Source organism: Triticum urartu, chromosome 7A (assembly GCF_056163025.1).
Source record: "Triticum urartu cultivar PI428250 chromosome 7A, HENAU_Tu73, whole genome shotgun sequence".
Classification (NCBI taxonomy): domain Eukaryota; kingdom Viridiplantae; phylum Streptophyta; class Magnoliopsida; order Poales; family Poaceae; genus Triticum; species Triticum urartu.
In genome coordinates, this window is record NC_141879.1 from 253731530 (window position 1) to 253802167 (window position 70638).

Consider the following 70638-nt stretch of genomic DNA (forward strand, 5'->3'; position numbering starts at 1 on the left):
TCAGGGTGTATCCTTTGGCTGGCACTACACGTGCGCCACACCCTGCTTCAACTGAAGCCACTGATAGTGCAACTGCTTCAAGACCCAAGAAGCGCGCTCGTGTTCTCAATGACCGAGAGCTTCTTGTGGCCCTTCATCAAAAACAAGATAGGCATCACGACTGGCTAAAGCGTCAGATGAAAAGCCTCTTGGTGGATGTTAATCGTCTTCGAAATCTTGCCACCAAGAATGCTTTTGTCACTCATGAAACCTGTCGTCGTACATGGAAAGGGCTATCAATGATGTGTACTGAAGCTGAACTTAAAGAGGATGGCTTCACTGAGCGATTCAAGTTTGACACCACACCTCCTAGAAGGGCTGTGATGCGCAACACACCATCACTTGAAGACTCTGAGTTTTCTTCATCTGCTGCCATAGTCACTGCCAGAATCATTGATGAAGAAGACGATGCTACATCACCGCCACCTGCTTCAGCACCTCCAAGCTCTTCTGCACCGCCAAACACCTCTAATGACCCTGCTGCTCCTGGGAACGAGTAGACACTCTATGTCTTCAAACCTTTTTGGTCCTTGCTGACAAAAGGGGGAGAAGCATATGGGTTGATAGTCTTCAAGCGGGTCCATATGGGCGGGTGCTTTATGTTTTGCTATATTTTGCTTCGTTCTTACAACTCTCGTTTTTGCTTCATTTGGTTCTTTGAGTTGTAACACTAAAACTCGATGGTCGTCTGCTACTTGTTTGCCACCCTGTTTGCGAAGATAAATTCCGCATGTGCGACGATAAATTCCGCACTTATCTCATTCTGCAGACGTCCATTTTCCATTATGCATGTCATTATCTTCATATACTTTCACATGCATAGTGGGTTGTCATCATAAGATGAATTGGATCTCCACAAGTACAACCTGCCATGTGCATTTGCATTCCAAAAGCAAATCAACTTATATGCACATCTTCAGGGGGAGCCCTTGAAACTTATGAAGACAATTCCTTATCCTTTACAATTTCACAGACTATATTCCCCGTTGAAAACTTCAACTAGTTTGTCATCAATCACCAAAAAGGGGGAGATTGTAAGTGCATCTAGTGCCACCCCTAGTTGGTTTTGGAGTATTGACGACAAACCTAGTTGAGGGACTAATGTGTTTGTGAGAATTGCAGGATAACACAGGTAGAAGTCCCTCATTGATTCGGTTTTACTACCAGAGATGACCCCTAAAAATGTATGAAGACATTGAAGCCAAAGGTGGTATATGAAGATATTCACATTGAATACTATGACAAAAGAAGACACGTTATGAAGCCTATGGAGCTCGAAGACTTAGATCTTTCGTAGTTCTTTTTCTTTTGTGTTGAGTCATAGGAACCACCGTACTGTTAAGTGGGGCCCAGGAGAACCAGTCAGAATGACTGAAGTGATGCCTAAACCAAAAACCTATGTCTTCGAGTGAAGACAATGAGAGTGAATCTTGTCCAGAGCCGGACAAGTCAGCTTTGCTTGTAGCCCAATAAAGTTGCCATGAGAGTTTGAAATCTGACCTTGAGACACGTGTCAGTTCCTTAGTGACCCAGGTCATTTCGGACAAATCAGGTCGGGTTGCCAAGTGGCTATAAATAGCCCACCCCCTACAACCATAAATGGTTGGCTGCTCAGATTTCAGTGCACGGCTTTTGTCGTTTGAGAGCAACCCACCTCGAAGCCTTTGAGAGAAAATTCCTAGCGAGGAGAAAAGCCCTAACCACCCAGAGCCAGAGAACATTGGGCATCACTTAAGTCTTCTTGTCTGTGTGATCTGAAGACTTATTACACTTGAGGACTGTGAATCCTCCAGACGGTTAGGCATCGCGTTCAGAGCATCCAAGAGACATTGTGGATTGCCAGTGAACGAAGTCTGTGAAGGTTTGGGAGTCTACCTTGAAGACTTACCAGAGTGATTGGGCGAGGACTATGTGACCTTAGCTCAAGGAGAATACGGTGAGGACTTGGTGTCCTGAGCTGCGTGTTCAGGACTGGGTGTCCGGGACTGTGTGTCCTAAGGTTTAAATACTTAGCCGCTCCAACCAGACGTACAGTTGTCACAGCAACTGGAACTGGTCCAACACATCATTGTCTTCAACGAGTCACCGGTTTGATCTTCACTTCCTTTTTCTTACTGTTACTCATTGTGAAGCCATTGCATGCTTGCTCTATCTTTTGTCTTCACAACGTGAATGTATGATCTGTTTGGCTTCATAACTTCTTCCTACCTGATCCTTATTACACTGCAGCTGTTTGTCATTGTGCTTTCACTCTATTGAATACTTGACCATGGCTTGCCTAGTGTAATCTAACTTCCGCTGCATAGTAATAGGCAAAATCTTCGCTGTTTGTCTTCATAACTCCTACGTTTTGAAGACTTTCATAAAAATCGCCTATTCACCCCCCCTCTAGTCGATATAACGCACTTTCAAAAAGAGGTCATCTTCGTTGCTGTATTGTATCTCTATCATCAATGATCCACATGCTCATTCTCATTTATAGCAGTCATTCATTCATGTAAATGCCTTTGATACGCCAAAAATTACCTATCTAAAGATCACACTTTACTTTTTTGCTTTTCTGCAGATGAAAGGCAAAGTCAACGACCTTTCCATGTGTGCCATAGATCGGGTGAGCTTCATTTTGTCAACTAATTTTGACGGTCACTACTATGTAACATTGACACTGATCAGACGTCATCCATTCTGACTTTCAGGTAAGGAAGCCAAAAAATATCAATGCCAAGAGGTGCAACATGGATCATGGCGAGAAGAACGTGGAGTGGATAGAGGACGGGGAGCATGAGAATGCAGTGAACCTTTTGCATAAGGAACAGGTAATATTCTAAGCATATGGAATACTACTTTTTAGTATGCTGACTTCACCTTCAATTTTTGACCGGATTTGAGAGCCTTTCACAGGTGCCGCACTGCTGGTGATGTGATAGAAGAATAAAGCTTTGTAGCTGACGAGCGAGAAAACGGAGGCGACATTGTGTCTCTGGCTCTCTGCTTTGCCCAAGTGCCAGTGTATCTACTCCAGTGCACCTGTGTTAGGTAACTTCAATAAGTTTGTTAGCTTTTGTTAGATCCTTAGCTAATTATTTTTGTCATGGATTTATTAGTGTATTTGTACAAATTGGTTCATAAGCAGTACTGGTCGATTTTTGGGTCTCTTATGTTGTTGACATGTCATGTTTTTTCATACATTTTAATGCTTTATTATGCAGATTAGTGCTTAAATAATATGGTTGGAAGTGCTTATTATGTTACCACTTTATTATGTTGCTCCTGAAGTTCGGCATAGATGCTAGCACGGAAGCTGACGCCTTGAGTATATATGTCAATGTACATATCCTCCTTTGTGGCAGCATCGCTTTTTGTGCACATGCGGAATCTGGCACCCTGTTCTTTTCTCAAAGCCGACCCTGGTTATAAGGAATAACATTGTCCTTCTCTGACTGAAGCAGTGGATTTTGTTAAGTGGTTTCTATGCAAAGATTCACATAGAAGGATGCCTGCAGCACACGCTTGAAATGAGTTTCAATCTGCCCATATGGATGCAGCTTAAACTTTTGTCGTTATTAGTCACCCATGGATAAGAAATACAATGACTTTAAAATGCCATTGCTTATATTATGTCTTACTAAAGCTTATACTTGTTCGTCAACGTTATGTAAAGATGCTTTTATGGTCTGCATTGATGAAATTTGTTCTAATTTTTCGTATGATGTTCCACAGAGAAGATATATGACGTTGCATCTTCAAGTTTGAACTTGCATTCTTCTATCTGAAAATATTTGTTTCTACTGAAGAATGGTTGTGCCATAACCTCCCTGTTTTCATAAATCGCTAATGTTTCATTTCCACGTGTCTCATAGAACATTTTGATCATGATTACTGCGTATGCTCACAATTTTCATAGGTATTTATGTCGGAGCCTACTTTTTTGTACCTTTGATTTTAAGTACCAAAACATAATGCTTAGACAGCTCTCAAAATCTAATCTATCTTGGATCAATTTATTTGCACTTAAAAGTGGCGCCCTCAAATATTTCTTTTTACATGTGTGATTGATCGTTTCTTGACAGGCTTTGTTGATCTAGACTGTTGATGAGCCTTTATCTGAAAATGCAACACTCTTCATTGGAACGTGATAGAAATGGATGTATATTTGCTAGATTGAGACCGTGTGGCTTTTGATATATGATATTTCTTGTTAGGCTTTGTTGACCTAGACTGTTTATGAGCCTTTTTATCTGAAAATGCAGTTTTCTTCATTGGAACTTGATAGAAATGGATGTATATTTGCTGCATTGAGATCATGTGGCCATAGGTCAACAAGGGATTAGCGTAAACTGCCCCATGGAGCCGACCTTTTGACAAAGCATGACACACATAATGTGTTCTGTTTTCCGTTTCTTCTCTGTTATTTCCACATCTTTGTTCTTTCCATTTTTCTTGTTATTCACCGTATAGGTCATTGCTTAGGCATTTTGAGTTTTGGTTACTCACATCTTCCCATACGTGGTGATCAGAGTGAAAATTTGTAATTAGCATCTTTCTATAGCATTGTACACAATCATGTTCAGATATTGTCTTATGGAAATTCATATTTCTTTATTTTCATCAATGTCATGGTTACTGCCTTGAGAGACTTTCCTTGATATCCCTCAAAGTAGGTTATTAATTCGTTACCTATATACGTTCCTTGTATTCATTCTTGTCACTATTAAAATTTTGACATGGTAGTTTCTTGCTTTGATCTATGCTCAAGGACAAGGTTTATGCCAAGGGTTCTGTAGCTATTGACAATATTAGTGGTGCAGATGTTTTCTTGCTCTTGTATCTGTGCATAAACAAGTTTGTTAGTTCTAACTTTTAAATAGTTGAACTGAAAATTTTGTTTTAGATTAGTTCCAAATTGATTAAAATAGTACTCCCTCCTTCCCATTTTATTAGGCGTATTTGTTTCCCCAGTAAACCCCAGAATATTAGGCGCTGAAGCTCTGAGCCTGTGCTATTCTCTTGTACGGTTAGCATTCAAAGGCGATCGTGCATGCCTTTGCTCTATCCTCTCGTACGGTTAGCAATTTAAAGGAGATTGGGCATGCCATTTTTGTTCCTGAAATCATGGATGCCTCCCTCGTGCGATGGCTCAACTAACGAACGACTTGTGCGCTAATTTTCGTGCTCAAAACTAATACGCCTTACAAAGTGGGAAGGAGGGAATAGTAAATGAAATTTGGTAGTTCATCAAAATATGCCAATTCAAAATGAACTCTTCCAAGCTAACAGTTTGTGCAAATTTAACATATATGTTTCATGTCTCCAGATGTCAATTATCAAATAGACAGGCGCAGCAACGCACGCCTTGAATGATCTAGTACATGTTAGGCCGAGTCATGTATCAAAAATCTCAGAAATAGATCAATTTATTGTCCTACATATGATAGCCCCAAAGAACAGAACACATGATGCATTATTGGCTAATACATAATTATTCTATATTTAGCTAAATCTTTGTCCACAACTAAATCAAGTTAAAGATAACCACTTGAGAATAAGGATTTGCCATCGACCGAATACTTGTAATGGCATTGTGAAATTCAAGGCAAAATAACAACATTAAGCATTTGTTAGTATGGCCGAATCCATCGAACGATTGAAGTAACCTGCTAGTGTAAATAGACAAATGATTAGAAATCAATTTACACAACTACACTGTAGGAGCAGATATACACTTACAAACAATGCAAAGTAGCACCATGTAGAAAAGAAGGAAACAATTGTAGGAGTGGATATACTTCTTGCTGAAGAGCAAGAAGATCAACCATGAATCAGGGCAGAGGGAGCAAGAAATAATGCACCATGTCATCATCATGCACTCCGTACCTAACGAAGTTACAGAGTAGAGAGGAATCTAATGATGAAAAATGATAGCTCATTGGGCATGATAGACAACAAACTAATCACATACCTGCTCAATTGGTTGTTGCACCCATGTGTAGGCGCCATCTACGCTAACAACGGCGTGGAGCTTTAGAGCTGAGAGGGTCAGGCAGAACAGGCCCGTGGCGTTGAGGTCTTGAAGAGGACGTCGAGGAGCGGCGTAGCCTAAATTCAAATCTCCCCCTTAGGTCGTGACCAGTTTGCTATGAGGATGAGACCAATAAGCAGTGTGGGGGTGCTTCGATAAGGCGAGCAAGGATGCCGCCAGCGAACACGACCATTAGTGAGGGCTACATGCCAAGGAGTTTATTGTTCGAGATCTACTTAAAGGGGATATCCACCGCATCGGTTACTCATGAGTGAGGATGCAGAGAGAAAGAAACCCATCTGTCCCAATGGGATTTGATGGAGAAGGTGAAAAGGGAGAGGGAAATCAATAGAAGTGGAGAGTAATTGTTGTGGAGAATTGGAGGCACTGCTACGATGAAGATGCGGAGGAAACAGGACACCTTCCTTTTTTTTGAGCAAACAAACCTTCCTGCTCCTTGGATTAGAGGATCTCACGAAAAAATATGGATTCATTCGCTTCAGCCCAAACAAAAGAGCAGGCAAACTTGCAGCCCAAATAGATTACCAGCTACACAACTTGATGGTTCAATGAAAAGACAAAAGCAATTATTTTCATGGTGACGTGGGGTCACTGGAATTAGTTCCTACTGAGGTGGCATGGTTTGTTGATGTGGATGGGCTACATATCAAGATAATTGAGATAGCGGGATGAACTTCTTAGGTATATTTTTTGATAAAGGAAGTATGTTAATATCGCGAAGATACCAATTACACATAACCTCCGCACCAACAAGACATTGAAAGATATTAAGGATGCACACAATTAAGAACAAAATAAAAAAGAGAAAATATTAAACAAAGAATAAAAAACAAAGGCCCCATCGGCCGAAGTGATGAAACACTCACACCGGCAACACTCTAACCACCACCAAAGACAACACCCGGACCGCAAAAGAGGTTCTCCAAAAACGACGCCTTCAAAAGGGAAACAATGCACAAGCATTGTCGTCGCCCGATCAAGGATCTTAAGTTTTCACCCTGAAGAAAGTCCTAAATCCCAAAACAATGCCTTTAGAAAGGTCATTGCCAGATACAACCAATGAAGGTCAGACCTTGGGCTTTCACCCTGGAAATCGCGGCTCGGTACTCAAGAAGCACCATCAGAAAATGTTGTCCACCTATGTTGTCGTCCCCTCCTGCCAAGGCCGCCGTTGCAAGTCCTCACCACCCGACACACAGGAGAAACATGTATCGCAAGTCTTCATAGCAACCAAAACTCCTCTCCGCCATTACAAGCCATCAATCGCAGCCACCATGGCTTTCTTCACCATTGTCAATGCCATGAAAATTTATATGTAGACATGTTCCATAGCATCGGCAAGACAACGAAGCTTTGCGCCACACCTTCATGAAGCCTCTCTGGCCGAAGATAAGGGTGCGCCCGACCGGATCAATTCCTATCTAGATATTCAATAGAGCCATGCGCCAATAGCGGAGATCTCCGAGAGAAAGATCGGAACCCGTCGGCGTCCAAATCGAGAAGGCCGGCATGAAGCACATCGAGGATGGTGACCCCATACTGGTAGATCGGGTCGGCCGCCATCTCACACCGAGATTGGGATGCTTAAAACGTTTTTTTTTTTGCACTAGCATTACTTTGCATCATCCGTTGGACATAGCATGAGAGAGGCCCATTTCTTCCACGGTTCTACCGGATCCGGCTTGCCTGCTCCCTCTCTATGCTCCCATCCGTGCTCCCACTTCATCCTACGGCTGTTCTTTTTTCTTTTTCTTTTCTAATCTAATCATCTCTCCCCTGATTTTCAAGGGGTGTGGCCGGGCTTTATTTTCGTCCAATCAAATCAAGCCACGTATGCGGGAACACGGATGGGAATATGGGAAAGCAGCAGGCAAGTCTCATCCGGTTCTACCATAGGGATGGGATCTTTTCTCCCTGCAACCGGGCCTCACGGAAAACCCGTGCCAGCGGACCCACCCCATGCTAGCACGGCACGGCACCCGCAGCGGCCGGTCCAAATGGACGGTGAGAGCCGCAACGCGACACGCCCGGCACTGTCAGCAAAGCGAGAGCGCGCGCACGGCGCACGCACGCTCGGACGAACGGACGGTGCGATCGATCCCTCCCCCCTCACTCAACCACAGTAGTACCCTGCCACACTATCGCGCACGCACTTGAGTCACGCCTCCCACGAAGAACCAACAGGAGGCGCGGATCCCACCGATAAATAACCCCGCCTCGCCGCTCCTCCCCAAAATCAATCACCGATCGCTCGGGGTTCCCGGCATGACGATGATGGCCATGGCCAAGGCGCCCTGCCTCTGCGCGCGCCCGTCCCTCGCCGCGCGCACGAGGCGGCCGGGGCCAGGGCCGGCGCCGCGCCTGCGACGGTGGCGGCCCAATGCGACGGCGGGGAAGGGGGTCGGCGAGGTCTGCGCCGCGGTTGTCGAGGTGGCGACGAAGGCCGAGGATGAGGGGGAGGAGGACGAGCCGGTGGCGGAGGACAGGTACGCGCTCGGCGGCGCGTGCAGGGTGCTCGCCGGAATGCCCACGCCGCTGGGCGCCACCGCGCTCGCCGGCGGGGTCAATTTCGCCGTCTACTCCGGCGGAGCCACAGCCGCGGCGCTCTGCCTCTTCACGCCAGAAGATCTCAAGGCGGTGGGGTTGCCTCCCGAGTAGAGTTCATCAGCTTTGCGTGCGCCGCCCGCCCCCTTTTTGGCCTGCGATTTGAGTTTTGTATCGGGGGAAATGCTGCAGGATAGGGTGACGGAGGAGGTTCCCCTTGACCCCCTGATGAATCGGACTGGGAACGTATGGCATGTCTTCATCGAAGGCGAGCTGCAGGACATGCTTTACGGGTACAGGTTCGACGGCACCTTTGCTCCTCACTGCGGGCACTACCTTGATGTTTCCAATGTCGTGGTGGATCCTTATGCTAAGGTGATCATACATTAGCTTTACCTGCATCTTGGTATTTACAGTAGAAATTGTTACGCGGACGCTTATTTGCTGCCTTTTGTGTTGCTCTAGGCAGTGATAAGCCGAGGGGAGTATGGCGTTCCGGCGCGTGGTAACAATTGCTGGCCTCAGATGGCTGGCATGATCCCTCTTCCATATAGCACGGTATGCTTGATTGCTGAAAATATAGGCTGCATTTGTTTCTCTCTTTTCTCATATTTTTCTCCTGTCTTCCACTTGTACTACATTGCCTCAGACAGTCATGATCAAAGAGAGCAGTGTCATTAGACATTTGTAGTTGTCTGCTGACTTTGACGAAAACTTGTAATTTACTGTTGTTAAAGGTCCTTGGATCATATTTGTTTTAATAATATTATGTTTGCAAGTGGAAGTGAAGTGAAATTGCATCTAGTATTTGTTGTTGTTGTCTTAGTCGCTTAATTGGACATGCAGTAAAAAGGTTTGCATCTGCAGTTTGATTGGGAAGGCGACCTACCTCTAAGATATCCTCAAAAGGACCTGGTAATATATGAGATGCACTTGCGTGGATTCACGAAGCATGATTCAAGCAATGTAGAACATCCGGGTACTTTCATTGGGGCTGTGTCGAAGCTTGACTATTTGAAGGTACAGTTGTACTTGCTGACTACATAGGATAATTTTTAAAGAAAGCTACATAGTTAGCCAGAATTTGGGTTATTACAAAAACTACTGCATACTATAGCAGTTACATGCTCATTATTGATAAGATGCTCACACACATCTTATTTGGATTTAATACCCAATTCTGTAATCATGACTGAATATGTTTTCCCAGATCTGCTTATGAATTCCGTATCATTTAATATTGGACTGTTCCCTCTACAGGAGCTTGGAGTTAATTGTATTGAGTTAATGCCCTGCCATGAGTTCAACGAGCTGGAGTACTCAACCTCTTCTTCCAAGTAAGGACTTAAATTTAGTATTAGCCTGCCAGCACTGTTTGAGTGAGAGTTCATACACATTTTGTGCCTGCATAACTGATATTTGTTCAAACTATTTTTTTAGCAGTCACTCAACAGTTTTACATCCTAGCTATTATATATATATATGATTGATACCTGCTACTGCTAATGATGTTAATATTTCGCAAGTACCTAAGCTAGATTTTTCTCCATGAGACATCAATCCATAATTGAAACTGGTCACAACAGTTGAATAGTTGATAGCTGAAAATGAAATCCAGCATGCTATTGTCTTGCCATCTCCAGACTTGCTAACATGAATTTTGTCTGCCTACCTATCATTTGTACCAACATTTCCAATTGCCCTCGCATTATTCGTGTGTAGAATGCATATGTGTTTTAACATGATTATTGTTGGCTATATTTCTCTTTGGAAACACAACCAATCTATCACCGTTTTGTATAAACTGCTTGTTTTCTTATCAGGATGAACTTTTGGGGATATTCTACCATAAACTTCTTTTCACCAATGACGAGATACACATCAGGCGGGATAAAAAACTGTGGGCGTGATGCCATAAATGAGTTCAAAACTTTTGTAAGAGAGGCTCACAAACGGGGAATTGAGGTAAGCAAGTCATACGAGTTAGTTGCTCCTTTTGAACTTATCAATTTGATGCTAAGACATGTTACTGTTAGGTGATCCTGGATGTTGTCTTCAACCATACAGCTGAGGGTAATGAGAATGGTCCAATATTATCATTTAGGGGGGTCGATAATACTACATACTATATGCTTGCACCCAAGGTGAGAGATCTTTCTTGCTGCGTAATTGTTCTTTCATAGATGTGAGTGAGCTTTCAAACCAGCCTCACTGCATTGCACTGTAGCAGGGGTAAGACTAGGTTCCTATAATTCCTCCCCAGACCCCACCTTGTGGTGGAGCTTCTATGCACTGGGTCTGTCCTTCTGTCCTTTATAGATGTATAGAGTATAGATGTGTTATGTAGTAGTTCTTTTTCAAGGGGATTTTGTTCATGCAGGGAGAGTTTTATAACTATTCTGGCTGTGGGAATACCTTCAACTGTAATCATCCTGTGGTTCGTCAATTCATTGTAGATTGTTTAAGGTACAGATATACATTTTACTTCTAGAACTACTTTTCATTTCTTTCGCTGCTTGTCATTTTGATATGATTAATTTGCAAGCTTGTGGGGTAAATCTTTTGGTCAGCATATTGTATCTTTAAATGTCACCTAATGTCTTGGTGCTTATAGATTTGGCATCTTCAAATTCTTTTTCTCCAATGAAAAGGGAAAAATCTACTGTATGTCTGGTCAACTAATTTACTTTTGTTTTGCAGATACTGGGTGACGGAAATGCATGTTGATGGTTTTCGTTTTGATCTTGCATCCATAATGACCAGAGGTTCCAGGTATTTTATATTTATTGTTTGTTTGCGTGTTGCCTTTTCAGAAGATTCTTAAAAGAATGTTTCTTTTACAAGTCTGTGGGATCCAGTTAACGTGTATGGAGCTCCAATAGAAGGTGACATGATCACAACAGGGACACCTCTTGTTACTCCACCACTTATTGACATGATCAGCAATGACCCAATTCTTGGAGGCGTCAAGGTACCTGTTTCATCCAACACCTGTTGTCTGTGTACATTCATTTGTTTTATTATGGTAATGATCGATTTCCCAATGTTGATAAGGAAACAAAATGCAAGTAGCTCTCTTTATATGCTTCTTGTGAGTTATGCTAAACATGTAGATACTAATATTTCAACTGTATATACTTGACGTATTATTGCTTCCTTGGGAGGCTCTCTTATTCATTTCCCCCGTTGCAATTATAGCTCGTTGCTGAAGCATGGGATGCAGGAGGCCTCTATCAAGTAGGTCAATTCCCTCACTGGAATGTTTGGTCTGAGTGGAATGGGAAGGTAAGATACCTGTTAAAAGTTTGATTTGCAAAGTCAACGGTTGTTCATTGGCAAATACTGATAGAAATATAACTTATATTTGCGACATATATAGATAAAGCAAAATAATACGCATTCCACCTGAACTTCAAAGGGGCACGCAGAATTGTCCCGCATCTGTCTACAAGAATGATAACACATGAGCTGAATAGTGAAGTACTACTATTTGTCAAATGTCTGAATGAACGCACTAACTCTTGTGAGTGTTAACCGAGCAAGAAATATTTGAGTTTTCTGCAAGAAATTGTTCATGTTGTGCTGTATTATACTCCCTCCGTCCGAAATTAGTTCTCGGAGAAATGGATGTATCTAGAGTTCTAGGCATATTTTAGTTCTAGATACATCCATTTTTATCCATTTCTGCGACAAATAATTCCGGACGGAGGGAGTATCATTTAACAAATATAATTCCCATGAATAAGCATAGAAGACGATATTGCTTTTTGACTTGCAACACCTAAGGCCCTTCCCAATGATCCACCTTGTACATGTGCTAAGCTTGCCATGTAGGCGAAAAATCTGATGTGGCAAGACAATTAAGAGGAGAGAGATGGGTTTGGTGACCCCAGGAAGAACCAATGCCAACCGCGTGAACCTAGGCAAAACATTTAAATGAAGGAAGAGAATTCATGAGAGAGTTTAGTAGCTAAGTCATTAAATGAAGTGAGCTTGGCTACAACAAGTTAAGCACCTATGCATTGGAGACTATAGTTGCTAAACTATTTAATGTGCTTAGCACCTCACCTAAGCACCTGTGCATTGGAAGAGGTCTAGCTTCATTGTTTTCTCCTAGGATTTTGGGTGTTTGAAAGCTGGGTGATATTTAATTTACCTTTACCTTTATTTGTAGCTTGATTTGAGGGTGCGGCAAAGGTTTTCGCTTAGTAGTTACTCCCTCCGTCCCATAATATAAGAACGTTTTACAAGCTAAAACAGATTGTAAAGCGATCTTATATTATGAGACGGAGGGAGTATTTTGTTAGTTATTATAGTTTATATATATACTCCTCATTAGGGCACTTCTGGACTGGTTTCATAGAAAATAATGGAATGATCACGAATTCTGGGTGACTGGCCAATAATTATTGACAACACTGTTGCGCATTTGGTTTTTATCAGGGAATGGAAATTGAAATCAGTAAGAAACATTACAATATTAAGCTTGTATATGCTAATGCTGGTGGATCTTTAAGAGGGAACATATGATTGTGTGCATCCATCTTCAACTAAACAAATATGTTGCACATCTGCCACATCACTTACTAGCTATTTCATCCAAGTGCTAACTTGTGTGGTTGTTTCCTCAGTACCGGGACATTGTGCGTCAATTCATTAAAGGCACTGATGGATTTGCTGGTGGTTTTGCCGAATGTCTTTGTGGAAGTCCACACCTATACCAGGTAAGTTGTGGCAATACTTGTAAATGGGTTGAGTGAATGTCACCTGGATTCTTTATATATACCACATGATGATACACATGTTAATATATAACGATTATAGTGTCTGCATATGCATTCGGCCAAGAAGTGTAAGTGTATAACACTAGTGCTATATATAGGTTTTAACACCCAACTTGCCAATGAAGCACATAGTGCTTTCTAGTTATCTTATTTATTTGTCCAGTGAATAATCCACTGAAAAATGCCAGCCATGTCATTTTTTAGGGGGTGAGAAGAAACTATATTGATTTTTCCCCCTAAAAAAGCCATCTCAGATTTCATAGGTAACTTGCTTTTCTGTAAAGAAATGAAAATGACTTCATACTTTCTGTTGGTGCTAACTTAGCTCCATGTATATTTGTCAGATGAATGCCAAATTTAATTTGTCGGATAATTTGATCTGTTATTCACAAATTTCTATTTGGTTTCTCTAGAAATCAAACCAGTAACTTGTTATTGGCACTGCGATTTCTTATTGATTAACCAGGCAGGAGGAAGGAAACCTTGGCACAGTATCAACTTTGTATGTGCACACGATGGATTTACACTGGCTGATTTGGTAACATATAATAACAAGTACAATTTACCAAATGGGGAGAACAACAGAGATGGAGAAAATCACAATCTTAGCTGGAATTGTGGGGAGGTAATTCTGAACTCCTCTTTTTTTCTTTTTTTTTTTTTGAAATTTTCATGCTTTACATAATAGTCGAATGGCTGACAAATGTCGTTGCATGGTTCTCTCTCTGCGTAAACCGTTGAGGCAGTAAGAGTTTCCCTACAAGATCTCTTTATTCGTATAATTATATTTTCTAGAGAAAGGTTGCCTTCAATTTTGTGCACGTGGCAGTACAGGAATTGTGGTTAAACATTGATACAGGCTGACCATCGTTACTAATAGGGGGAAACAATAAGCACATTCTTTTTAATACCAAAGGCATCACCCTGGTTCCATTTCCAACGAAATCACAGTATCCGAACTATAAGTTTTACAAGTATGCGGAGATAGAAATGAAGTATCAACCCGGCAGAAACAGTTGTTTCAGGCGTAAAGAGAAAAGGAAACGATATGCTCTATTACATCAACCTTTTAGCATTTAGGGACGACCAGCATCATCCCATCTTCAATCAACTGGAGCGAGGTCACCTCCAATCTTCTCAGCAGCCTCAGAGTGGTGACCTCCTAAGCAAGTGCATCAGCATCCATCATCTGCTGTTTACCTTGCAGCAGACCCCTGCCGTGCAAAATTTGTGCAATTGCATAGAAGCTTTAGAATCATGTGGAACATGCACTTACATTTCATGTGAACAATATAGGAAGGAGAATTCGCAAGATTGTCTGTCAAAAGATTGAGGAAGAGGCAGATGCGCAATTTCTTTGTTTGTCTCATGGTTTCTCAAGTAAGACTTATATCTGATCTCCTCAATTTTTGAGATTGCCTGTTTTTCACAATGGCATATGTTGTCAAGTGAAACATCCAATCCCAATATTAATAGAGCCAACATGAAGGGATTGCTTATCTGAGATATCTGCCAAAGTTAAATTCTTAGATTTACCTTCTTCAGTATTTCAGACCTTCTAATTGTTTTCAATTTTTTTTCAATTGTTAGGGAGTTCCAATGTTTTATATGGGCGATGAGTATGGCCACACAAAAGGGGGCAACAACAATACATACTGCCATGATTCTTATGTCAGTACAATTTTGTCACATATTGTTGTTCTAAGTAACTATCTTCAAATCTTTGCATTCATCCGTCATGGTTCTTCTGTAGGTCAATTATTTTCGCTGGGATAAAAAAGAACAATACTCTGACTTGCACAGATTCTGCTGCCTCATGACCAAATTCCGCAAGTAAGTATTCCGTTGAATAATTTCTGTGTAGAACCACTGAAGGTGCCTCCAAACACTAAGCAAGCAATGGTCAATTTCACACCCTAATCAAGTTGGTGTTGTCTATTTGTGTATTTGATCTGCTGCACTGTAGGGAGTGCGAGGGTCTTGGCCTTGAGGATTTTCCAACGGCCGAACGGCTGCAGTGGCATGGTCATCAGCCTGGGAAGCCTGATTGGTCTGAGAATAGCCGATTCGTTGCCTTTTCCATGGTACACATATAGTTCTGACACTTTTTAACTCAAAAGTAAATTATGGAGAGTTTTAGAAGTAACAAATATCTTTATGTATCTCACCACAGAAAGATGAAAGACAGGGCGAGATCTATGTGGCCTTCAACACCAGCCACTTACCGGCCGTTGTTGAGCTCCCGGAGCGCACAGGGCGCCGGTGGGAACCGGTGGTGGACACAGGCAAGCCAGCACCATACGACTTCCTCACTGACGACTTACCTGATCGCGCTCTCACCATACACCAGTTCTCTCATTTCCTCAACTCCAACCTCTACCCCATGCTCAGCTACTCATCGGTCATCCTAGTATTGCGCCCTGATGTTTGAGAGGCGGATATACAGTAAATAATATGTATATATGTAGTCCTTTGGCGTATTATCAGTGTGCACAATTGCTCTATTGCCAATGATCTATTCGATCCACAGATACATGTGCAAACTGCAAAGTTCCTGGTAATCAGAGAAGTTTTTCCTGATGACCAAGCTGCTATAACATTCATTGACAATGGAGCAAAAACAAAATGCACAGAGCATGCTCTTCTGTCAGTGACACTGAAGGAAGACGAACGGTCCACACTGCAGTCAGCAGGGCAGCATACGGAAGGTAGAAGAAGCAGCAAAACGATCAGAAGATCTCCAGCTCGATCTGCTTGCTGTGCATGCCTGTGTCGATCATGATTCGGTGCTTTCTGGATATGTGATGCATCTGTAGACCCTGCATCTCTGGCACAAGATGTACCCGGCCTGCAACAACAATAACAAGGGACGCCGGTTGGTCGTCGGCGCCGGAGCTGAAGCAGAGGATGGAAATTAAGGTAGGAGAAATAAGAGAGAACTCACGGCCTTGCAGGTCGGGCAGCGGCGGTAGATCCGGGGGCTGCTCTCGGACTTGACGTTGTTCTTCTTCCCCTTGCAGAAGTCGCACAGCAGCCACCCTGTGCCGCCGCACCCTTCTTCGCACTCTACACCTTCTTCCTTGGGACAACAGCGCAGACGGCAGGTGAGAATTGTTAGCTTGCAGGATCAGGTGCATAACTTGAACTCTTCAGATGGTCATGGATCACTGCGAGGGTTGAGAGATGCTAACCTCCATGTCCATGTCCGCCTCCACCTCCGGCGGGGCCGCCTCTGCCGCCGCGGCCACGGCGACCTCCCTGCGGACGGACACGCAGCCGATCCTCCTCGGCTGCCAAGACAGGGACACGATCGACGCCAATGCCTGGGACGGCAGCGGCGGCGATGGGTGGTGGCACCAACCGTGCAGGCTCGTCGCGCTGCACCACTGCACAGCCATTTCTCTTCCTTGCCCAGCCTCGCCTCACCACCGCACCCTTCGGATAAAATCGCGAGGGAAAGGAAGGGACAGGATCCCGCCTCTGACATCCCGGCCCCACGCAGGTCCACCTCGGCCAGATCACTACCGCCACGAGTCAAACCGCAAAGCCTGACATCTGGGCCCGCGCAGAATCTTCGTTCGCTCGCTGCTTCTAGTACAAGTCGCCTCAAGTCAACACTCTTCGCGAGATCTCGCCGCCGCGTCGTCCTCCATGCCGTCGTCGTCGCACCACCACCACCATTGCCTTGTCCTCCTCCTCTTCGTCGTTGCGGTCACACTCTCCGCCGTCGCGGCACTCGGAGGAGTAGAAGAGGCGGCCTGCGACGCGTCGTCCCCGCATGAGGAGGACCTGCGGCCGGACCGGCTCACGGTGCTCCTGAGCGGCTACTCGGAGCGGCGGCTCCCGCTCCTCCGCCGCATCGCGGGAGCCTACGCCGCACACCCGCTCGTCCTCGCTGTCGTCGTGCTCTGGTGCAACCCCTCCACCCCGGACGACCGCCTCCTCCTCCCGCGCCTCCCGCCGGGGGTCTCCCTCCACCGCACCGCCTCGGCCTCCCTCAACTCCCGCTTCCTCCCGCACCCGTCCATCCGCACCGCCGCAGTGGCCGTCGCCGACGACGACGTCCTCCCCGACGCCGCCGCGATCTCCTTCGCGTTCGCCGCCTGGCAGCAGCGGGCCGGCCGCCCAGGCACCCTCGTCGGCTTCTTCCCGAGGTCCCACCACCTGGACCTCGCCCGCGGGAGGTGGGCGTACGCCGCGCCGCAGCCCGGCCGCTACTCCATGGTGCTCACCAAGTTCCTCGTCCTCGCCGTGGACCTCCTCCGGAAGTACTCCTGCTCCCCGGAGCTCGCCGCGGCGCGCGCCGTGGTGGACCGGGAGCGCAATTGCGAGGACATCCTCATGAACTTCGTGGCCGCCGAGGCGTCCGGGGAAGGGCCGGTGCTGGTGGAGGCCGGCAGTATCAGGGACTGGGGCGACCCGAGGAACGACGCCAACGCCGGAGCTGGCGTGGAGGCGATGAGGGCCGTGGGGCTGAGCTCGAGAGGCGGCGTGGGGCACTGGGAGAAGCGAGGGGAGTGCATCACGGAGTTTCACCGGCTGCTAGGGAGGATGCCGCTGCGGTACAGCTACGGGAAGGTGGTGGAGGCGGCCGTCGCCGAGCAGGGGCTGTGCAGCAAAGGCGGCCGTCTCGTCCGGTGCGACCAGGAGTAGCCTCACGGCGTAGCGTGGCATTGCTACCCTTCAGTGATGTGATCACTACACAATCTGACGGACTGTACGATGGTGCTGTAGTATAAACTGTGGTAGGATAACAATGTCGACGACATTCAGACTGTGCTAAAGTACTAAACAGTAAAACGCAGCTAGCTACGGCCTCGCACAGTGATTAGGTCTCTTAAGCTGTTTGTTTCACTGATGGGCGGACTAGATCACCCGGGTCATTCCGCGCCACTAGCTCGGCTTCCCGCTGCACGCCAGCTAGCAGGCCCACGTGACTGGGCTGTTGCTCCACAGAACAATCTGGGCATCTTCTTATGAATTGGGCCAACACCCACTATAGGCCGCCACAAGGAAAAGCTTTCGTTTAGTAGGCCTTGTCGCAAGCTTTTCACACGTATCCAATTTGCCGAGAGCAACTAGTTAACGAGCGCTCCTTCGGAAGCCTCGCAACGATCAGCGTCACTTGGCGCGCTCTCAGCCATTTGCCACGTGTCGCGTTCTGGACGCTCCCTTCAATTTTTTTTTTCGCACGTGTTTTCGGTTTTTTAAACGGTTTTTTTTCTGGTTTTTTTTTGACATTTTGGTTTTTCCTTGGTCTTTCTTAGCTTTTCGATCAAAAAAAATTTCAAATTTTTTTTTGCGTGAAAAAACGCGTTTTCTTTTTTTTTTCCTTTCACGAAAGTCACGATTTTTCTTCCGCGAGAGGCACGGTTGTGCTTTAGCAAGAGTCACGGCCGTGCCTTTCGAAAACGAAAAAAACGCGTTTTCTGTTTTTTTTTCTTTCGCGAGAGTCACGGTTTTGTTTTCGCGAGAGGCACGGTTGTACTTTCGCGAGTCACGGCCGTGCCTCTCGGAAAGGAAAAAACAAAACGCGTTTTTTGTTTTTTTTTTCTTTCGGGAGAGTCACGGTTTTGCTTCCGCGAGAGGCACGGTTGTGCTTTCGCGAAAGTCACGGCCGTGCCTCTCGGAACGGAAAAAAATACGCGTTTTCTATTTTTTTTCTTTCACGAGAGTCACGGTTTTGCTTTCGCGAGAGGCACGGTTGTGCTTTCGCGAGAGTCACGGCCGTGCCTCTCGGAAACGAAAAAAAACCGCATTTTCTGTTTTTTTTTTCTTCCACGAGTCACAGTTTTGCTTCCACGAGAGGCATGGTTGTGATTTCGCGAGAGGCACGGACGTGCCTCTTTCGGAAAGGGAAAAAACCATGCTCCCGGTCCGGTTTTTTCGCCCGGTTTTTTTCGTCCGGTTTTTTCGTGAAAAAAAAGTTCGTCAAAACCTATCAACATGGATCTAGTTTTGAAAATCTCGACGCGAGGAATCCAACGGTGAAAACGGTTCAAGATTTGGACTCGGGGTTTAAGAGATAAAACGTTTTGAATAAACGGATCTACAAAAAAAAGGGAAAATTCCCAGGTTGCGACAAATCGCGCACTGCATGTGCGCCACTTGTCGCGACTTGGGAAAGTGGAGTGCTCTTTGCAACAAGTACTCCTTAGTTAGTGATTTCGCAATTTGCCTAACCATACAGAAGATTGATGAGAAACTTCATGATGATAAAATTGACATAGTATCCTATTGATGTGACGCACGAAGTCATAGGCACATTGCATCGAAGCCGAGTAAAAAAACTCACAGAACTTGAAAAAGTAACCTACTTTGGGTCCATCCCAGCATTCTAATTTAATTTGTGAAGTGAACTTATAAAGTATGCCTTTTAATTATACATCATTTCTCGCAGAAAACAACATGTATTTCAACTTTGTAGTCAGGAAGAAGTTGACCGTCGATCAAAATATGAACTTATTAGGATGCTTACTTAAAGACTGCAAATAATTTTTTGCATGTTTGTTTCAAAAAATATTTTGCATGCCATATAGTATATCATCTACCTCATTGGTTTCACAAAGTATTTTTTTTCAATAAGTTATCCTTGCAATATAATGGTTTGCATCTTTAGCTTGTGATCCTCTTCACCATCATACATATTCTATATACTAGATTCATGAAAGTTGGCATAATGACATTTGTTTCCTTCTCCCCACCCACGACTATATCTCTCTAGGAGAGCATGATGCTACCGGCGCACTCAATCTTCTCTTCCACACTACTTCAGTGCAAACTGGTTAAATTTCTCTCCTTTGATAACTTAATGATATATTAGCCAATTTATGAAAAATGATTTCTCATGTTTTGTGTATTCACTTATTATGGGAAGTTCTTATCAATCTATCAAAAATTGACGGGTGCGGCAACACGCGCATTCATGATCTAGTCAAAACATTGTACTCTGACGGATCGTACCAATGTTGCGCTTTTACGTGTTCTGACAGAGAGCGAAATTCCTTGGTCGATTTGGAACCATGATGATAGGGATTTCTGTTTGAATTTGATTTGTAAGCACGTTTCCAGACGAGAGAGTTGTGAGCAAGGAGGCGGTTGCTGCGTCCCGTTGTGCCCCTAAATTGAAAACAGCCGTCCGATCACGATCGGGCGCCTGGTTTGGATGATGCTCTCCCCGCTCTCGCTTACAAAAGTTTGTCCCACTTCTCCCTACATCGCAGGTAGTGGGCGTTCGTGGGCGCCTGGCTGTCCATTTCCATTCTCCCCTTCTTCTGAACGCGCACGGCGAGTCGGCGAGAAGCAACAGACAGCAGCGAAGCGGAATCCCATTGAGCGCCGCGTGCGATTGGCATGGTCGCTGTGGCCGGCGGTGCGAGCGGCGGCGGCGGCGGAGGAGGAGGGCGACGATGCAGCCGCGCGGTGGCGGTGACCGGGCGGCCGTGAGGAAGGGGCCGTGGACGGCGGAGGAGGACGAGGTGCTGCACCAGCACGTCCGCGAGCACGGCCCCCGCGAGTGGAGCTCCATTCGATCCAAAGGCCTCCTCCCCCGCACCGGCAAGTCCTGCCGCCTCCGCTGGGTCAACAAGCTCCGCCCCGACCTCAAGACGTACGTAATCCGCCTCTCCTCTTCCGTTTTCCTCTGGCTGGCTCCGTGAAGCTTCCCTCGTCCTCCTCCCCGCTGCGCCGGGCTTCCGGTTTCCGATCAGCCCGCGGCGTACTGAAGGCAGGGCGCCGTGTTTTTGTTCCGTGTGAAGGGGGTGCAAGTTCTCGTCGGAGGAGGAGCGGGTGGTGATCGACCTGCAGGCGCAGTTCGGGAACAAGTGGGCGAGGATCGCGACGTACCTGCCCGGCAGGACGGACAACGACGTCAAAAACTTCTGGAGCACGCGGCAGAAGCGCCTCGCCAGGATCCTCCGGGCGCCGCTGCCCCGCAGGAGGTCAGCCTCAGCCGCCACCACCAAGCACAGCGGCAACGGCGGCGGCGGCGTAGGCGCTGCTTCGTCTTCTGCGGCGTCGAACTCTCAAGAGGCGGCAGCGGCACGCGCTTCCGAGGTGACCCTCTTCTCTTGCTTGCTTTCTCTGAAGAAAAACCGAGATGGATTTGTTGCTTCTGAACTGGACAGCGATCACCCTGTTTCTGAACCTGATTTTGTGCCTCTGTTTTTTCCTGAAATGATCGAACGACACCTGTTTTTGCTGAATTGGGCGACATGATTACACCTGTCTCCTCGTTGTTTTGGACGACAACAGTTCGACGCCAACTCTAATATACAAATTTGGGCATTAATTTTAGACTCACATCTTAGTAAAAGTTGACGAAATTACAAATTCAGATAGTCATATCTTAGTCGTCTTGTGTGCGTAGTGATCAAATTTTCTCCTAACAACGAGCGCAGCTACTAACTTCATTGCTGAAACTGACACTCTTCAGGTGGCAAAAGTTTTAAGAGTTCAAATACACACACATCCTAAAACAACATTTTCAATCCAGCATAATGTCTAGAAGAAATACATGTGCTTTTTTTCCCATTCTCGAACCCAGTCATGCTGCCATTTTTTTGTGTGTAATCTGAGGCCTAAGTGTTGCACATTTCGCCCCTGTGTGGCAGGATCAGTACCCCTGCTTCGGCTTGATCCCCTTCCAACAGACGACGATGCACCAGCACCACGTCGGCGAGAGCAGCCAAGAACCACCACTCGCGGCTAACCAGTATGCAGGCGCGCCGTTCCCCGGAGCCGAATCCGTCCTGCCGTTTCCCCTCGGGTTCGCCGCCATGGACGTCGCGGCCGCGGGATGCAGCAGCTCGTACGGCGCCGCTTCGGAAGTTCACCAACCGCTGCCCTTCCTCTACGCCGCTGACCATGCGCCGATGGTTGATCCGGGAGGTCTCGTCTTCCACGGGAACGCACTGATCGACGGCGGCGTCGGCGTGGCTTACCTGGAGCCGAAATCGGAACCGGAGCATTACCTGGAGCCGAAACCGGAGCCGGAGCATTACCTGGAGCCGAAACCGGAGCAGCAGACGCCGCCCCGGTTCTTTGGGCTGGAGGAGGAAGTCGACGATTACGGCCTCGTCGCGCCGGTGCGGCGGGGCACGGCCGACGTGCTGTTCGGTGACCTGCCCCCGGAGATGATCGACTTCTTCGAGCTCCCGCCGCCTCCTTCGCCGTCCATTCGGCTGTAGAGTGTTATTGACCCACGCCGGACGCATGAGGCGCATCATGAGTCATGACTTGGCCATTATCGATGCTCTGTTCGGGGTGCACTCTAGCTCTGTTCGGAGTATGTTGTTTGATTGTATCCAAGGAATATGTGTTACTGTAGTTTTAGGGACAGGTCTTTCTGACAATCCGACTGGTTCGAAAATTAGACTTGATGTGCATCATTATCTTCTGGACTATGCTGTTGTGGCATTTCCTCTTTTTTTAGGGGTGTTGTGACATCTCCTGTGCGCAAAATTTTATATATAGAAAAAGGTCTAGTTCTGGTTTCTCAGTCTGAGATATGTGGCTACTCGACAATAAAAACTGTCAAGATTTAGCCATTTGGCATACTTAAGATGGTTTAATTGATGATGGTAGTTTTCAACAATTTATATAAAAGAATTGAGAAACAAAATACATAATTTCCCTTTTCATCGAGTAAAATATGTTTTCCTTTTTAGAGAAATCCGTTTTAGAACAAAATACACATTTTCCTCTTTTTTGGCCAAACAACATGAATTTATTGATTAACTGACCAAATTGTGTTTGGTCAAATAAACTTAAACTCACACATACAACAAAAATGATTGATAAAACTAGAAGTTGCATACAAGATTTGAAGTCGTTCGTCTCTAGCTCTTCTTTTTGCACCTTAATTAATAGTTGTTCAAGATTTGAGTGGAAAAAAGCAGAAGACCAAAGATGCACAAGCTAGACTAAGCTGTAATTGGATTTAAAGAGCCGCTTGTGTCACCCAGCCAAATAGATGAGAACCTAAGACCATTGAACGCACTATGGCCAAGGACTGACAGGAGGCTACCGACTAACTGATTAATGGCCATGCCGTCTAAGAAGAACTTTGTGAGCACAAAAGAGTGAAGCATGAAAACCACTACCTTGACCAAACTTGACACTAATATTGCCATCACCACCATCAAGATTGGCCGAGACAAACCGTCAGACCTAGAGCAAATGATATGTAGGAACAAAACACCACATGCTCCCTCATGTCAGCCTCGTCGACTATGACGACTATAACATGACTCAAATAGAGCCGCGTGACAATTATTATGTGTGATACCACCTCCACCGTTGAGGCTTTGTCACAAAAAACACAGAAACATAGCACTAGAGAAAATAATAATAGGAATATAGACATAGAACTAGGGTTCTTCTCGCCTCCGGTCACCAAATCGACACCGCTAAGTTAGGCGAACAACCATGATGGAAGGGCCATAAAATAGTGGCGGCTAGTTTTCCTCTAAGCCTTGTGTATGTGTAAACTTTCAGTCATATATGAAAAAAAGTATAGTTTTGGTTTTCTCAGCTAAACTCTATGTTTGGTCCCTCAACTATAATGCCAGAAAAATAATGGCTCCACAACCATTAAAAATGACAATATTTAGCCATACGCTTATTGAAGATGATTTTAATGATAATGTTGTTGTAGATTTGAGCAGTTTTTTGTTACAAAAATATGGAAAATTAATAGTTAAAGATGCTACCTTTTTTGGAAAGTAAATAATTTGAACAAAATTGCAAAAGACATATTGAGCTTTGTTCACAAGATTACAACCAATTATGATTTATTTTGGTGAAACAATTTTTTTGTCTAAAGTGAACATTTCCCACAAACACCGGATATTTTTTGGGGGGCACTACAAAATGTAGAAAAAAACATAGCTTTACCAAGTTATATAGTTTTCTAGAGTTCTACCATGCATAGTTTTTTTAAAACTACAAATTATTTGGTAAATTTGCTAAAATGTTTGTCTTTACCGTGAAGTTTCACATATTGTGTTCTTCTACCTTTTTTTCATGATTGACTTTTGAATTTCATGGTAACTTGGGTGCCATGAGAGCAAAGTAGTTGTCATATTGTCATCAAAAACATTTTCAATAGAGCAAGTGATAAAAATTAAAACAATTTTGAATACCGGGGGCCCAAAAATATATAGTGTTATATTTGTGGGAACAAAGTTAGGTACCTGAAATAATTGAGGGACCACATTTTTACTTAAAGAGTTACAAAATAACATAAATTAAAAATAAGAAAACTAATTTAAATTTTAGAAATTCAAAGAAAATTCAAAAATTATGGGAATTAGATAAATCATTTAGTAATTTTATGAAGTCCAGTGTTTTTATTGACTTCTACTCAGTGCCATGGACCATCAAGACACCCCCTCACCCTCACGACCACCAAAAATATTTTTTCCATTATACTTGTGTTTTTCCATAATTTTTCTTTCACAAAGTTTCTGATTTTTTACTCTTTGTGCTAATTAGCATACGTGTGAAAACTAAAACCTTGTCATCATAAAAAAATCAGTGGAGCAATGGACCATATTTAAATTATGACACTTGAAAGACATGGATATGTGGTATTCCCTTTAGAGTGATTATTTGTACAAATACCATTAATGAAAAATACATAATTTAGCATTGCTTCTTGTAAAAATATATTTTCCTATTTTTAGAGTATTTTTTTCCTTTTTAAGGACAAATAGGATTGGTCAGCCTGTGTCCATTTTGGCCCAAATTAGGATACGCCCGGGGATACACGTGTGCCCCCACAACATGAGAGCCCCTAGCTAACGCTCGTTGGGAGCCCCTATTTGACGCCCTTTACATCAAATTGGCGGCGCCACGCACAGAACGCAGCCTGACTGGGCTGGCCCATGAGTTCAACCGTAGGACAAAAAATATAGCACAAAAAGGAGACGCGCGTGAACCCAAGATTCAAACCGGAGACCAACTGCTTACTCTCGCGCGGTCCTAGCCACTCCAGTTAACTACTATTGCTCTTACTTGTCACTAGAGTAGTATATATAACTCCAAGAACTAACCGTAGATGTAGAACTGGAATGGTCAAGTGTAGCGAATCGGAACCAGTACTGTAGTAAACCGAAACCAGCTATTGTAGCGAACCTAAATTAGTTACTGGGGTAAACATTTCTTTAATATATATTTTAAAAAGTGCTAACATTTCTTGAAGTTTTGAACAAAATTTCGGAGACAAGAACATTTTTTGAATATGTGATTTTGTTTTTGAAAAATGCGAAAAATTGAACAAAAAAACATTTTTTTTGAAAGCATAAAACATTTTTTTAATTTGTGAACAAATTATGAAATTCTGATTTTTTAACCGCGAACAAGTTTTGGATTTTTTGAATTTTTTTTGAAAGTGCACCATTTCAGGATATTCGGAATATTGAAACCATGAACATTTTTTGGAATTCTTTAACATTTTGTGAAATGTGATTTTTTTAATTTCAAACCAAAATTTGAAACCGTGAACATTACTGAACATTTTTTGAAAAATGAATATTTTTTCAATTTGTGAACAAAATATATAAAAAACATAATATGGAATTCCTGAACATTTTTTTAACTTGTGAACAAATTTTAAAGACAAGGACATTTTCTGAAATTCCTGTGCAATTTTTTATACTCGAATATTTTTTAAATTTGTGACCAAACTTTTGTAAGAGGAACATTTTTTAAAATATGAAAAAGTTGAAAATAACAAAAAAATAAAAATAAAATCATCTTGAAAAAGGGAAAACGAAAAGACAAAAGACAAAAGAAAGAAAAAAAAGTGAATAGAAAAAAGAAATAGGAAAGAAAAAGGAAACAACAAATAAAAAAGAAACATATAAACAAAAAATGAAGAAATAAATAGCAAAACAAAAACGGAAAACCAGAAATAGCTGTCCAGGAACCTTGTAGAAGGTTTCTAAAACCTTCTAGGAAGTTCCTGAAACTAGGAAAAAACCCAGAGTTTGAACCTTCTCAAAACCAGGATCAATGTACATGCTAAAACAGCTAATATGGGTCAGCCCATAGCGACCCCTAGTTGCGAAACATTGACATCTTGACACAATGAGCATCCGTTAGGGAATGCCCCGCTCGCTAGCGTCAAAGAGAGGACCTTTCACGCAGGACGCAATCTAAATGGCCCGGTCCATTCCTTGTCGTCGCAGCAAGCCACCACAGAAATCCCCAAAAAACAAGCTCTAGCGAAGAATCAATGGCAGAACCTCTTTTTTGCGGAAATCACCCCAGAACTAGAAAAAGATCAGCATGATACAAGGCACCCTACGGAATAAGAAAATTACAATCAGGTCCCTAGAAGCCCAAACCAACCACAACACCACCGTGAACTGAAGGCGCGTCGTCCCGCCGTCGCTCCCTCGGAGCCGGCCGGACCTTGGATCAGGAGATGGTTTTGCCGGAGAAAGGAAGTCTTGGAAGTCAAGGCCCACATGAACTAGCACGTTGGTGAGGAAGTAGATCGAACCGCCGCCATCTTCATCTCGTCACTTGCAGGCGAGCCAGAGGGAAGCAGTCCTGGAATCGCTCCTGTACAGAGAGTCGCAGAGCTCATCATCAGCGCCGGAGCAAACGCCAATGAAGTGGGGAAGGAGCCGCGACACAAAATTTTCCCGCCTTGGTCACCGCCGCCGCCACGCCGGCCAAGAACTCCGGGAACGCCTGTGGTCAAGCCACCGCCAACTCTTCCAAATCGACCATGCAACACACACAGACTGCACTTGGATGGGGCAAATTTGTGGCATTTAGTTCACTCGACATCGCCCCCTCCATCATGACGATGCCACCGAAACACCAGCCCAGCACCTATCCACAAGACGGAAAACGGAGGACCGGGGTTCCCCCACCCTCACGCGTGCTGGAGCGATGGGCGGAGGGGAGAGTAAGTGTTCCTTACCACTTAGAGAGTTGACCGTTAGTGATTAGTAAATCGCGTGAATTTATAAGAACTAAATGCAGTGACAGATCCAAAAAAAATAAAATAAAAATCGACCATTGGACATTTTTGTAATATACGGTGAATAGTTTTTCAATACACAATGAACATTTTTATGATATACGGTGAACAAAATTTTACTACACATCGACATTTTTTGTGATGTACGCTAATTTTTTTTAAAATACACATTGAACGTTTTTGTGATATATACGAAACAATTTTTAAATACACATTAAACACTTTTCTTATATACGCTAACATTTTCTTAAATACGTTTGAACATTTTCTCAATATAAGGTGAACACTGTTTTAAACACAACAGAAAAGAAAAAAATAAACAGAGCGATCATGGCCGGGCCGGGCCAGGTTTCGGGCCAGGCTTGTAGAAGTCCGACCTTCATTTCTCAAGTCCGAGCCCATCCCGAAGCTCGAAATACTCCCTATTTTCAAGCCCGAAATCCGAAAGCCTGGCCTGGACGCTGTTTTTCAGTGTACGCACGTGCAAGCCAAGCACGAAGCCCGAAAACCAGGCCCAAAAAACAGAAAAACTGAAGCCCGAGGCCGGCCCCAACTATCTTCCAGGCTGCAAAACAAGGCCTGAGCCCGGCCTGTCCCGGCCTGGGTTTTTCGTGCCGGTCTCGGGTCGGGCTGTCCATGCCCGGGTTTACCCACAGCACAGCCCAGTTACATTTTTTCTTATTGACGGCCTACAGGGGCATTTTCGGTACATTCGCCTAATCAACTCCTCGTGCTGTCGCTGTCCACACTAAACGGAAGCGGGAGATTCCAGAGGCTTCCGGAGTTGAACCGAACCTTCTCCACGCTTCTCTTCTCCCCTGTCCACCCAGTCCCTCTCCCCGATCGAGCTCATATATCTCTCGCCATCACACTCTCGTTCGGCACAACCACAAGCCCAACTGCACGGCAAGCGGGATTGGATCAGTCAGTAGCGGCACTAGAGAGAGGTAATAGAGGGATTGGATTGGTGGTTGGCACTTTGATTTGCTTAGCGCGCGACGAAGCAAGCAAGCTAAGTGAGCGCGATGGTGGTGCTCATGGAGTACGCCCCCGGCGTCGGCGTGACCATGAAGAGGAAGGGCGAGGAGGAGCCGGGGCTGTTCGCGTTCCCCGACGACGGCGACGGCGGCAGCGTTCCGGTTTCCTGTCGCGCGACCAAGATGAGGCGGCTGGAGATTGCCGGCGCCGGCCACGATGTGCCGGCGGCGGCGGCCGTTGGGACGGAGGGCGACGTGATGATGGCGGAGGAGCCGCCGGCGCCGTCGCTCGGGGCCGCGGAAGGGGAAAAGAGGGCTGTGGTGGTGTACGGCCCGGCCGTCGACGCCGCGCGCGCTGGTGGCCGGCTCGGCCTTCTCGGCCAATGGCGGCTCCCCCCTTGGGCGCCCCTTAGCGCCGGCGCCGAGTGGATCCGTGACATGCTGCGCGAGGCGGACGGCCGCACGGTGCGGGCGGTGCTGTCCAGCGCTCAGGAAGAGGGGAGCGCCGACCTGGCACTGGTCCCTTGGGGCGCGGCACACGTGGCGGCAGAGGCGAATCAGCCGTCCACGGCCGCGGAGACAGTGGACGGGGAAGAGGACGCCGAGGGAACGGCAGCGATGGACATCGAAGAGGAGAGGGAACATCATCAAGCCCAGGCGGTCGCGACCGGCTGCGGTGAGGGGTACTTGTGCCGGTGGCCGCAGCACTGCTTGGCGCCGCCTCCGTTGCCGGCGGTTCGCCAGGCGACCCCGGCTGTGTGGTCGTGGTGAAACGCGCGTGGCTGTACGACCACGACCGACGGAATTGATATGTTCCTCTTTGCCGATGCGTGTCGCGTCGATTTGTGTTTGTGGTGTCCAGTTCGTCGAAATCAGAGCACGATCATTCTTTTTTTTTTTCTGATGGAAAGACCTTCCTGCCCAGCTTTATTAAAATTCAGATAATGCTAAAACTTCTCACAGTGAGAAGTAACATAGAATAGTAACTTGCCGATGTTATTAGTCTATGTTACTACCTACGTAACATATGAGTACTATTATGAAAAAGTTCATTTATTAGGCTATAGACTCATTATGCCTTGAAATGTGTGATGTTACAGTAACTACCTAAGTTACCATAAACCCCCTCTCTTCTTATTAATTAGCTACTACATAAGCAATCTTGTATTGAAATGTGTGATTTTACTAGTAAAGTCCATTGTGACTAGTCTAAGGATGAAATCTGGATTCAAATCGTGTTGACTCTACTCACTAGCTAGCTAGCTCAGAGAGAGGTGGCCCCGTTCGCTGTTTCGATGCCTGCTGGAAGAGTACAAGATCTGGTCATAATAGAATCAAGCCAGCCAATCATCAGGGTACAAGATTAGGTCGACACGTCAAAAGAGCGCCTTGTCCCTGAAACCGACCAACCACCGGTTGGGGCCTTGGCTCTGGTGCCTTGTGAGGACAGCTTATTGTAGGAGGCAACTCGGTGCATTGTGGATAAAGTGGACGCGACGCCCAAGGTAGATGCCCGACCAGCTCTTGGAAGCCCTGTTGGCCTTGGAGCGGAGCCAATCACGTCAAGGTGCACAGATCCAAGTGAAAGAAGACAAGAAAGGCCAAGATCCCAAAAGACAGTGCATGTGAGACTGGACAGGATGGCGACGTACAAGGAGAATAGGACATCGGAGGAGGCGCGAGACCCAACCTCAGAGGTGGCTGGGCTGATGGGACGCACGGACGTGAGCCATGCACCTACCCGGTTGGTGGATGAGGAATCTCCATGCAACGTCGAGTGCAACATGCTGAATACGGTCCAGTCGCAGCCTGTGGGTGATATATCACTGGATTTATCTTCAAATCCGATTGAAGTGGACTCAAACTTGATGCTGGTGGATTCGACAGAAGGTATGACTGCCCAGGAAGCATTGGCCTACGCGAGGTGAAGAAGTTTTGTTCCAGCATCGTCAAAAAGTTGGCGCCACCTCTCCTGCGCGAGGTTTCAGCTCTACGGCCGGAGGCAAAACCGTTTACACCCAAGCGCACTACGAGATCCACCAAGCGATCTGCTGGGACGAACACAACCAAGTCCAACAAGGTGAAAAGCGTGTTGCTGAGAGCACTTGGGCTTGTCCCAGAAGAGATGGCGGTGGATGACGAGGCAGTCAAAGATCTCCAAGAGCTGTTCGATTCCCCCCTGAGGGAGCAGCATGTGAGGGTCATTGCGGCGTTGTTCGGCAAATGCGCCCCCCACCAATGACGAGCTGCCACGAGAGTCTGATGTGGTGATCGGTGTGCACTGAGCATGCCGCGGGGTGTGGGTGTTGTTGAATCCTTGATATGGATCACAACCCGGAGATCATTTGCTGGAACGTGAGAGGGCTGAATAACCCTGCCAAGAGGAAGGTAGTTAGGGAGTTTCTTTCTTCGCTTAGAGTAAACCTAGTCTGCTTACAAGAGACCAAGCTCGAGATTGTAGACCAGTTTGTTGTCTTGCAATGTTTAGGGCCATCCCTTGATGGCTTTGCCTACTTGCCTACTGTGGAAACGCGTGGTGGTATCTTACAGGGTTGGGACATGACGCGCTTATTCGTGGACTGCATCCAACTCGATTCAAACTTCCTCACAGGCAAAGTCCATCAGATTGATGGCGATGAATGGTGGATCTCGGTGGTCTATGCGCCGCAAGGTGATGAGCTGAAAACGCAATTCCTCCAAGACCTTTATGGCAGGAGGCTGCTTTGTCCAAAGCCTTGGATGTGCCTCGGTGACTTCAACATGATTCTCAGGGGATCCGAGAAGAGCAACCAGAATATCAATAGAGCAATGATGAGCAAATTCCAAAACTTCGTGGATGACCACGAGCTCAAGGAACTGTACATGCACGGACGACGTTTCACTTGGTCGAATGAAAGGAACTCGCCAACTTTCACCAAGATTGATAGGATTCTCGTCTCCGTGGATTGGGAGCTAGGTCACCCCGATTACCTGCTCCAAGTGCTATCTACTAGTGCTTCGGATCATGCGCGATTACATCTCTCCACGAGCAACAACTTTCAAGTCAAACACCGCTTCCGCTTTAAGTTATATTGGACAAAACTCGATGGATTTCTCGAGGCGACACAAGAAGCTTGGGTCTGCAGCGATGATACTTTTGACCAGTTCAAGAGGCTGGACACGCTTCTCAGAAACACGGCTGCATACTTACAGGCTTGGGGGCAGAGGAAAACTGGTAACACTAAAATGCGCATGAAGACTGCCACCTGGGTGATTGCGAGGCTGGACAGAGCGCAAGAGCGCAGGAGGCTGAGTCCGATGGAGTTGTGGCTGCGCTGGACCTTGAAGTTGGCTCTGCTCGGTTTAGCTTCCCTTGAGCGCACCATTGACAGGCAGAGATCGAGGATTCGTTGGCTGAAGGACGGTGTGACGCCCCCGATTCAATCGTACACTAATCATACACACAAATGTGTACGATCAAGATCAGGGACTCACGGGAAGATATCACAACACAAATCTACAAATAAAATAAGTCATACAAGCATCATATTACAAGCCAGGGGCCTCGAAGGCTCGAATACAAGAGCTCGGTCATAGACGAGTCAGCGGAAGCAACAAAAATCTGAGTACAGACATAAGTTAAACAAGTTTTCCTTAAGAAGGCTAGCACAAACTGGGATACAGATCGAAAGAGGCGCATGCCTCCTGCCTGGGATCCTCCTAAACTACTCCTGGTCGTCGTCAGCGGGCTGCACGTAGTAGTAGGCACCTCCCGAATAGTAGTAGTCGTCATTGACAGTGGCGTCTGGCTCCTGGGCTCCATTGTCTGGTCGCAGCAATCGAATATAGGAAGAGGGAAAAGGGGGAGCAAAGCAACCGTGAGTACTGATCCAAAGCACTCGCAAGCAAGGAGCTACACTACATATGTATGCATTGGTATCAAATGGAATAAGGGTATCATATGTGGACTCAACTACAGAAAGCCGGAATAAGAGTGGGATAGCTAGTCCTGTCGAAGACTACGCTTCTGGTAACCTCCATCTTGCAACAGAAGAAGAGAGTAGATGGTAAGTTCACCAAGTAGCATCGCATAGCATAATCCTAACCGATGACCCTCCCCTCATCGCCCTGTGAGAGAGCGATCACCGGTTGTATCTGGCACTTGGAAGGGTGTGCTTTATTAAGTATCTGGTTCTAGTTGTCATAAGGTCAAGGTACAACTCCAAGTCGTCCTGTTACCGAAGATCACGGCTATTCGAATAGATTAACTTCCCTGCAGGGGTGCACCACATTTCCCAACATGCTCGATCCCCTTTGTCCGGACACACTTTTCAGGGTCATGCCCGGCCTCGGAAGATCAACATGTCGCAGCCCTACCTAGGCACAACAGAGAGGTCAGCACGCCGGTCTAAATCCTATGGCGCAGGGGTCTGGGCCCATCGTCCATTGCACACCTGCACGTTGCATACGTGGCTGGAAGCAGAACTAGCCCCCTTAATACAAGAGCAGGCTTACGGTCCAATCCGGCGCGCGCCGCTCAGTCGCTGACGTCACGAAGGCTTCGGCTGATACCACGACGTCGAGTGCCCATAACTGTCCCCGTGTATATGGTTAGTGCGTATATGCCAGTGGCCAGACTCAGATCAAATACCAAGATCTCGTTAAACGCATTATCTTGAAATAACCGCGAACGCCGACCAGGGCCAGGCCCACCTCTCTCCTAGGTGGCTGCAACCTGCCCTGTCGCTTCGCCACAAAGTAACAGTCGGGGGCCGTTGGGAACCCAGACCCACCACTACCTGGGTGGAACCACCTGCCCCTTTAGCCCCCATCTCCGAACAGTAACATAAGTATGTAACAGTATATAGTATATGTATCCGTGATCACCTCCCGAGTGATCACGGCCCGATAGTATAGCATGGCAGACGGACTAGAATGTAGGGCCACTGATGAAGTACTAGCAACCTATACTAAGCATGTAGGATTGCAGGTAAGGTATCAACAGTAGTAGCAACAATGATAGGCTATGCATCAGGATAGGATTAACGAAAAGCAGTAACATGCTACACTACTCTAATGCAAGCAATATAGAGAAGAGTAGGCGATATCTGGTGATCAAGGGGGGGGGCTTGCCTGGTTGCTCTGGCAAGAAAGAGGGGTCGTCAACACCGTAGTCGTACTGGGTAGCAGCGGCGTCGGTCTCGGTGTCTAGCAAGAGAAGAGGGGGAAGAAACAATAAATATTAAGCAAACAGATGCATAGCGATGCATGACATGACAAGTATCGGTGCTAGGGGTGCCCTTACGCGGTATGAGGTGGTACCGGTGAAGGGGGGAAACATCTGGGAAAATATTCCCGGTGTTTCACGTTTTCGGACAGATGAACCGGAGGAGAAAGTTGCGTGTTCGCTATGCTAGAGATGCGTGGCGGACAAACGGGCTGCATATCCGGATTCGTCTCGTCGTTCTGAGCAACTTTCATGTACAAAGTTTTTCCATCCGAGCTACGGTTTATTTTATATGTTTCAAAGTTTTAATTTAATTTTAGAATTATCAGAATTAATTTAATTAGGAAATGCCATTATGATGTCAGCATGACATCAGGGTGATGTCGGCAGTCAAGAGTCAATTGACTTGGTCAAACTGACGCGTGGGTCCCACTGTCATTGTCTAACTAACTAACTAACTATTTAGTTAGATTAATTAGCAGGTTAATTAGGTTTAATAGTTAGTTAATAGAATTAATTAAGTTAAATATTTATTTATTTATTTAATATTACTTTTTTTAATTAATCTTTTTAATAAACGTTCTGGGCCGTGGGCCCCACATGTCATTGGCCCCTGGCCTTAGCAGGCACAGGGCGCCGCGGGCGGGTTACGAGCGCTAGCGCCAGGCGCCCAACGGGGCGAGCCCGGGCGCACCAGCGACAGCCGACGGGGCGCCAGACTTGCCCGCGGGGCGTGGTGGTCGGCGCGAGCCCGGACCGGAGCAGGGCGAGGGGAACGGGAGCGTGCGTGCGCGGAGGCAGCAGCAGCGACGGAGGCAGGGCGGGAGCTAGCGCGAGCGGGGAGGCGCGGGCGTGCCTGCGGTCGGAAGCAGCAGTGCGGTAGTGGCTGTAGGGGACGGTGGCGGCGTTGAGAGAACCGGGATGCGGCGGCGTGCGACCGGACGGAGCAGGACGGGGGCGGTCTCAGCCCGAAGAGGCGATGCAGGGGCGCGACGGGCGAGGTTAGGCGCGCGGGCCGCGGCCAGGGGGAAGGCGATCGTGTGTGCGGGCGGCGGCGGGTGCGCGCGTGCTCACCGCGAGCACGAGCACCGGGCGGCACGAGTGGCCGCGGGGGCGGGCGCGCGCGAGCTGGGCACGACCAGCGCGGGGTGACCGCAGGCAGGGCTTGGGCGGACGTGCGTGTGGCGACGGAGAGAGGCGCACCGAGCGGGGTAGCAAGGAGAGGAGGGGGTCTCACGGCGGGGTTTGCAGGGCACGGGGCAGTGGGGGTCGAGGAGGAGTCTGGGACGCGTCGCCGGGGACGGGGAGCGCCGGCGACGAGGCGCGGCCTCGCGCGAGGGAGAGGAGAGGTGCGGAGGAGGCCCGGGGTGGCGGTGCTCGGCGTCGGTTGGCTGCAGCCCCAGCAGAGCGATGGCGATCCTCGCGCGTGGGGGGTGCCGGGTGGAGGGGATCAAACAGGGGGGCGCCCCTCCTCTGTGCGACTGCGTGTGTGTGTGTCGTGGGTGACGGCGCAGGGAGGGAACGAGGAAGAGTGGGGATCATGGGGGGGAGTGTGGGGTGCGGCAGTTAGGTCAAGGGGGGGATGGGTTAGGTGTAGGCTGGGGTGGGCCGACCTGGTGGCCTCTTGGCCAGCTGGGCCAAGGCCCAGTGTGAAAAAAAGGGGGGGCTCTCTTTTCTATTGTTCTGTTTGCTTTTTATTCTCTGTTTTTAGTTTAGTTTCCAATTTATTTTCAATTCCAAAAAAAGATAAAACTAGTTTCTAATTTTAGTGTAACTAAATATACTATTGCCACATTAACTATGGCACCCAAATAAAATAGTTTAGTATTTTATTAATTATAAAAGTAATTTATTAAATTGTTTAAGCTGTTGTTTTATTTACTTTAGTGCATTTAAATAATAGAAAAAATGTGGTTTCACCACCATAATCATCTATGATTTATTTGCTACATTTCGAACACTTTATTTTTAATATTTGAAAACTTTATTTGCTTGACTTGATTTTGAGTTTGATCTCGGAACGAGAATTGAATCATCATGAAACTGGCAACAGTAACCGTGGTAATGTGGCATCATTAATAGAGGGTTACTGTAGCTTAATTATCCGGGCGTCACAATTCTCCCCCGCTACAAGAAATCTCGTCCCGAGATTTAAGAGGTAGAGTGAGGGGAAAAGATTTGGTTACGAATTTCTAACGAATCTTCTCAGTCTTGGTTGCTCTTCTCGAAGAGGTCGATCCATTACATTGATGCCTTCATTCCTCTGTTTCAGCCCATCATGATGAAGTAGTCATCCTTCTTCGGAAGTTCCCTCGTACTTACAAAAAGGTTAAGGGGTATCTTTGAAAGAACTGAGCACTACAATGTTGCTTATTTAGATATCATCAGGACAGGTGGCGTAAAGTAACTCTCGAAGTGAAACTTAAGAAATTACCGAGAGCAAGGTAAAAAGGTACCATGAGAAGTTTCGAGCAGGTAGGCAATCATTCGATGCCTGAACAAAGTGTGAAAGGGGGTCTAGAGCAACGAGACAAAGTATTGCATCTTATACCAAAATATATTGTTAGGAAGATGACCCATGAATTACAAATGAAATCAAGCACGGCATAACTTTGGCAACACGGGTGTACATGAGAGTCAGGTTTCGATCCTGTGGAACTGTGGGTTATGGGCCCACCATGGGTTAAAAGTAGGAAGGGCGTTGACATCTTGCATGGTCATGATAGCAAGACATGTCAGAGGGTAGCCTATCTGTTATGTCGGTAACAATGTCGGTACCAAGGGCGAGGTATGAAGAGAACCATTTTCCTGCTCGTTGAATGAGGCGGACCATTAGGCAAAGTTCTCGTCCATCGATGGCTACCGGAATGTCATCAACAATAGTAACAAGGTCTTGCTTGACAGAATTGTACACCGAGGTGTTTACATAAGCAGGAGAATATTACTACTTAGATCATATAGACCTCAAGAAAGGTCAAACCAATCAATGGAAAGGACAATATGATTATGAAATTAAACAGAACAATGGAAAGGAAAATGTGTTTAAACACATATTTCAGGGGTATATCCTTCCCAAGGACAAACAGAGCACGATATCCATGACAGGAAATAATGTAGAAAACTCTTTAGGTAAGGGGAGAGAAAGTTCAGGACATTACCCATACAACGGTGTTTGGATAATTGATAAAGAGAATTTAGCATTGTGCTTCAAATGCTCTTATTGATGATCGAAGTAGCATAGCCATGCTTCGAGATAGCATTGACATGGTCTTCAAGCAAAGGTCAGTCTTTGGATACACGAAGTATTCATCAGGAACAACTGGTAGAATAAGTCTTACAATTTTCTCATGGAAGAGTGTTTAACCTGGCTGAAAAGGAAAATTATAACAATAGAGCCTCCTACCAGGTGTGCTAGGCATGACATCACCTTACCGGGTCATATAAAGACCAATGGTATAACTCTTGGAAATATGTCCCAACCATCATATCTGGCCGAGATTCAGATCTGATTGGTGTCAGGATACCTCAGACTCTGGATGCCCGAGAAGAAAAGGTGACGAGATGTCATTGTAAGATTCTCGGGAAATGAACTATGGAAGCGAGTTCCGAAACAAGAGTTCATCATTAAACCAGGGAGAGGATGAGGAGGTGGCTGATGGACTCAGCGACCATTCATCGAGATTCCCGAAATATGGATTTCCTGAATTATGTGAATCAAGGAGATGACATTTGTCAGATCAAATGATATAATGATGTATGCTCGAGGGAAACACACACAATTAAACATCGGTTAAAAGTGCACCCGAGATATGTGCTTAAGTAGCATGATCAATTGTTTAGAATGGTGATTCAATAACCGATAGACTTAGAATGAAACTATCGACCATTAACTTCAAAGCAATAGGGTTGCTAGAAGTGCAAAATCCAAACAGCACCGTTCACTTGTTGGTATCCCGGTTAGAACCAACACGGGGACCAAGAAAGAATGATGATGGGGAGAAGTATCACTATACCAAGAATTCTTAAGAGGTGGAGCAATCCGCACAACATTCTTGATATAGAAGACGGTAATACTACAAGGTAGAACATAACCTAAACTAGATAGCAAGGGAATCAAGATACAACACAAAACAAGAACAAGTTTCGTGTTGGAGGGATTGCAATAATGTTGCCAATGATAACCCAAATTGTCAAGGGGTAAGGATGATATCTCTCATCATGAATTCGATTGATATCCTGGAGACGCTCAGAAGGTAGATGATGATCACGACACATTTGTCGAGAGGTTTCATGAAGATGAAATCGAACATCGAAAACATCAAGTCAAAGGACTGATATAGCGAAAGTTATTGGAACCAAGGGTACAACACGAACTCGAAATCAAGCTTGATGTTCAAGGAGAAATGATATGACAAGGGAGATCAACGTAAGTTTAGCTCATCATCAAAAGTTGTGCTCCGGGAAGGACCAGGTAGTACAGTTAAAATTGGCACAATAATGATGTAGCCGACCAGGCTAGGAATGAGTTGAAGGATTATTAAACTCATAAGCAATGAAAATTACTTAGAGTTATTGAATCGGAGTGCGGAATCGATTCACTTATCGGTGTTCTCGAGTGAAATAACTCAGAGCCCATGAAAAATTGTAATCAGTGAGAATGTAATACTTGATGCAGAACTCATAAAAAGTTATGCAGTCCCAAGATAATCTCGAGATGCTAGGGGGTTAATACTCGACGACAGATCAAAGTAGAGGTTGGACTAGGGTATTGCTTTGCAGAAGACAAGTGCTTAAACTTGCACGAGAAATGGTATTTAAAGGAGAACATGGTCGGAACCACGATTGCAAAAGGCCAGATCCCAGATATAAGAAATTATACCAAGGTAATAATTAATTTAAGAGAAGCATTAATGATAAGATCTACATTGTGTCCATGTGCATGAACACAAGGTTCAAGGTCGAGTCCCACTTCTTCAATGCATAACCTTTCATTCACTCCTCATTTTCGATGGAGTTGTGGTGTTGAAATTTTATCTGGTAAATCACCAGGAGAATATGACCTGTGAAAACTCTCGGGTTTGCACAGATTAGGGAAGGCATTGGTCCAACCCATCGGGTATCTTAGGAACCTATACTACAAAGTTCAGAAGTAAATAACTCAAGCTCGAAAGTAGAGTGTCGTTGGCCATATCAGAGAATAGAATTTACCAATGGCATTATGTATCAGGGAAATAACTTCTCGAGGTTTTTGTATATAAAGGACATTGTCGGATTGATAATTCAACAAAAGATCTGATGGTCCACAACGGAGCTGATGAGAGCATCGGCACACAATCAGAAGAAGAAACAATGCAAAGGCAATGGGGTATAGGAACAACTGACTATTCAAAGCTCAAATGTAAAGGAATTATGATTTCTAATTCAAGCGATCAGAAGCAAACGCTCTGATTAAGGATGAATATGTTGAGTAGGCTTAGGGGTTCAATCGCTGGCAATTTGATTGGTCTAGATCCAGCTCATATCCAAATGATGTCTGAGCCGAAAGGATAATCTTAGGATTCGACTGTTGATTGTGAACATTCACAACTTATTGAATCGATGGACTCAAGAATGATAGTGACAAGGGATGCCAATAGGATTACTATACTTGTGGGATTAACCATAATGCAAGCAAGCAAGAATTTCAAAAGCAATAAGCTGCTAAGGATTTTCGGAAGATTGAATATTATTTCGAAGAACTTAGTGAAACACACGAACAACTAGGGATGGGCGGATACTCGGTAAGTGTGAGAAATTATCCGTAGGGGTGTATATGTGGATAATGAACTGTAAGGCAGTAGGTACAAAGTATTCTCGGAACAATAGAGAGAATTTCCGAGGTATCTTGTAATAACAAGATCAACTGGGAATGAAGTTATGGACAACAAGTGTATGTAGCTTTCCATAGGGATTTATCGGTGGTATGGAATTGCAACGACAAAGGGCACAAGGGTCCCGGGAAAGCATCAGAGAGTGTCTTCAGAATCTTCTGGTGCAACAAGCGATCATCTGGCCTGAAGGGGCTCTTCGGGAGGAAGTATTTTCGAGAACCTAAAGTTAGATTTTAGCAAAATCATTTAACCCGAATAGAAGAGAGTTTAGACTCCCAGAGTAAAGGTCGAGGAATAAAAGATCCTACTAGTACCCAATGGCAACGTGGGCCCGTAAGCCGCACAACCATGTTAGTAAAAGTTTTTCAATGACTAGACTCGACTTCGGCCAAGGAGTTGGAAAGGAGATTCCTACAGGCAGTCGGCTCTGATACCAACTTGTGACGCCCCCGATTCAATCATACACTAATCATACACACAAACGTGTACGATCAAGATCAGGGACTCACGGGAAGATATCACAACACAACCCTACAAATAAAATAAGTCATACAAGCATCATATTACAAGCCAGGGGCCTCGAAGGCTCGAATACAAGAGCTCGATCATAGACGAGTCAGCGGAAGCAACAAAAATCTGAGTACAGACATAAGTTAAACAAGTTTGCCTTAAGAAGGCTAGCACAAACTGGGATACAGATCGAAAGAGGCGCAGGCCTCCTGCCTGGGATCCTCCTAAACTACTCCTGGTCGTCGTCAGCGGGCTGCACGTAGTAGTAGGCACCTCCCGAGTAGTAGTAGTCGTCATTGACAGTGGCGTCTGGCTCCTGGGCTCCATCGTCTGGTCGCAACAATCGAATATAGGAAGAGGGAAAATGGGGAGCAAAGCAACCGTGAGTACTCATCCAAAGCACTCGCAAGCAAGGAGCTACACTACATATGTATGCATTGGTATCAAATGGAATAAGGGTATCATATGTGGACTGAACTGCAGAAAGCCGGAATAAGAGGGGGATAGCTAGTCATGTCGAAGACTACGCTTCTGGTAACCTCCATCTTGCAGCAAAAGAAGAGAGTAGATGGTAAGTTCACCAAGTAGCATCGCATAGCATAATCCTAACCGACGATCCTCCCCTCGTCGCCCTGTGAGAGAGCGATCACCGGTTGTATCTGGCACTTGGAAGGGTGTGTTTTATTAAGTATCCGGTTCTAGTTTTCATAAGGTTAAGGTACAACTCCAAGTCGTCCTGTTACCAAAGATCACGGCTATTCGAATAGATTAACTTCCCTGCAGGGGTGCACCACATTTCCCAACACGCTCGATCCCCTTTGTCCGGACACACTTTTCTGGGTCATGCCCGGCCTCGGAAGATCAACACGTCGCAGCCCTACCTAGGCACAACAGAGAGGTCAGCACGCCGGTCTAAATCCTATGGCGCAGGGGTCTGGGCCCATCACCCATTGCACACCTGCATGTTGCGTACGCGGCCGGAAGCAGAACTAGCCCCCTTAATACAAGAGCAGGCTTACGGTCCAATCCGGCGTGCGCCGCTCAGTCGCTGACGTCACGAAGGCTTCGGCTGATGCCACGACGTCGAGTGCCCATAACTGTCCCCGCGTAGATGGTTAGTGCGTATAGGCCAGTGGCCAGACTCAGATCAAATACCAAGATCTCGTTAAACGTGTTATCTTTAAATAACGGCGAACGCCGACCAGGGCCAGGCCCAACTCTCTCCTAGGTGGCCGCAACCTGCCCTGTCGCTTCGCCACAAAGTAACAGTCGGGGGCCGTCGGGAACCCAGGCCCATCACTACCTGGGTGGAACCACCTACCCCTTCAGCCCCCATCTCCGAACGGTAACATAAGTATGTAACAGTATATAGTATATGTACTCGTGATCACCTCCCGAGTGATCACGGCCCGATAGTATAGCATGGCAAACGGACTAGAATGTAGGGCCACTGATGAAGTACTAGCAACCTATACTAAGCATGTAGGATTGCAGGTAAGGTATCAACAGTAGTAGCAATAATGACAGGCTATGCATCAGGATAGGATTAACGGAAAGCAGTAACATGCTACACTACTCTAATGCAAGTAGTATAGAGAAGAGTAGGCGATATCTGGTGATCAAGGGGGGGGGCTTGCCTGGTTGCTCTGGCAAGAAAGATGGGTCGTCAACACCGTAGTCGTACTGGGTAGCAGCGGCGTCGGTCACGGGGTCTAGCGAGAGAAGAGGGGGAAGAAACAATAAATATTAAGCAAACAGATGCATAGCGATGCATGACATGACACGTATCGATGCTACGGGTGCCCTAACGCGGTATGAGGTGGTACCGGTGAAGGGGGAAAATATCCGGGAAAATATTCCCAGTGTTTCACGTTTTCGGACAAATGAACCGGAGGAGAAAGTTGCGTGTTTGCTATGCTAGAGATGCGTGGCGGACGAACGGGCTGTGTATCCGGATTCGTCTCGTCGTTCTGAGCAACTTTCATGTACAAAGTTTTTCCATCCGAGCTACGGTTTATTTTATATTATTTTTCAAAGTTTTAATTTATTTTTAGAATTATCAGAATTAATTTAATTAGGAAATGTCATTATGATGTCAGCATGACATCAGGGTGATGTCAGCAGTCAACAGTCAGTTGACTTGGTCAAACTGACACGTGGGTCCCACTGTCATTGTCTAACTAACTAACTAACTGTTTAGTTAGATTAATTAGCAGGTTAATTAGGTTTAATAGTTAGTTAACATAATGAATTAAGTTAACTAATTAAGTTAATTAATTATTTTATTTATTTATTTAATTAATATTACTTTTTTAATTATTATTTTTACTTTTTTAATAAACGTTCTGGGCCATGGGCCCCACATGTCATTGGCCCTTGCCTTAGCAGGCACAGGGCGCCGCGGGCGGGTTACGGGCGCTAGCGCCAGGCGCCCAACGGGGCGAGCCCGGGCTCACAAGCGACGTCCGACGGGGCGCCGGACTTGCCCGCGGGGCGGGGTGGTCGGCGCGAGCCCGGATCGGAGCAGGGCGAGGGGAACGGGAGCGTGCGTGCGCGGAGGCAGCAGCAGCGACGAAGGCGGGGCGGGAGCTAGCGTGAACGGGGAGGCGCGGGCGCGCCGGCGGTCGGAAGCAGCAGCGCGGCAGTGGCTGCAGGGGGGAGTGGCGGTGTTGAGAGAAGCGGGATGCGGAGGCGCGCGACCGGACGGAGCAGGACGGGGCGGTCTCGGCCCGGAGAGGCGATGCAGGGGCACGACAGGCGAGGTTAGGCGTGCGGGCCGCGGCCAGGGGGAAGGCGAGCGCGTGTGCGGGCGGCGGCGGGTGTGCGCGTGCTCACCGCGAGCACGCGCACCGGGTGGCGCGAGTGGCCGCAGGGGCGGGCGCGCGCGAGCTGGGCACAACCAGCGCGGGGTGACCGCAGGCGGGCTCGGGCGGACGTGCGCGTGGCGACGGAGAGAGGCGCGCCGAGCAGGGTAGCAAGGAGAGGAGGGGGTCTCATGGCGGGGTTTGCAGGGCACGGGGCAGTGGGGGTCGAGGAGGAGTCAGGGACGCGTCGCCGGGGACGGGGAGCGCCGGCGACGGAGTCGAGTCGGCGACGAGCCACGACCTCGCGCGAGGTGGAGGGGAGGTGCGGAGGAAGCCGGGGGTGGCGGTGCTCGGCGCCGGTTGGCTGCAGCCCCAGCAGAGCGATGGCGATCCTCAGGCGCGGGGGGTGCCGGGTGGAGGGGATCGAACAGGGGGGCGCCCCTCCTCTGTGCGACTGCGTGTGTGTGTGTCGTGGGTGACGGCGCAGGGAGGGAACGAGGAAGAGTGGGGATCATGGGGGGGAGTGTGGGGTGCAGCAGTTAGGTCAAGGGGGGGAGGGGTTAGGTGTAGGCTGGGGTGGGCCGACCTGGTGGCCTCTTGGCCAGCTGGGCCAAGGCCCAGTGTGAAAAAAGGGGGCTCTCTTTTCTGTTGTTCTGTTTGCTTTTTATTTATTCTCTGTTTTTTGTTTAGTTTTCAATTTATTTTCAATTCCAAAAAAGATAAAAGTAGTTTCTAATTTTAGTGTAACTAAATATACCATTGCCACATTAACTATGGCACCCAAATAAAATAGTTTAGTATTTTATTAATTATAAAAGTAATTTATTAAATTGTTTAAGCTGTTGTTTTATTTATTTTAGTGCATTTAAATAATAGAAAAAATGTGGTTTCACCACCATAATCATCTATGATTTATTTGCTACATTTCGAACACTTTAGTTTTAATATTTGAAAACTTTATTTGCTTGACTTGATTTTGAGTTTGATCTCGGAACGAGAATTGAATCATTGTGAAACTAGCAACAGTAACTGTGGTGATGTGGCATCATTAGTAGAGGGTTACTGTAGCTTAATTATCCGGGCGTCACAGACGGAGACGCCAACACCAAGCTCTTTCAGGCCGTGGCAAATGGGAGACGGACCAAGAACTTTATTCCTTGCATTAAGCGGGGAGAGGAGCTCATTACTGAACAAGCTAGGAAAGAAGAAGTGTTCTCGGAGGCCTTTGTAAACTTGCTGGGCAAGGCGGGAACAAGAAGAGGTTCGCCAAACCTTAACTTTCTCTGAATCCCAAGTCACAACTTGCAAGAGCTTGAACATATGTTCACGGAAGAGGAAGTATGGAATGTCATAAAGGAGATCCCAGCTGACAGAGCCCCGGGACCGGACGGGTTTATCAGAGCTTTCTACCATGTGGCGTGGCCAATCATTAAGGGAGACATTATGGCTGTGCTCATGAAGTTGTATGTGGGAGATGGCAGAGGATTCGACAAGCTAAATGGAGCACATATCATCTATTCCCAAGAAGCCAGACGCCATAGAGGTGGGAGATTATCGGCCAATCAGCCTCCCACACAGCTTTGCAAAGATCTTCACCAAGCTGCTTGCCTTGAGAGCTCGCCCTCGCATGTCAGAGATCATCGAGATCAACTAGTCGGCTTTTATCAAAGGGAGGAACATTCATGACAATTTCTTGCTAGTCAGACAAGTGGCTCGGAAGTTGCGTGCCAGAAAAGAGGAGAAGGGGCTTTTCCTTAAGCTTGATATTTCGAAAGCTTTTGACTTACTATCTTGGCCTTTTCTCATGGAAATCTTGGAAGCTAGGGGCTTTGGACAGAGATGGATTAGATGGATCTCAATGCTTCTTCAATCCGCCAACACCCGTGTGGTGGTCAATGGGGTCCCAGGTAGACGTTTCCACCATGCCAAGGGCCTTCGGCAGGGCGATCCGGTCTCGCCGCTGTTGTTTGCTATTGCGATGGATTTGCTCACCTATCTCATGAAGAAGGCCACAGAGACTGGTGTGTTGAGCTCGTTCAGAGGTATCTCGGTGAACCAGCGCCTCTCCCTCTATGCTCTGGCTCTGTTCTTAAGGCCATCGTATCAAGACCTCAATTTTGTTAGAGCAGCATTTGATATCTTCGGTGAAGCATCTGGCCTTAAGATCAGCTACAGCAAATCGCATGCGATCCTCATCAAGAAGAATGATAGCGACCAACAAAGAGTGGAGGAGGTTCTGCACTGCAAGCTTGCGAAATTTCCCTGCCGCTACTTGGGGCTTCAACTGGCGATCAATCAACTTACCCGAGCTGACTGGCAACCACTCCTAGACCAGGTCCAGCATTTCATTCCTGCCTGGTAGCGTGGATTCATTCAAAGATCGGGCAGACTTGTGCTCGTCAAGACTGTGATCGCGCCAGACCGGTTCATCAACTTCGGGTGCTCGACCCCTCCCCCCCCGCTTGGGTTCTGGAGGACATTAACAAATGGATACGCTTCTTTTTCTAGGCTGGTAAAGATAAGAGTCGTGGAGGTCAATGCCTGGTCGCTTGGGAGACGGTTTATAGGCCAACGAGCTTCGGTGGACTGGGTGTGAAAAATCTGGAGGTTCAAGCTCTTGCACTTCGTTTTCGTTGGGAATGGCTAAGGAGAACGGACCCGACCAGGCCATGGCAAGGCCTCCGCCTCATGGTTGATGAGCAAGCACGCGCTGTCTTTGATAGCCTAGTCAAGATCAACGTTGGAGAGGGTGCGAAGGTTCTATTTTGGAAGGATCGGTGGATCCATGGAGTTGCGGTGAAATACATTGCTCCGCTGCTCACTCAACTTGTCAGCACAAGAGATAGCAATAGGAGAACGGTGCGCGATGCCCTCCTTGACAATGCCTGGACGAATGATATCAATGGAGAGCTCACTTTCTTGGGACACATGCAAGTTTACATGCTGATCCAAGCCATTAGCATTGTGGAGAGAAACGTGGATGAACCTGATCGCTTCCAGTGGCCCTGTGACGCATAGCGCAAATACACAACCAGTTCAACTTACAATAGACTTTGCACGGGCTACATCTGCTCCCCGACGACCGGTTGCATTTGGCGTAGCTGGGCACCGCTCAAGTGCAAGATCTTCATGTGGTTGGCCAGCCAATATCGGTTGTGGACTTCCGACCGCCGAGCCCGACATGGCCTGCAAGATGCTCCATCCCCTTGCTACACTTGCCTTCAGGAGGAGGACAATGTGGATCATATCCTTGCACAATGTGTTTACGCTCGAGAGGTGTGGCACACCTGCTTCAGTGCTTGGAACACCAACATTCACACATCGAGCTCAAATGTCACATTCTTAAACTGGTGGTGGGATGTCACATCCCAAGTTCTGGTAATGCCTAGTGCTAACATATGGTGTTGCATCATGTCTACTTTACTCAGAAAATTGAAATGGGGATGACAGAACCCCCAGCACCCCATTAATCCAGCTAGGATTTACTAAAATCTTTTTCAATGAACCTGAAATGCCCCTCTAAAATGTTCATCATCTTTGCCTTGGTCTTAAACCTCTGACAGAAATGGTGCACATATTTCTAGGAAATCATAGGGTCACTGAATTAAATCATACTCTATTTGCATTCGGGCATTTAAATGCTGTAGAATATTTTAGATGTCCAAATAATCCTAAACTGAAATGTTCCATGTTCGTTATATGCTAAACAGTGGGCATGAGCAGTTTGGAGATTTTTGAGTGTGCCTAAGTATTTTTAATAAAGCCCAGAACAAAATAACAAAATAGAAAAGAGAAATAAAATAGAAATGGAGAGAGAGAACCCCACCTGGCTTACCTAGGCCACTTATCTGGCCGGCCCAGCTGGCGGCCCAGCCAGCTGGCCAGCCCACCGAGGGCACGGGCGTCCTCTTCCTCCTGCCAGAAGGCAAAGGAGAAGACAGCCACGGCGCCGCGGCGTGCCACGCCGGCAGTTGCCTGCCTGGCTGCCCCCTCATCGCCCTGGCCTTCCTCCACAACGCCACGCGCCCCCTGGACCCTCTCTCGACCTCTCCCATCGCCTCTCCCCTCCTCTGTCTCTCTCGCACATGACCACCCGAGCGCCACCGTCACCGGCGCTCACCGTAGCCATGGCCACCGGCCCTCCTTAGTCCACCCAGCGTTTCCAGAGGCTCCGTCTCGACCCCCTCTCTCTTCCACCCTGAGCCACGCCACCGCGGGAGCCCCACATCGCCGCCACGAGTCGTCTTCCCCGAGCACGGCCGCCGGACTCCATCGACGGATTCGTCGCCTTCCGGTCGCCCACGAGCCAGCTGAGCCTGTCCTCGGCCTCACTGTGAGCTCCCGGTCCTTTCCCCCTTAACCACGCCGTCGTTTTCGCCCCGTAGCTGCTGCCCCGCGAGCACCCGAAGCTCGCCGCCGCTGTGCCTCGTCGCCAGCGTGGCTAGAGCCCGCAAACGTCGCGTCATAGCATGTTTTCGTCCTCAGCGCGTTCCCAGGAACCCAGAACACCTACCCACTCGTCCTCCCGTGCACCGTAGCATGCTGTCCACCTTCGCCGAACTCCGGCCGCCGCGGAAGCGGACACCGCCGTCGATCTAGGTCGTCTCCGGCGACCCCACTAGCACCAGCCGACGGGATGAGGCTCAGGGTCCCAACGGTGCCATCCGCGCCTCGAACCGTGGCCTGTGCTGCGATTCCGTGCATCGCCGCCGTCTCAGACCTCGCCGGCGGTTAGTCGCCGGCAGGTTTGACCGATTTGACCGGGGGTTTGACCCCGTCTGACCAGGGTTTGACCACCCTGGGTCACTGACGCATGGGGCTAGCCCTGCTAATTAACCTAGGTTAGTGTTAATTTATTTAGTTAGTTTTAATTAGCCTCTGACATGTGGGCCCAGGCCTTAACTAAACTAGATTAGGTTTAGTTTAATTTTAGTTAACCTTGTTAGTTAACTGTGTCACTGACGTGTGGATCCCACACATCAGGTTTGACCTGGACCGAGCCGTTGACCTGCTGACGTCACTGTGAGGTCATGCTGACGCAGTAAAGCACTTTCTGGATTTAAGTTTAATCAGGAAATTCCAGAAATTGCCTAAACTTCTAAAAATCATAGAAATTCAACCGTAGCTCAGAATGAAATAAATTATATATGAAAAATGATCAGAAAAATCTAATCTATCCATCTGTACCACTTTCATGCATGTTTGAACAACTTAAAGTTGCTGTATAAGACAATTTGAATAAATGGCATTTGAAATGCCTTATATGGAGTTTGAATTTGAACCTAGGGTTCAAACCAACTTCATTTAATATGGTTGCTAGTTTCATTAGCTCAATCAACAGCATATTGCCATGAAATTATCATGCATCATATTTGTTGCATTGCATTGATTGTGTCCCTCTTTGTTTGCCGGTAATTGTCCCCCTTCAGTAGATGTTGTATCGGTGATGAGATCGATGACACCAATGAAGAACTATATTATCTTCAAAAGTGCCAGGAAAGCAAAACCCCCCTTGTTCATTCCGATACAATCCCACTCTCTCTCTTGCTCTCTTTTACTGCATTAGGACAACAACGATTCAATTGTTACATGTTGCGGTAGTTGAACCCCTTTCCTCTGCATGACCTGTCATTGCCATAGTAAATAGATGAAACCCACTAGCATGAGTAGGAGTTGTTTGAGCCCTGATGTGCCTACTCGTTCATGCTTGTTTGTCATGCCTGCTATTGCATAGAGTTGTGTCAGGTCTGATTCATCGGGAATGAATCGGAGGTGTGTGAACATGTCCTACTGTGTGTGAGCTAAGTGTGTGAACACGTTTTGGTAAAGGTAGCGGTGAGAGGCCATGTAGGAGTACATGGTGGGTTGTCTCATTGAAACCGTCCTCAGGAACTGAGTTCTGTGTCTGTGATCCATGAACAACTACTACCACTCATTGGGATCCTTAATTGACCCTCTCGGCTTCTTAATCACCCTAGTACTCTGTCCAGGAGTTGCAACTAGTTTCTGGTGTTTGTAGGTTATGTGTTGGCGGCCGTGCGTAGTGCTGACCCTAGGGGTGGGCTATGTTGTGGTAGATACACTGTGGCACGGTGTACCGGGCGCCCGTTTGGTGACTCGGGAACCCTGTTCACATTGTTCAGGGCCGTATGTGGAAACCTCGGCCGAACTCCCTGCGGATGGAACCTGGATAGGCGATAAACCTGGACTAGAGACTTAAGTGTTTAGGTAGGCCGTGGCCGACACCCTCACCAGGCTTCCGCTTGAAGGTTGCCGAGATACATGACGTGTATATGGTGGTAAGTGGTGGGAGCGTGTGTGAAGAAGTACACCCCTGCAGGGTTATCATTATCTATTCGAATAGCCGGATTCCTCGGATATGGAAACTTGGACCCCTTGCATAGTTCATAGACAAGTGAAAGTGGATACTCTAAAACTCGCAAGATAAGTGTGAGTGCTATGGATTGCCTTCTCGTAGGGAGACGAGAGCGGATCCATAGTGGTGTATTGAATGGTGAACACATGGACTCGTGTGCGCCACCTCAAAAGAGTTGCTTGCAGTCGTAGTTTAGATTAGCCACTGAGTCAAAGCTGGCTTACTGTAGTTAAACTCCACCACCCCCTTTGTTGATACCGGTGCATATGTAGTTAGTTCTGATGTAAGTCTTGTTGGGTACATTTGTACTCACGTTTGCCTATTCTATGTTTTTGCAGAGAGACGTCAGTCTCGCTAGTAGTTCCGTGTGGACTTCGACGTTTACCTTGATACCTCAGCTACGATCTTGTGCCCTCGGCAGGATCTGGTAGATAGTCAGGCTTTGTAGGATCGAAGGTATGTCTAGAGGGGGGGGTGATTAGACTACTTGACCAAATAAAAACTTAACCTTTTCCCAATTTTAGTTCTTGGCAGATTTTAGCTATTGTAGGACAAGTCAAGCAATCATCACACAATTCAAGCAAGCATGCAAAGAGTATATTGGCAGCGGAAAGTAAAGCATGCAACTTGCAAGAATGTAAAGGGAAGGGTTTGGAGAATTCAAACACAATTGGAGACACAGATGTTTTTCCCGTGGTTCGGATAGGTGGTGCTATCCTACATCCACGTTGATGGAGACTTCAACCCACGAAGGGTAACGGTTGCGCGAGTCCATGGAGGGCTCCACCCACGAAGGGTAATGGTTGCGCGAGTCCAAGGAGGGCTCCACCCACGAAGGGTCCACGAAGAAGCAACCACCCACAAAGGGTCCACGAAGAAGCAACCTTGTCTATCCCACCATGGCCATCGCCCACGAAGGACTTGCCTCACTAGCGGTAGATCTTCACGAAGTAGGCGATCTCCTTGCCCTTACAAACTCCTTGGTTCAACTCCACAATCTTGTCGGAGGCTCCCAAGTAACACCTAGCCAATCTAGGAGACACCACTCTCCAAGAAGTAACAAATGGTGTGTAGGTAATGAACTCCTTGCTCTTGTGCTTCAAATGATAGTCTCCCCAACACTCAACTCTCTCTCATAGGATTTGGATTTTGTGGAAAGAATATTTGAGTGGAAAGCAACTTGGGGAAGGCTAGAGATCAAGATTCATATGGTAGGAATGGAATATCTTGGTCTCAACACATGAGTAGGTGGTTCTCTCTCAGAACATATGAGTTGGAATTGTGTATGTGTTCTGATGGCTCTCTCCACGAATGAAGAGGAGGTGGAGGGGTATATATAGCCTCCACACAAAATCCAACCGTTACACACAGTTTTCCAATCTCGGTGGGACCGACTCAACAAACTCGGTCGGACCGAAAAGGTAAACCTAGTGACCGTTAGAGATTTTCGGTGGGACTGACATGCAACTCGGTAGGACTGATATGGTTAGGGTTTGGGCATAATGTAATCTCAGTGAGACTGATTACACAAACTCGGTGAGACCGAGTTTGGTAATAAGCTAACCAGAGAGTTGGTCAGGCAAATTCGGTGGGACCGATTTGCTCTTTCGGTGAGACCGAAAAGTTACAAAAGGGAAACAAAGAGTTTACATTGCAATCTCGGTGGGACCAATTCGCTCTTTCGGTGAGACCGGAAAGTTACGAAAGGGAAACAGAGAGTTTGCAATCTCATCTCGGTGAGACCGAGATCCCTATCGGTAGAACCGAATTGCTAGGGTTTGGCAGTGGCTTATGACAAGTGAAACTCGGTGGCGCCGGATAGAAAGAATCGGTAGGACCGAGTTTGCCTTAGGGTTTAGGTCATATGTGGATATGGGAAAGTAGTTGAGGGTTTTGGAGCATATCACTAAGCACATGAAGCAAGAGGCTCATTAAGCAACACCTCATCCCTCCTTGATAGTATTGGCTTTTCCTAAAGACTCAATGTGATCTTGGATCACTAAAATATAAAATGAAGAGTCTTGAGCTTTTGAGCTTGAGCCAATCCTTTTTCCTTAGCATTTTGAGGGTTCCACTTTCACATCCATGCCATGCCAATCATTGAGCTTTCCTGAAATAGTCATCTTGGAATAGCATTAGCTCAATGAGCTATATGTTGTTATGAATTACCAAAACCACCTAGGGATAGTTGCACTTTCAATCTCCCCCTTTTTGGTAATTGATGACAACATATAGATCAAAGCTTCGACAAATGATAATAAGCATGAAATATATCGTCGCTTTGAGAAGTATGTGACAAGTAAGAGCTCCCCCTAAATTTGTGCATATTTAAAATTTGCTTTGGACTGCAAATGCACAAAGAGTTAGAGTCATGGGTTACTCTTCCATGTCACATACATCTTGGTGGAGCGCTTAAAATGATAAGAATGAAATACATCCACTCATCACCAAGAATAGTGAATGATCACATAAGATAGATAAGGTGATAATATTAAGCAAACATTAAGTGTAGCTTATGATCAAACACATGATCATCAATGTCTCACAGATAACGGCATAGTATCTCAAGCACTCAAAAGCAAACATAGTTCGAAAAACCACCAAATAAAACAAGAGAGAATAAAAGCAACACTCTCTCTTGAAGCCTATGATCTATACATTTTTCTCCCCCTTTGGCAACAAGTTACCAAAAAGTTCCTAGAAAATGCATAGTGCTAGATCGACGCTCAGGCTTGATCTTCAGGTGGTGGTGGAGTCTGGAGCACTCCAAGGACGAAGCCTTCTGTAGACGTGGTCGGAGTCGAGGCTGAAGTGGACGCTGGAGCTGGTGGAACTGAGGCTGTAGCTGGTGCAGAAGTGGTGGCTCTGGTGTCAGCAACTGGCACTACATATGATCTCTGAGCTCTTGGCACTCTGGCAAATGCATCAGTTGTAGTCTTGCCTCTCCTCTCCTGCATGTCATCCTGGAGCTGCTCCACTGCAGTCTGAATCTCTGTCACTTTGACATCCAAGTCATAGAACTTTTGTTCCATGATCCTCTCTAAGCTCTGCTGATTCTGAATGAGGGTGGCTAGTCCTTGCTCAATCCTCAGTGTGGATGCAATCAAGTAAACAAGATGCTCTTGTTTGGTTTTCAAGAAATATTCAGATGCCTCCTCTTGAGTTAGCATCTTGGCAGCTTTCTCCTTCCTCGCCTTCTCCTTCTTGGCTTGTGCTTGTGCAGACGATGGTTCATTCTCAGTCATAACAACTTGATTATCTTCAAAATCTGGACGGATGGGCAGGTGTTCCTTGTCCAATGAGTATATGCCTGTGCCCATCTTTGAGTTGATGAGCTCCTGAATCTGTGGGGCATATCCACAACTCCTCTTCTGGTCTGCTGCAGTCCTTTTGATGGTCTCTACCATGAGGCTCATCACCTTGAACTTTTGTGGCACATCAAATATATGAAGCAAATTTATTGCATGGCCTCTGATCATCTTGTGATCACCTGACTTGGGAAACAGAGTGTGCCTAAGGATCCAGTTAATGGTTGGCAGCCCTGAGAGAAGATAATGCACAGACCCAAACTTGAAAGTATCAAGTGCCTTGTTTGGAATTTCCTTGTACATATTGGACATAGAGTTGTGGTCCATCTTCTTCTTGGCATAGATATCCAAGTCATCCTCATGCTCCTCTGGGGCATTGATGAGCTGTGCCCACTCAGCAACAGTAGATTGGTACCTCGTACCTTCAGACATCCATGTGATCTTTCCATCTGGGTAGAAATGTGCTGTGGAGTAGAATTGCATAATGAGTTCCTCGTTCCACTTTGTGAGCTTCTGCCCAACAAAGTCTGCTACTCCACAAGCATTGAAGCTGTCATACACTCCAGGGTAGTGTTCTTCATTGTCCTTGATGTACTCCCAATCAACCCATCTCATGTCACAAACTATGTGCTTCTTGTCCAACAAAACTGTCTCATAGAAGTCCCGCTGTTCCTTAGTGTGAAACCTATAATCAACAGCAGTTCTTCTCCTTGAAGCATACAGATCTGCTTCTCTCCACTTCCTCAACCCTGAGTCTCTCCTGAGCTTCATATCCTCAGCCACAGGATGAGCATCGTTGTGGTCTGGGATCTTGGGCTTGAGTTTTCTGAGAACTTGCTCTTCATCATCTTCTGCAGTGTCAGGCACTGGGGCCTTGTTCTTCTCAGCAGCTGGGATGCTTCTTGTATTCCTCTTTGGTTTTGGCTTTGGAGCTGGCTTGGCCTTGGAAGCAGCTGCCCCTGATCTTACGGCATCACCCATCAGCTTGGGTGCCTTAGGTGCTGGTGAAGCTACCTCTTCTTCTTCCTCCTCATCTTCCATGATGGAAGCCTTGCCAAGCACTCTGGCTACGGTTTTCTTCACCCTTTACTTTCTTTTCTTGCCTTCAGCAGCAACTGGCTCTATGGGAGTGGGCTTCTCAGTTGAAGCTCTGGCCTTTGACATAGGCTGCCTGCCTGCTGGCCTTTTGATCTTTAACCCTGGCTTTGTGCCCTGTGCTGGCTCAACTCTCTTGGAAGTTGCTTCCTCTTCTGCCACATAGTCCTCATCCTCTGATTCTGAGGTTCTCTTCTTTCTCTGTCTGGTGGCAGCTTTTGGCAGATTGCTAGGGGTGCTCCTGCTGCCTTCATCTGAAGAACTTGAGGGACTAGTGCCCTCACTCATCTGCACTGGCTGTTCTGACATGTTCTGGCTATCACTTTGGTCTGACATGATGAACAAGCTGACTGCTGACCCTGTGAATAGTTTATAGATGAGGTAGAGTGGATGAGCATCACAAAATGCAGAGATTTTTGCAAAAGAAGATTCAAAAACTTAGTTTTAGTTTCCCACTGAAATCATCTCGGATCTACCGATTTTTAAACTCGGTGATACCGAAGCAGTTTTGGAACCTAAACTAGTGAACTCGGTCAGACCGAGTCACAGTTCGGTGGCACCGAGACTTCTAGGGTTTCACAAAGTTCCAAAATCGGTCACACCGATAAGTAATTCTCGGTCAGACCGAGTCTCACTTGTGCAATGGCATAAGCCAAATCGGTGGGACCGAGTTTTTCAACTCGGTGGGTCCGAGATGGTTTCGGCGGAAACCTAACCCTAAAATTTTTGAATCAAAACTAATCTACGAACATATTGACTGGATAGGAGTGTTTCAATCGTGGCAAGAATCATTAAGACCACAATGTGCTAGGAATCGGATGGGGAATAGCACTGTGATCGAGTCCATACCCTAGTTCGGCGGAGACTCGCTACGGCGGCAACGACGGGGTAGAATTCCCGTTGACGGCGACGGAGACCAGCGACTGGAGGCGGCTGGCGGCGAGGAGACGATCCGGAGACCAAGTTGGAAGAGCAGGCTATCGCGCGGGCGAAGGGGTTCGGAGAAATTTCCAAAATTTTGCCCGTGACTATATATAGCCCGACCCTGTCGGTGTGACCGAGTGGAACAACTCGGTGGCACCGAGATGCAAAACTGTATACAGTTGTTGCAACTCAGTGTGACCGAATGGTTCAAATCGGTTGCACCGAGATCGAAAACCTAGATCAACTTAATGATCTCGGTAGGACCGAAAGTAGGGTATCGGTCAGACCGAGAATCATAAAGAGGTTTTGGAAGTTTAAGTCTATGACGAATCGGGGACTCCGAGCGCTCCTCACACAGAGTGGTTCGAATCTGACTTGATCAAATTTTGTGATGTAGCATGAATAGAGTTTGAGACGAGAAAAGCATAGATATCTAGAGGAGGTTCTTAGGCATTCTTGTCCATCCACTTGGCAAAAGGAAATAAAACCAAACAATCAAAACAACAAGTGGATGTCCTCGAATGAGTAAAATATGCAACCAGCATGCTCACACAATAAGATGGCAAATGAAATATGTGACAAGGCATGCACAACCAATTCTAGCATCTATCAAGCAATTTGAGATGACAAGGTCATCTATATATGAGTATATTGACTTAGGAGTCAAGTGAGAACACTTGATCATAGGTCATACTCATCGTTTAAGCTCAAGTGGGGTTACCACTTTTACATAAAGCATTGTTGTGTTCACATCTTTAGAGTTGCTTTAGCTCAAGTCTTAGAGTAAAGCTCCCCCTAGATGTGATATCCCCCCTTAGAGGGATGAACTAACCTCGGGTTTTGTCGATGATGACTTCATGTAGATGTTGAAGATGTGGATGCTCAATGTTGATGTAGATCACTTGGAGCTATCCATTTGAGTGAATTGCACTTTCAATACCTACATGGGTTAGTCCCACAAGGAACAAACAAGGATATCCATAGACATAGAGTGATGCACACACAAGATGATGTCCATGAAAACTTTTAGGTTACCTTGTCCCTTGTCTTACCAACAAGAGGGTTTGTGACTCCTTGAACTAGTGCAAGATGTGGAAGTTGATTGCACTTGTTCTTGCCAAAATGATAAGAGTGAAGTATGTTGGCGGAGTCACCCTCAAGAACTCTCTAGTTCTTCTTCTTTTGGATCCACACCATCTTGATGGGACCCTTGGAGTTGTAGTCGTACTTGATGAAGTGGAACTTGAAGTAGTCTTGGGAATCCACTTGACTAAGGTCTTAGGAGCTTCTTCAAATGCATCAATTTCCTCTTGAAGCTTGTCCTTGCCTTTTTGCTTGTAGTCTTGTGGTGGAAGATCATCTTGAGCTTGTGTCCCCTTGAAAGAAGTATCATACTTCTCTTGTTGAGGAACAAACTTTGTCTTGGGGTATTGATCTTCTTCCCACTCAACTCCATTGGCATTGAACTTTCATTCAAAACCAACACCTTGATTCTTCCGGTGCATTCCTTGCTTGCGCACAATTTCCTCAAATTGCTTACTCCCGGCAAGGCTTTTGTACACTCCTTTCTCTATAATTCCCTTCAATAAACTATTTTCTTGCTCAAGTGTAACTTGGCTAAGAGAATCATTAGTGGAATCAAGAGAACTACTAGAAGCAACAATATTGGATTTAGCATGATCATTGTTACTGCTAGAGGAAGAATCTTTCTTGTTCTTGTTACTAGACTTGACTTGAGGCATGTAAGTGGATAAGAGTAAACGCTTGGCAATGTAAGAAGAGCTTTTCTTGCGGAGATCATCATTGATTGCTTTTAAGAACTCATGCTCTTGCTCAAGATTGAGCTTTTCAAAGCGTAATTTCTCATGAGCTCTTAAAAGTTCTTGATGATCTTCGAAGATAGTTTCATGAGCTAACTTAAGAGTGTTTAGTTCTTTAGTTAGAGCCTCAATCTTCTCCTTATCATTGTCATTCGTTTTATCTTGATTAGCATGATTAATTGACGTTTCATCATAGTATTCATCACTAGAGTTGTCAACAAGCAAATCATCACCTAACAAGTCATCTTCATCACTATTGAAATCAACATACTTGGGGTGTGTTACCTTAGGACCTTTGGCCATGAAGCATCTTCCAATTCCTTCATTTGGTGAGTCAAATATGTCGTAGGAGTTGGTTGACACAAGTGCTAGACCGGCAACACCTTCATCTTGAGTATCTTCGGAGTCGGAGTGATAACTTCTCTCGGAGTGGCTGTCGGAGTCGGAGCCGGATACCCATTCACCAACATGAGCTTGATGTCTTCGTTTTGTGTAGCTCCTTGATGATTTTTCCTTCCTTTCCGAATCCTTGCTTCTCCGTGAGTATCTTCGTTCATAACGATCATCTCTACTCCTTCTCTCTCTTGGTGGTGATTCTTTGCTTCTTCTTTTTGGAGAATCTTCTCTTCTCTTGTAGGGAGCCATACACTCATTGGAATAGTGTCCGGGTCTTCCACAACCGTAGCAGTTTCGCTCTCGACTAGAAGATCTTTTGTTATTGTAGGACCTTGACTTGAAGCTTCTATCTTTGCTTCTACTCTTGTAGAACTTGTTGAAGTTCTTCACCATTAAGCTCAATTCTTCATTGAAGTTTTGTTTCTCACTTGATGATGTAGGGGCTTCACATGAGGCTTTGTAGGCACCACTTGATTTGTTGTGAAGTTCCTCTTTATCCTTAAGTGACATCTCATGAGCAACAATTCTTCCGATCACCTCCGTTGGCTTGAGATCTTTGTAATTGGGCATCATTTGGATCAATGTGCACACGGTATCATATTTTCCATCCAAGGCTCTTAGAATCTTCTTGATGATGAATCTATAGGTCATCTCTTCACTTCCTAAGCCGGCAATCTCATTTGTGATGAGAGCAAGCCTAGAGTACATTTCAGCGACACCTTCACCATCCTTCATTTTGAACTTGTCAAGTTGACTTTGAAGCACATCCAACTTGGATTCCTTGACGGAGTCGGTACCTTCGTGCATATCAAAGTGTCCCAAATTTCCTTTGCATTCTCAAGACGGCTGATTTTGTTGAATTCCTCGGGGCACAATCCGTTGAAGATAATATCACAAGCTTGAGCATTGTATTGCAACATCTTCAACTCATCCGCGGTAGCTTCACGGTTTGGTTCTTTCCCATCAAAGAAGTCAACTTGCAAACCAACACACACAATAGCCCAAATGGCGGGGTTATGTCCAAGAATATGCATTTTCATTTTATGCTTCCAACTAGCAAAATTAGTACCATCAAAGTAAGGACCTCTACGGTGATAATTTCCCTTGCTAGACGCCATACTCTCCTAGGTTGTGAAACCATGGCTATGACCACCAAAAGCTATGGAGATCAAAGCAAATGGAGACCAAAGCTCTGATACCACTTGTAGGATCGAAGGTATGTCTAGAGGGGGGGGGGTGATTAGACTACTTGACCAAATAAAAACTTAACCTTTTCCCAATTTTAGTTCTTGACAGATTTTAGATATTGTAGGACAAGTCAAGCAATCATCACACAATTCAAGCAAGCATGCAAAGAGTATATTGGCAGCGGAAAGTAAAGCATGCAACTTGCAAGAATTTAAAGGGAAGGGTTTGGATAATTCAAACGCAATTGGAGACACGGATGTTTTTCCCGTGGTTCGGATAGGTGGTGCTATCCTACATCCACGTTGATGGAGACTTCAACCCACGAAGGGTAACGGTTGCGCGAGTCCACGGAGGGCTCCACCCACGAAGGGTAATGGTTGCGCGAGTCCACGGAGGGCTCCACCCACGAAGGGTCCACGAAGAAGCAACCTTGTGTATCCCATCATGGCCATCGCCCACGAAGGACTTGCCTCACTAGCGGTAGATCTTCACGAAGTAGGCGATCTCCTTGCCCTTACAAACTCCTTGGTTCAACTCCACAATCTTGTTGGAGGCTCCCAAGTAACACCTAGACAATCTAGGAGACACCACTCTCCAAGAAGTAACAAATGGTGTGTAGGTAATGAACTCCTTGCTCTTGTGCTTCAAATGATAGTCTCCACAACACTCAACTCTCTCTCATAGGATTTGGATTTTGTGGAAAGATGATTTGAGTGGAAAGCAACTTGGGGAAGGCTAGAGATCAAGATTCATATGGTAGGAATGGAATATCTTGGTCTCAACACATGAGTAGGTGGTTCTCTCTCAGAACATATGAGTTGGAATTGTGTATGTGTTCTGATGGCTCTCTCCACAAATGAAGAGGAGGTGGAGGGGTATATATAGCCTCCACACAAAATCCAACCGTTACACACAGTTTTCCAATCTCGGTGGGACCGACTCAACAAACTCGGTCGGACCGAAAAGGTAAACCTAGTGACCGTTAGAGATTTTCGGTGGGACTGACGTGCAACTCGGTAGGACTGATATGGTTAGGGTTTGGGCATAACGTAATCTCGGTGAGACCGATTACACAAACTCGGTGAGACCGATTACACAAACTCGGTGAGACCGAGTTTGGTAATAAGCTAACCAGAGAGTTGGTCAGGCAAACTCGGTGGGACCGATTTGCTCTTTCGGTGAGACCGAAAAGTTACAAAAGGGAAACAAAGAGTTTACATTGCAATCTCGGTGGGACCGATTCACTCTTTCGGTGAGACCAAAAAGTTACGAAAGGGAAACAGAGAGTTTGCAATCCCATCTCGGTGAGACCGAGATCCCTATCGGTAGAACCGAATTGCTAGGGTTTGGCAGTGGCTTATGACAAGTGAAACTCGGTGGCGCCGGATAGAAAGAATCGGTAGGACCGAGTTTGCCTTAGGGTTTAGGTCATATGTGGATATGGGAAAGTAGTTGAGGGTTTTGGAGCATATCACTAAGCACATGAAGCAAGAGGCTCATTAAGCAACACCTCATCCCTCCTTGATAGTATTGGCTTTTCCTAAAGACTCAATGTGATCTTGGATCACTAAAATATAAAATGAAGAGTCTTGAGCTTTTGAGCTTGAGCCAATCCTTTTTCCTTAGCATTTTGAGGGTTCCACTTTCACATCCATGCCATGCCAATCATTGAGCTTTCCTGAAATAGTCATCTTGGAATAGCATTAGCTCAATGAGCTATATGTTGTTATGAATTACCAAAACCACCTAGGGATAGTTGCACTTTCAGGCTTCTTAGCCTTTTTCATTTGTAGACGTCTGTACTCAGACATGTTAAGCTTCCGCATGTGCTTGATTTGTATGCTATGATTGTTGGGTCATGAGACCCATGTTTGTAATATCTCGCTCCTCGGAGCCTAATGAATAAATACTTTGAGTCGTAGAGTTATGTTGTGATGCCATGTTGTATTTACACATATCGAGCATATTGTGTGTATGATTGAAATGCTTGCTATGTGTGGGATCCGACAATCTAGTTGTTTATCCTTGGCAGCCTCTCTTATGGGGAAATGTAGTCTAGTGCCTCCTTGAGCCATAGTAGTCCGCTACAGCCCGGTTCACCGGAGTCCTGCTAGCCCAGCACTACTGCTCAGGACACTTGACTGGCCGGCATGTGTTTCACTTCGTTCTTGTGTCTGTCCCTTCGGGGAAATGTCACGCGGTGACATCCGGAGTCCTGCCTAGCCTGCTACAGCCCGGGTTACCGGAGTCCTGTTAGCCCAGTGCTATAGCCCGGATTCACACGCTGCTGACCGACATGCTCGAAGTTTATTCATGTATGCCTGTCCCCATGGGTTAGTGCCGCTTTGGGTTCACGACTAGCCATGTCGGCCCGGGTTCTCTGTCATATGGATGCTAGCGACACTATCATATACGTGAGCCAAAAGGCGCAAACGGTCCCGGGCCAGGTAAGGTGGCACCCGTGGGAATACCGTGCGTGAGGCCGCAAAGTGATATGATGTGTTACCGGCTGGGTCGATGTGGCTTAGGATCGGGGTCCTGACATGGGACCAACAGAGGTGTTTCTCGGGGAGGTCCAAGAGGAGCATCGACTCGATAGTGATTCTTATTGCGTGGGTGCTCTGGAAGCAACGCAATGCCCGTGTCTTCAAAAACAGATCGAGACAGAGATCTCCCCTGCAGCTGAGAGAGGACATTCAAGAGGAGATTGAAGATTGGAAGAATGCCAGTCTCGGCGGTGTCGGAGCTCTAGATCCTTTTAGGAGACAGTAGATTAAGGGGTTTATTGGGTGTCGGAGTCATGTGTGTGTCTCCCCCGATGATTTGTTCACATCTTGTACGGGATCTTGTACATATATTCTGCCTTCTATAATACAAAGGTATGCCATTGGTGTACTCTCAAAAAAAATGAGTACTTCCTCCGTGTCGAATTTATTAGGCCCAACGACAAAAACTCTAGCACCAAGGCACAAAAATTACTCCTGTAATTTTTCCATACTTAGTGTCTGATTAGAGTGAAGGGCCTTTTTTGATTGTGCTTTGGCTAGTCATAGTGCAGAGTAACATGGATATATTACTATATTCATTCTAGTTTATTGGTTGCCATTGTATTTTATGCCAAATTTTGATCATAAATTTAACGAACAAAATGTTTAAGCATGCCACAAAAAATATATATTGAAAACTATGTTTAAATATGAATCCAACCATATAATCTTTTGTTAACATGCATTAATATTTTGTTAGTTAAATATTTGGTTAAATTGTTTGGCATAAATTACAAAAGGAACCAATAAGCCAGGATGGAGGTCGTACTAGTCTATGTTACTACCTTCATAGTGGGTAGTGTCATAGGTGTGGTAACATAGATATGTATAGTAACGTAGATGTATTCATTTATTACTTTGTAGACTCATCTTGCATTGAAAAGCTGGTAACACATTATGTTACTCTATTTGCCTCTCCCCTCATTAAGTATTTTAACACATCATCATTTTTGCTTATGTGACATCCATGTAACTACTTATGTTACTCCCACTATAACTAGTCTTAGTGTTCGATTAAAGTGGAAGTGCCTTTTTCAATTATCCATGGATGTGCATGCATCAGCTAGTACTAATTTCTCTTCTCTTGAAATTAGCTCGAGTGTCGTGGTGGGCGCATGACAGATGCTAAGGGATGGCTAAAGATAGGAGGAGGCTTGAGGGCACTGGTGGGCTCCAGAGGCGAGGTCGGCATGAGTGAGCGCGGGACGCAAGACATACCGAGGTTCGGGGCTCTCCGGAAAGATAATACCCCTAGTCCTGCCGAGTGTGGTTGATGTGTATCAGTACAGAGTTGCTCCTTGAGCTGTATCGGAGGAGAAGGAAGGCAGGCCAAGGCTTAGGCTGCTGCCTCTTCGTGAATGTGTGTTCTACTGATCGGATCTCTTCACCTCCCCCGTGCATGGAGGCTTCCTGGGGGGTTTTATAGGTCAACCCCAGGGGTACAATGGTAATGTTACAAGGCCGTGGGGCCGGGTTGTCATTGTCCGAGAAGCTGGCGCTGGGACCCGTCGGGGGTCCTGGCTCACCGGGTTCTCTGGGCACGGGGCCCGCCGGGTACGGGGGCACTGTTGGCCGTCTTGTCGATCGTCAGGGAGTGGCCAGGTTGAGTCGGCTACAGGGGCGCTCCGTCAGGTCGCCGCTTGCTGGCGTCATTGATGGCGATGGTTGCACTGTTGCCACGCCGACCCTAGTCAGTGGGTAGGTGGGGCACTGTTGCCACGCCCCGGCTGACCAGAGGCATGGGCGGGGCACTGTTGCCTCGGTCATCGGTAGGTGGAGACTCGTCCCATCGTACGGCTAGGATGGGACAGGAGCTGACCCGTGGCCAGGTTGAGGAAAGCGCCAAGGGTGGAGCTGGCTTGTTGGAGAAGTCTTGACGTGCCGGGCTCATCTGTCTTGAGCTGGTGGTCGGGGCCGAGTCGAGGAGTCCGTCTGGGTTGCGGAGTTTGGTCGGGTCGAGGGGCTTGGCCGGGTCGAGCGACCTGGCCAAGCGTGAGCCGGCTCGAGGGGCTTGCTGGCCCTGTTGTTTTTGAAAAGGATCCGGGTTCTGTTGCTTGCCTGGGGTTCATCCCCCGACAATAGTCCCCGAAGCTGTGAAGGTCCGCCGTCTTCGGATGGGAGGGCCTTCGCAGTTCCCCCCTTGAGGAGGTGAATTTTGCGGCCGCCGGGTCCGGCAACACCCACTGTGCGCCGGCTTCCGGAAGTCGGATCGCGGTACCCCGGCAGGGGCAGGAAACCGAAGAGTCCGTCAAATCTTGGGGTGATCTTTTGAACTTCGCACGGACGCCACGTGGCGCCCGGAAGCTCTAGAGGCCTGACAGGCCACGCGCGCGATAGGACGGGGCGACACACTGGGGGCCTGTGGCCGCGCGCCCTCGGCCCACGCGCATGGATTTATTGCAGCGTCCGTGGGCCGGTTGCCATTCTCGATGCAGTTACTGCGCGCGTACGTGCGCAGTTATTGCGGTGGGAGGGGTGAGCGCAAACGACCCCACTTCCCCACGTTTCGACTTGTGGGCTATAAATTGGGGGAGGGGGCGGCGGAAGTTATTCTCGCACCCCCCCCCCGCGCACCTTCTTCCTTCCTCTGCTCTTTGCGACCGCCGCACACCACGACGCCCGTAGCCTTGCGCAGAGCTTCGTTGTCATCTTCTTCCTTTCTCTCTTTTGCCCTCGTCCATGGCGCTTCAGTCGTACTCGTGGATGGGCTCGACCATCACCCTTGACGACATCGCCTATCTTCGCACCTCCAGGTGATTGCCGGGGGAGACGGAGGTTGCCGTGCGCCTACCGCGGGGCGAGCAGGAGCTGCGGCCGGAGGGCACGGAGCGCGTGGTCTTCTACCCGCACTTCAAGCACAGGTTTGGGCTTCCCGCGAGCACCTTCTTCAACAACTTTCTGGAGTTCTTCGGGCTCCAGCCCCATCATCTTGGTGCCGGCGCCATAGTGCAAATTTCCCGCTTCGTTACCCTCTGCGAGGGGTACCTGGGGGTCGAGCCTTCGATCGACCTCTGGGTGCGCTTCTTCTCCTTGAAGCAGCAGGGGCCGAGGGCCGGGGAGATGTCCGAGTGCGGGGCCGCCGTCATCTCCAAGAGGTCAGGTGCTGACTGCCCGAAGATGCCATTGGAGGATTCTGCCAAGAAATGGCAGAATTCCTTCTTGTACATCCGCAACCTCGGCGCGGACCGCATCAACTTTCCGCCCTTCGTCAACTCGCCGCCGAGGGAGAAGAAGAACTGGGGTTATTACCCCAAGCACCCGTCGCAGGAGGTGCTCAACCTGTGCGAGCGGGTGTCGGTGATGAAAAAGCGGGAAGGGCTCACCAGCACCAACCTCATCACCGCCTTCATCAGGCGCCGAGTGCTGCCGCTGCAGCAGCGCAGCCATCTCATCGGCGAGATGACGGGGCTTCAGGACCCCAACCGCCTGTCGAACTTGCGGCTGGGGGCAGACCAGGTCACCCGCCTGGTCAACGACATCTCCAAGGCCAACCCGCGGGACGACTGGGAGTTCGGGAAGTCTCCGTACAGCCAGGCGAACCCAGCGCCCGTGGTTAGTCCCTGATCTCCATACTTTGCTGCTACTCATCTTCTTGTTCATCCCGACGCAGCGCAGGAGATACTTCTGAACACCATCCGGCATCCTTACGACCGGGCGCGGATGCAGGTGGCCCATGCTGTCTCGGAGGAGCCCGAGGCCCACGGCGGAGGGGAGGGGGGACTGTCGACGCGGGTGCAGGGCGCCGGGACGGTCTTGGTGACGCTGACGCGAGTTTTTGTTGTAGTGGTGGCAGGTGGCGGAGGCGGCGCGGCGGGAGCCGGGTCGTCTCAGGGGGCGGCAGCGAGCTGGCCGCACGGGAAGGATAACGTCACACCGCAGGCCCCAACCGTGAAACGCGCGGCGGACCCGGCTGGTCGCGCGAAGCCTCCCACCAAGAGGAGGCGCGGCGCTTCGCAGGAGAGGGCGCCGAGGCCCACCGTTCCGGTGGTGCCGGGGTGAGTTTCCTTGCTTGAATCGAGTGGCCGAGCTGCTCTGCTTGGCTCTTGTGTTTTTACTCTGTCTTGCATTTCAGGTCACCGATCTTGTTGGCGGTGGCAGCGGCAGACGCTGCATCCAATGAGGGCGCCGTGTTCTGGAGGAGCAGGTCCAGCACCGTCGACCGGGACGAGGAGGAGGAGCGGGCGGAGGTGGTGGATCTGGACCTCGGGCCTCTGACCCAGGAGGAGGCGACGATGGCCGCCGTGACCCGGCGCCTGCGAGGGCGAGCGGACCGGATCCAGGCCTTCGCCCAGGCCGAGGTTGTAAGTGCATCTAGTACCCCTTAGTGATTTTGGTGTATTGAAGACTTATAGGTTAAGGGACTAATGCGTTTGTGAGTGTACACAGGTCTATAAGTCTATGAGGAGTTTGACATTTACAGGAAAATTCGACCCCTAAAAATGAATATCTTCGACTAAAGATTTTGGTATTTCTGAAGACTTTCCTGAAGACTTTGAAAGTGAAGAAATTGGTGTGTCCGTGAAGACTTGATATTCATGCGAGGAATATGAAGCTTGAAGACTTTCGTTTTCATAGTTTTGTTTCTCTCTTTCTTGAGTCATAGGAAACACCGTACTGTTAAAGGGGGTCGAGGAAATACTAAGGAAAAATTCCCGTGTGATGCTCAACTCAAAATCCTACACCTACCAATCCCTTCGAGTGAAGCCATTGGAAATCTCATACAGTTCAGTCAATTTCTTCAGTGACAGAGACGAAGTTCTTCTGGTCTCTGAGGATTTTTTCCTGACTGAGGAGTTAGGAATTCGCTAGTGCGGATTGCCTACACAGTGAGGAACATGATAGCCCTGAGGATTTTGCTACTCAAAATTCTGACCGTTGCTGTGCTATGCGCCAGCTGTCCAAAAATATCTATCCACCTAACGGTCATATCATTGAAGGGCATTTATGTCTTATCATGTCGGGCTGCTCCCTAGGCTATAAAAAGCCGCCCCTACAACCACTAGCTGGTTGGCTGCTCCGAGAGAAACTGACACTTGTCATTTGAGAGCAACCCATCCTCTGAGGACTTTGAGCGAAAATCATCAAGTGAGGAAAAACCAAAAATCCCAAACCCAAACACCTACAAACCCCAAGTGATTGAGCATCACTGAAGAGATTGATCGTGAGTGGATCCGACGCTTGTTACCTTTGAAGACTGTGCTTCTTCCAGACGGTTAGGCGTCATGGTCTAGAGCATCCAAGAGGAATTGTGGATCGCCGAGTGACCAAGTTTGTGAAGGTTTGGAAGTCGCCTAAAGACTTACCACGAGTGATTGGACGAGGTCTGTGTGACCTTAGTTCAAGGAGAATACGGTGAGGACTGGGTGTCCTGAGCTGCGTGTTCAGCACTGGGTGTCCGTGACTGTGTGTCCTCGAGTTTAAATACTCAGCCGCTCCAACCAGACGTACAACTGAGACAGCAGTTGGAACTGGTCTACCAAATCATTGTCTTCACCAAGCTTACTGGTTCTATTTCCTCAACTATTTCATTTCCTCATAACTGTGTTCTGTGTTTGTTCATATCTGTGTTTGAAGACTTTGATTGAAGACTTTCTCAATTTCCTTAGTTTAATTTCTTGAGTCTATTTGTCTTCATCCCGTGTTATCCTATGATTACGTTTCCTGTACTCTGTGCCTGTCTTCATTTCATCATGATGACTATGCTTGTATTCTGTTATGTTTACTTTTGAGTACTTATTCCGCTGCTAGTAGTTCTTCGCTAAGGAATTTCCTCACCGGCAAATTCCTCAGTGAAGAATTTCATAAAAATCGCCTATTCACCCCCCTCTAGTCGATATAACACACTTTCAATTGGTATCAGAGCGAGGTACTCCCTTGTTCTGTGTGATTTTGGTTTAACCGCCTAGAGTTTTAGTTATGTCGACCGCAGGTATGATCAAGGTCTCTGCTGGGTGTCCTACCTTCGATGGGACGGACTACCCCTACTGGAAGAATAAGATGCGATTGCATCTTGAAGCAATTGATAACGATCTCTGGTATGTTGTGGAAAATGGTGTTCCCTCAGTCACACCTTCTCTGAATGCTGCTGATGTGAAGAGATTCAAGCAACTCGACTCTCAAGCAAAGAATATCATATGTGGCCATTTGAGCAAAGGACAGTATGGCAGAGTGAGTGCTTTGGAGACAGCGAAGCTTATCTGGGACAGGTTGTCCAAAGTGAATGAAGGAGTCTCAACTCAGCGTGACTCTCGAGTTGATGTTCTTCGCAATCTCTTCAACCGCTTCAAAAGACTCAACAATGAAAATGTTCAACAAACCTTCGATCGCCTCACTGACATCTCAAATGAGCTTCAAGCACTTGGTGCCACGGACATCACCGATCATGAGGTGGTGAAGAAATTGCTGAGATCGCTTGATTCCTCATTTGACACTCTGGCATTGATGATACAAGAACGTGCTGATTACAAGTCACTTGATCCCGCTGATATTCTCGAGAGGCTAAATACTCATGAGTTCCAACTTGCTGAAAACAGAGATCTTTATGGTTCAAGCTATGGCAGATCACGTGCACTAAAGGCCAAGGAAGTATCTGAGTCCGAAGATGAAGACTCTGATAGCAGCCTTGGTGATCTTGAAGAACTGAGCCATGATCTGGCTCTGCTCGTGAAGAAGTTCCAAAAGTTCTCAAGACATAGTCGCCTTGGAAGACCCTCAAGGAGCAATGATTCCTCATCAAGTGACTACAAGAGGAGGCTCTGCCACAAATGCAAGAAGCCTGGACATTACATTCAAGACTGTCCTCAATGGGAAAAGGAATAAAAGAAGAAGAAATACAAGGATTACAATTCTGATGATGCGAAGAAAAAGAAGAAATCCTCAAAATCCTCATCATCAAAATCCTCAAAGCCTTCATATCACAAGAAGAGCAGCTCCAAGAAGGCCAGGGCATTCATTGGCAAGGAAATGGACTCTGAAGCTGAATCTGAAGAAAATGAGGAAGAGGAGTCATCTGAGGAGTCCGAATCCGGAGTAGCGAGCCTAGCTCTCGCTACTGCATTCGTCAGCAAGTCTATCTTCAACACTGAAGAAAATAACCTCACCAACAAAGCTGATGAAGGGGATGATGACTACGCTCCCACCTACTGCTTCATGGCAAAGGGTGCCAAGGATGATCAACCTAAAGCCACTGAGTGGGTCCTCGATAGTGGATGTACAAATCACATGACTGGTGACAAGAATCTATTGATGGATGCTCTGTTATCTCCGTCGCATCTGAAGCATATCATCTTTGCTGACAAAGGCAAAAGTCAGGTATTGGGTCTAGGTAAGGTTGCGATTACAAAGGATCGACACATGGACAAAGTCATGCTTGTTGACTCCTTAGGATACAACCTTATGTCTGTCTCAATGCTTTGTGATCTTGATATGGTTGTTGTCTTTGGCAAGTACCGTTGTGTTGTGGTTATGGAAGCTGACAATTCCAAAGTCTTCGAAGGCTTTAGGAGAGGAGACCTGTATATTGTTGATTTCTCTACAGGACCACAACCGGCCGTGTGCTTACTTGCAAAAGCTTCAGAGGGCTGGCTCTGGCGTCGACGACTTGGTCATGCAGACATGAGGAATTTGCACACGCTTGTGAAGAAGAAGCATGTCATTGGCATCGAGAATGTCAAATTCCTCAAGGATCACCTATGCGGAGCCTATGAAGCTGGGAAGATGACGAAGGCCAAGCATCCAGCAAAGACTATCATGACCACCACTCGCCCGTTTGAATTGCTTCACATGGGTCTCTTTGGTCCTAATCATTATTCTGCTATTTCAAATGAAGCATCTCAATATGTCTTTGTTATTGTTGATGATTATTCTCGCTACACATGGGTACACCTTGTTACTTACAAACATGAAGTGCAGGAATTCAAACGATTTTCCTCGAGGGCTTCAACCAACTTTGGTGTGAAGATCAAGCACATCAGAAGTGACAATGGCACTGAGTTCAAGAATTCTGGTCTCGATGACTATCTCGATGAACTTGGTATTACTCATGAGTTATCTGCTCCTTACACTCCTCAGCAGAATGGCGTCGTGGAGCGCAAGAACAGGACTCTTGCTGAGGTGGCTCGCACTATGCTTGATGAATACAAAATGCCTCATCGTTTCTGGACTGAGGCAATTGATACTGCGTGCCACATTATCAACAGAGAATATCTTCACAAATTCTTCAAAAAGACTGCCTATGAACTTCTCACTGATAAGAAACCCAATGTAAGTTATTTCAAAGTCTTCGGTGCTAAATGTTGGATTACAGATCCTCATCACAATTCAAAATTTGCACCGAAAGCACATGAAGGTTTTATGCTTGGTTACGGAAAGGACTCGCACACCTACAGAGTCTTCAACAACGTTCTTCACAAAGTTGTTGAAACTGTAGATGTGCGGTTCGATGAAACTAATGGCTCGCAAAGAGAGCACCTACCTACTGTGATAGATGAACCAGCACATGAGGAAACTATCAAGTTCAAGGCTACTGAGGATGTCATTCCTACTGAAGAATCTGCTGAAGAATTCATTCTAGAACATGAAGAACGTTGAGCTAATGCACCTGAAGAAAATGCTGAAGAAAATGATGCTGAAGAAAACGCTCATCAAACTTCAACGACAACTAGCTCATCCTCGCATTGTAAAAGAAGTGCAAGTTGAAAAGATCATCAATGACATCAAAGTGCCAGGTCCTCTCACACACTCAAAAGCTTCACATTTGTCTAACTTTTGTGGCCAGTATGCTTTTGTCTCTATTACAGAGCCCACTAAGGTAGATGAAGCATTTTTGGAGCCTGAGTGGATTCAGGCCATGCAAGAAGAATTACATCAGTTCGAGCTCAACAATGTCTGGGAACTGGTCAAACGTCCAGATCCTTGCAAGCACAATATCATCGGCACAAAGTGGATCTACCACAACAAGCAAGATGAAAATGGCCTTATGGTGAGGACTAAGGCACGACTTGTAGCTCAAGGCTACACACAGGTTGAAGGAATTGATTTCGAAATCTTGAGGAAGAAGTATATGTTGCTCAACCCCCAGGTTTTGAAGATCCAAAGAATCCTGACAAAGTCTTCGGACTCAACAAGGCCCTCTATGGCCTCAAGCAGGCCCCACGGGCTTGGTATGATACCTTGAAGGAACTCCTCATGAAGAAAGGCTTCAAACCCGGTTCACTCGATCCTACTCTTTTCACTAAATCTTATGATGGTGAATTGTTTGTGTGCCAAATATATGTTGATGATATTATCTTTGGCTATGCTGACCAACGTTATAGTGATGAATTTGCCTATATGATGAGTGAAGAATATCAAATGTCTAGGATGAGAGAGTTGAAATTCTTATTAGGTCTTCAAATTTGTCAACAACACAATGGCATATTCATCTCTCAGGAGAAATACCTCAAGGATGTACTGAGGAAGTTCAGCATGCAAGATTGCAAAGGCGTCAAATTCCTATGCCCACAAATGGCCATCTGTGCACTGATGAAAATGGTATTGACTTCGATCATAAGGTATACCGCTCCATGATAGGTTCCTTACTGTACTTATGTGCATATAGGCCAGATATAATGCTTAGTGTTTGCATGTGTGCCCGATTTCAAGCTGCACCGAAGGAATCACACCATAAGGCTGTGAAGCATATTCTTCGATATCTAGCTCACACACCAACACTTGGATTATGGTACCCCAAGGGCTCAGCTTTTGATCTTGTTGGATATTCTGACTCTGACTATGCTGGAGATCGTGTGGATCGCAAGTCAACATCTGGTACATGTCATTTCCTCGGATGATCTTTGGTCTGTTGGTCCTCGAAGAAACAGAACTGCGTATCACTATCTACTGCTGAAGCTGAGTACATTGCCGCTGGTTCTTGCTGTGCCCAATTGCTATGGATGAAGAAAACTCTCAAGGACTACGACGTCAACATGAAGAATGTGCCTCTCCTCTGTGACAATGAGAGTGCCATCAAGATTGCTCACAACCCAGTTCAACACTTGAAGACAAAGCACATTCAGATTCGTCATCATTTTCTTCGTGATCATGTGTTGAAGGGCGACATTTCTATCGAGTATGTGAAGACTGAAGAACAACTAGCCGATATCTTCACAAAGCCCTTGGATGAGAAGAGATTTAGCAAGTTGCGGTGTGAGCTAAATATCCTAGAATCTTAGA

The 70638-nt window shown here is 46.7% G+C and overlaps 5 protein-coding genes across 6 annotated transcripts; 4 read left to right on the forward strand and 1 right to left on the reverse strand.

The window, feature by feature from the left end:
- Positions 1 to 8216: 8216 nt before the first annotated feature.
- ISA1 (isoamylase 1) lies at positions 8217 to 15936 on the forward strand. Of its 2 annotated transcripts, XM_048682968.2 has the most exons (18): positions 8219 to 8716; positions 8816 to 8998; positions 9089 to 9181; positions 9491 to 9643; positions 9884 to 9960; positions 10447 to 10588; positions 10660 to 10767; positions 11004 to 11089; positions 11324 to 11395; positions 11468 to 11594; positions 11822 to 11908; positions 13255 to 13347; positions 13874 to 14032; positions 14704 to 14787; positions 14998 to 15078; positions 15161 to 15240; positions 15374 to 15491; positions 15581 to 15936. In XM_048682968.2, the coding sequence occupies exons 1-18, from the start codon at positions 8345 to 8347 to the stop codon at positions 15836 to 15838; spliced, it is 2373 nt and encodes a 790-aa protein (XP_048538925.1). In that variant the 5' UTR covers positions 8219 to 8344; the 3' UTR covers positions 15839 to 15936. The 2 variants fall into 2 exon arrangements, with proteins under 2 accessions (XP_087393630.1, XP_048538925.1); XM_087537504.1 differs by lacking the exon at positions 14704 to 14787 and having other exon boundaries at positions 8217 to 8716.
- On the reverse strand, positions 15886 to 16828 carry LOC125518008 (chaperone protein dnaJ-like protein). The gene is made up of 3 exons (XM_048682970.2): positions 16599 to 16828; positions 16352 to 16486; positions 15886 to 16255 (listed from the first exon to the last, which is right to left on the reverse strand). The coding sequence occupies exons 1-3, from the start codon at positions 16803 to 16805 to the stop codon at positions 16184 to 16186; spliced, it is 414 nt and encodes a 137-aa protein (XP_048538927.1). The 5' UTR covers positions 16806 to 16828; the 3' UTR covers positions 15886 to 16183.
- Positions 16802 to 18520, forward strand: LOC125518007 (Nucleotide-diphospho-sugar transferases superfamily protein). Its single transcript, XM_048682969.2, has one exon. It carries the CDS (start codon positions 17059 to 17061, stop codon positions 18058 to 18060), a length of 1002 nt encoding a protein of 333 aa, XP_048538926.1. The 5' UTR covers positions 16802 to 17058; the 3' UTR covers positions 18061 to 18520.
- Positions 18521 to 20499: 1979 nt separating this feature from the next.
- Positions 20500 to 22854, forward strand: LOC125518706 (uncharacterized). Its single transcript, XM_048683534.2, has 3 exons — positions 20500 to 21016; positions 21165 to 21462; positions 22020 to 22854. Exons 1-3 carry the CDS (start codon positions 20817 to 20819, stop codon positions 22593 to 22595), a joined length of 1074 nt encoding a protein of 357 aa, XP_048539491.2. The 5' UTR covers positions 20500 to 20816; the 3' UTR covers positions 22596 to 22854.
- Positions 22855 to 28178: 5324 nt separating this feature from the next.
- LOC125523004 (uncharacterized) lies at positions 28179 to 29287 on the forward strand. The gene has a single exon (XM_048688038.2). It carries the CDS (start codon positions 28432 to 28434, stop codon positions 29152 to 29154), a length of 723 nt encoding a protein of 240 aa, XP_048543995.1. The 5' UTR covers positions 28179 to 28431; the 3' UTR covers positions 29155 to 29287.
- Positions 29288 to 70638: the final 41351 nt, after the last annotated feature.

Bases quoted from the DNA above. Each gene is read 5' to 3' on its own strand.
- LOC125518008 (XM_048682970.2), bottom strand. From the start codon at position 16,805: ATGGCTGTGCAGTGGTGCAGCGCGACGAGCCTGCACGGTTGGTGCCAC. The intron at 16,487-16,598 runs GTTAGCATCTCT...TGTTGTCCCAAG, and splicing joins AGGCGGACATGGACATGGAG to GAAGAAGGTGTAGAGTGCGA. The intron at 16,256-16,351 runs GTGAGTTCTCTC...TTGTTGTTGCAG, and splicing joins GCTGCCCGACCTGCAAGGCC to GCCGGGTACATCTTGTGCCA.
- LOC125518706 (XM_048683534.2), top strand. From the start codon at position 20,817: ATGCAGCCGCGCGGTGGCGGTGACCGGGCGGCCGTGAGGAAGGGGCCG. The intron at 21,017-21,164 runs GTACGTAATCCG...TTCCGTGTGAAG, and splicing joins CTCCGCCCCGACCTCAAGAC to GGGGTGCAAGTTCTCGTCGG. The intron at 21,463-22,019 runs GTGACCCTCTTC...CCTGTGTGGCAG, and splicing joins CAGCGGCACGCGCTTCCGAG to GATCAGTACCCCTGCTTCGG.
- ISA1 (XM_048682968.2), top strand. From the start codon at position 8,345: ATGACGATGATGGCCATGGCCAAGGCGCCCTGCCTCTGCGCGCGCCCG. The intron at 8,999-9,088 runs GTGATCATACAT...GTGTTGCTCTAG, and splicing joins TGGTGGATCCTTATGCTAAG to GCAGTGATAAGCCGAGGGGA. The intron at 9,644-9,883 runs GTACAGTTGTAC...TTCCCTCTACAG, and splicing joins CGAAGCTTGACTATTTGAAG to GAGCTTGGAGTTAATTGTAT.
- LOC125518007 (XM_048682969.2), top strand. From the start codon at position 17,059: ATGCCGTCGTCGTCGCACCACCACCACCATTGCCTTGTCCTCCTCCTC.
- LOC125523004 (XM_048688038.2), top strand. From the start codon at position 28,432: ATGGTGGTGCTCATGGAGTACGCCCCCGGCGTCGGCGTGACCATGAAG.